The sequence below is a fragment of the Ostrea edulis genome, chromosome 6 (assembly GCF_947568905.1).
Source record: "Ostrea edulis chromosome 6, xbOstEdul1.1, whole genome shotgun sequence".
In the NCBI taxonomy this organism is placed as follows: domain Eukaryota; kingdom Metazoa; phylum Mollusca; class Bivalvia; order Ostreida; family Ostreidae; genus Ostrea; species Ostrea edulis.
Window position 1 is genome coordinate 36,684,384 of NC_079169.1, and position 67,500 is coordinate 36,751,883.

General features: G+C 36.4%; 1 protein-coding gene across 2 annotated transcripts; it reads left to right on the forward strand.

Moving 5' to 3' along the window:
• Positions 1-22,741: 22,741 nt before the first annotated feature.
• LOC125683615 (uncharacterized) lies at positions 22,742-57,206 on the forward strand. 2 transcript variants are annotated; one of them, XM_056139521.1, is made up of 7 exons: positions 22,742-22,815; positions 22,904-23,105; positions 26,566-26,734; positions 29,786-29,833; positions 30,233-30,448; positions 44,990-45,439; positions 55,735-57,206. In XM_056139521.1, the coding sequence occupies exons 3-7, from the start codon at positions 26,671-26,673 to the stop codon at positions 56,814-56,816; spliced, it is 1,860 nt and encodes a 619-aa protein (XP_055995496.1). In that variant the 5' UTR covers positions 22,742-22,815; positions 22,904-23,105; positions 26,566-26,670; the 3' UTR covers positions 56,817-57,206. The 2 variants fall into 2 exon arrangements, with proteins under 2 accessions (XP_055995496.1, XP_055995498.1); XM_056139523.1 differs by lacking the exons at positions 22,742-22,815; positions 22,904-23,105 and having other exon boundaries at positions 26,461-26,734.
• The last annotated feature ends 10,294 nt before the right edge of the window (positions 57,207-67,500 follow it).

Consider the following 67,500-nt stretch of genomic DNA (forward strand, 5'->3'; position numbering starts at 1 on the left):
TGACCACGGTTAAATTATCAAAACGTTTGTGTGTGTGATCAAATTAACAAAATCAAAGTGCTATAATATACATGTAATTTGTGATGACAATTTGAAAGTGATATCAATAACCAATGGAAATGCCAGAAACACTTGTTTTCATGAATATAATGTTCTGGCCTCAATGGAATAGTTCAACAATTGAAAATAGATTAGTTTGAAATCTTAAATAAATGCTAAAATAGGACCTGAAATTGGTATATAATGAAATATAATTAGAAATCGTTGTTATGGGTGATTGTGGAAGAAAGCGTAGATGTATTGATTCCTAAATGACGATTTCTACTAGTCGCAGTCTACATATAGCTCAAGTGATAATCGACTTGTATTATAAATGCAATAAACCGTTTTAGTGTGTAAATTGGATATATGATACGGGTGTGAAAGGCGTTAGAGCGACATCTGTTGTGTAAGCTGAACATGAATCATGAAAATTGTTACAGATGAAATACAGCTGTAAGGGTTCTTTCGAGTGAGACGATGGACTTTATATAGTTAGGTATCAGATTCCACACCTACATAGATAGTATACTACTGAAATGGGTAATTCTGATTTGATGGTCACTTTTTACATCATCACCACCACACCATTGTTACAGTTGATTCATTCACGCGAGCGAAATATCAATTACCTAAAGTGATGATATTCAGACCAGACATGATTAGTCTAGTATTTATTATTCAGCAAGGAGATTAAAGGATTTGGAAATGAATATCAAGGGGTCAGCTGCGATCAATTCCACGATCGTGATTTCTTTAACTTTGAAATAACTGTTCTTTTAGTGTTGGTAATATTGACGGTTTTGTATACTTAACAGATGATATAGAGATATCGTGTTATAAATTTCAAAAGTTCCTCCTCCTTAAAACACAAATTAGTACATTTTACAGGCAGACAGACAAAGAAATCGATATTTCAACAAACGAAGTCAGTTTTCAGGTTGTATTTGAAGGTACATGATGTATGTTTGGACAAATATGTTAGCAAATTTTTTGAGATGGCGGTGTAAGAATAGAGCAATATAAAACCTCAACTTTCTGCGCCGGAAAAGGGGTTCTCAAGGGGCTGGATGTGTAGCTCTCTTGTCTGTCCCCATTCTTTTCCGAGAGAGTGCATCTAGATATCAGGTGGAATATTGTCTATCATATTTCATAACTATTGTTAGGCTGTTCATTTTGTTCTGGGTTTGGCTGCGAATTACTTTGTTTTCGATTATTTTAATTCTTTATAAGATTTATGAGATTGATCACTGTTCGCTATTTTCCCTTTTTTATTTAAACATTTGCAGTAGTTAGACTCTTAAGATCATTTCAAATTCTGGTTTGAATGGGAGATCAATTCGAACACAAGAGCACAATGCCAGCAGCATCAAAACAATTTCTATAATTTGTTATTTGTCGTATACAAAAGACATTAATGGTGTCAGTGTTGTATATTTTGACGACTGATAATCATTTTTTCCTCTGCAACTCCCAATTGGATGGAATCACTCTTAGACACTAAAATGGGTCAGAACATCTATGCCTTGATTTCAAATGATGATATATAGCAGATGACACAAGAAGTTCTGCGGAAGACTACCAATAACATTTTTCGTCGGTAGTTTTATCAATTTAGGCAAAACAATACGTTTTATTGAAAACGTGAAGATTAGGAACAGATGACGAAGAGAATATGAACTTTGTCACTAGATATAGTAGATCTCAGTTACCTTCTGATGAAGATGGGATGAGACAATTATAAACTGGAAATAATTCTTTACCATGTAACCGAAACCCCACAAGCTTTACAACATAGTGTTGAACTTTTTCTTTTATTGGATTTCATTTTGTAATAAATCGGCAGTATATTAATAACCTCCACGTGCTTAGAGGAAAGGGTGAATTCTAGGTTTGCGAAGTATTGACGTACGTATCAATTTCAACCGTACATGATATAGCGTTTTCATTTGCCTAGTAGATAAATTATATATTTGAGGAGCTATTTTAAAATGGAAGATTCTTTACATGACATAAAGAGCGATTCTTTAGTCAAACTAAATTCTGAATGAAAAAGTGAAGATAATGTACTGTGTTAAATCTCATAAGTCCTATAATAAATATAGAATTAAAAGTAGGACAAACACGGACCCCTGGTAACACCAGACAAAGGATCGGGTGGGTAGGGGAATTAAACATCCCTTGTTGACCGTTCACACCCACCTTGATCCCTGTATTTTGACAGTGTTTATGTTTTGCAAAGACGATTTAAAAAACAAACGTGATAAGATTTTCTCATTTACATGTAAAGAAATTAAGAACATATAACATGTATGATGCGGCATTAGTCTACCAAATACGTATCTGATGCGTACAGTGCGTGTTGTCCCTCTCGCTGTCAGCATCACCACTGGCTAGTAGTGTAGCTGTGAACAAAGATTGATAGATCGAGTCAGTTTTCCTTGCCAGTTTCTCCATAGTAAGAAGCATTTGGCACAGATACGAGATCCTCTTCCAGATGTTAAATATATGTTGGATACTTTACGGCTTCAATCCCATGGGAATCCTGGTTAAAATAGGTCCTCAATACCCTTTGCTGGTCGTATACTAGTGTAAGAGGCGAGTAAATGTGGTCCTTTGGATGAGACCGCAAATACAGAGGCCCCATGTCACAGCAGGTGTGGCACGATAAACACCCAGCCATGCTCAAAGGCTGTAAGCGCCAAGTATAAGCCTAAATTTTGCTGATGATGAGCAATGATGACGTCTCCAATTGAATAAAAAATTCTCGAGCCGGACATTGGAGAAAATACTAGAAACCAACTTACGGCTCCAAACTGAACCGTAGGAACTCGTAGGAAACTAGGTACCCAGATGCATTACCCATCGATGTGTAGACATGCCTTGATGGCCGTAAACCTAGTCCCAACTATTAGTATGTAACCCCAGAACCACCAGAAGATGACGTTGTAGCCTGCACAACAGTCACACACACCAATCGGGCTATAAACTCTCTTGTGAGTGGCAGGGAATGTCCAAACATACACAGACTGAACCCGTTAGAGTGTGAACATTTAGTAATAGTTGTCCAAACAGTCAGGGAGGCAGCACCGCCATGGTCGTGACGGTTTCTTCGTACCACCGGATCCTGGCTTCTGAGGTCGTTATGGAGTAGGATACATATAAAAGCGCAAAAAAAAAAATTCTTCGTGTAGTGGTTATAAACCAATAAACTACCGCGGCGATGGGGAACGGACGAAGCAACAGGTGGAGGTAACAACTGGCATTTTTCATACAGTCGGGGGCAATAGTTGCTCTCCTGATGACCCCGAGACAACAATGCATTTTGGCATTCCCCCAGCACCTTCTTCAGGACTGCCCTGCTCACCCTTACATGAGGGTAGGGACTGATAATAGTATCCCAACCAAATACTCCCCATCAAGAGACCAGCAAATCGCAGTTGTTAGATCTACCCATCAAGCGGTCGAAAACATAGAAAGAAAACAATGTGCGTGGAACGTACGTAAATATACATTGATGGATGTAGGGACCTCTTCAAGAAGGATGGAAGAACAGCTCTCGTTGCAATGGAACTGACCCGTTATCGCATTGATATTGCGATATCGGTAAGACGAGATTAGCCGAAGAATAGCACCACCAAGGATCAGTAGAACTGAAAGGCTGATATACATTGTTCTGGAAAGGCAGAGTCAAAGATTTATGGGGTATAACTGGCCATTAGCAATAGAAATTAAGATTGATTTGTAAGACTATAGACCGAGAAGGTAGTATTTTGGCGATTCCATAAATAACTTCTATAAGTATATGTTGGTAAACTTTTCTCGAGTACCAAGAGATTTGGTGCCGAGCGAAGCGAGGGACCAAATTGAGTGGCGAGAGAAAAGTTTAACAACATACTTAGTACATGTTTCACACGAGAAATGAAAATTCTTTGTGGTCACATTTGAATTTATTATAACCCTTTCGTATTTTTTATCCTTTAATCAAGATCATCATCATTTATCTTGATTGGTGCAATATTGTATTGGCTGGGTTTGAGAATTTGTGCCCTCAAGGGGAGTTTACTTGTATTCAACAGCCAGGTGAGGGTGCACAGTGAGTTTTTCAAGTGTTATTAGGTTTTTGTACACATTCAATATATTTTCATCCATGTTTCGAGGGTGTCCGCCGTGTCTTTTCAAATGGATTTAAGTTAAAAACTTACTAAAACTACTGTTTTTGGACATTTTCGGGCATGATGGAAAATACTTCTATGTGTTTCCAAGATATCATTTCTGAAAATGATCTTGAAAACAGAGTATTTGCAAAACGGATCAGATATGCTGATAGAGTGATATAAAACTGCCCCTGTGTCTATTAAAGTTGTTTCAATTGATGCTGGATATATCGCTTTGTGACCGAAGCCCGAACACAAGATGGTGAGTACACATCTTATACTATTTTCATGAAGTGTTAGTGATGGGGTTAACAGATACACCAGAGAGAGAGTATATATCGTATATCTTAATAACTAGATTTACATCGCTCTATCAGCATGTCTGATCTCTTGTTTCTGTTGGTCGCCCAAGTGCTGGTTTTTTTTTTTATATTTAACGTTCCATAACTGACACTCTTTATGCAGAAAGCGCGACGCTCTTCCTTGATTGTTACAATTCATTGAAAATTATTGGGTTAATACGTATAAATACAATGACACGGTTACTCAACCATGAAACTTGGACTTGGGGTGTACCAAGTTATTTGAGAGATGACAAACTGTCAAACGTTTTATTTAACTTAATATATAATAAACACATTTTAAACGAATTTAATTCAAAATGGCTATTATGTATAAAACATACTATATATTCATCAGGATACAGCAATATTTTCATGTCCCAGAATCCGATTAATAAAAAGTGGTTAAATGAAAGTGCGAAACTTAGATTGTTTGACCAATTTCAGCAAACCTGGAAATTTGATGTCTCAAATTCCCCGAAGGGATTAAACTATAGAATATTTAAAGAAAACTTTGGCTTTGGAGATTATTTAGATAAATTAGATACCAAAGAAAGAATAGCTTTTTGTCGATTTAGAACATACGTTAGTGATAACAACTGGTAGATGGCAAAATGTTGAAAGAAAATGCATTGTTTGTGCCAAAAATTACTTAGGAGATGAGTTTCATTATATTTTAGTTTGTCCACACTTACGTTTGTACAGAAATCGTTTTATTAATATAGAAAAAAGAACAAATGTTAAAATTATTAAATATAAAAATACTATCACTTTGAAAAAATTATGTAAATTTATCACTTATATCAACACTTTGATTACTTACATGTAACTTTCATGCGCTAGTCCTCCAGAACATGTACATTGCATCATGTACATTTTCTTTATGTACGGTCTATGCATAGGTGCACGTATGTGTGTGTATGTATGTATGTTTTTTTCTTTCTTCTTTTGTTCTACTCTGGATACTGACATTGTGTATTGTATACTGTAGTATTTGTATTTGGGGAATCCGGGTTACAATAGGTCCCTCAGTACCCTCGCTTGTCGTAAGAGGCGACTAAATGGGGCGGTCTTTCGGATGAGACCGCAAAACCCGAGGTCCCGTGTCACAGCAGGTGTGGCACGATAAAGATCCCTCCTTGCTCAATGGCCATTGGTGCCGAGCATAGGCCTAAATTTGAAGCCCTTCACCGGACTTGGTGACGCCTCCATATGAGTGAAAAATTATCGAGAGAGACGTTAAGCAAGATACAATCAATCTATACCTTTTGTACATTGGTTTATGAGAATAAATCATCATGGTACACGCAAAATCTTTCGTTCGAGGTGTGAAACATGAAATTGTACTAATAAGGTTTTTAACACTATCAAAACTCAGTTCTGAAATGCATAGATCACTCGAGACACACAGGTGACTCCGTTAGTAATGGTCTGATCCCTTTGTATGATATCTATTAGGTGATATTACATGCAGGTAGGAAAGTTTTGAATTTTACGGTCGTTTTCCCTCTACCTACGAAATATACGTTGCCAGTACTTCTGGTAAACTGTACTTTATTATCTGACGAGGATGAAGTACTTCTGGTAAACTGTACTTTATTATCTGACGAGGATGAAGTACTTCTGGTAAACTGTACTTTATTATCTGACGAGGATGAAGTACTTCTGGTAAACTGTACTTTATTATCTGACGAGGATGAAGTACCAATTTGAATGACTAGCTTTGTGGAATGAATTAATTTCTTGTGGCCCAACCCTATCCAACAAATTTCAGTCCTTAACAAAATACACAATTTGTAACATTGCAATATACATTGTACAGAAATCATATCTATGAAAATACAAATATCCATAATGTACGAAAATTGTCCTCCACGAATTTCAATGATTTCATAGTAGTCACAAGTTAAATCAATTTTTCTTTGTTTTGAGATACCACTATCACAGGAGAACAAATCGGCCAGCGATAGTAACAGTGTATGTCGGACATCGAGGCAGGGCATCTATTATTCATATTCCAAAATGGAATGTTTTAATTAAATTCGCCGATTGCTTCTGTCAGAAGTGACGCCGTGTGGCAAAATTTACGACAACTACCAAGAAAGATTGCCCTGCCTCACTTATGGCTACCAATACCCTCTGAGCAAGATTATGAATTGTCAGAAATATATTTCAAGGAATTGTTTTTCTTCAGAATTCGATACAGTAGACAGAGATTTGCTGGAAAAGTGGTAAGCAATTCTTTTTATGTTAAGGATGAAATCTTGTCATAACCGAGACAATTTAGAAAATATACATCATATGTACATGGATTTTCTACAGTCTTAAAACACGTTAGACATGGAACCGCATTGCCTTTGTAGTTTATAATTGTAACACCTAATGCTAAAATGGGGTGAGAACTTTACTTATAGGAAACTATAACTTCGGTGGAATCCTTGGCACGGTTAAGTGTCACCATTCCCTTCATTTGAAAAAAACCCCTAAAAGTAACAAGTTTTGCCCCCAGAAAGAATATATCTTCAGTACTATGAAGGCATTTTGAAATTTATGTAGCAACCCTTGTCATTTTAAGAACCAAGAGTACCGGAAACCTAATGATTTATCATAATGATAAATCATGAAAAGATTATGTAGGGTGTATTCTTAGGCCACGAATTGTAGAACTTTACCTAGGGTAGTATCAGCCATCATCAAGTTGTGACATGCTGGTTCTTTTTTTTTTTTTTTTTTTTTTTTTTTTTTACATCGTATGAAGAAAAAGTCCTAGCTTAAAAAACTGAAACTGAAAGGGATAAATACTTTGTGTGTAAAATATTTCTACAAAATTTTCTAAGTTCAAGAACTTTTTTTCAGGTTGTTTCAAAGACTTTAGCTTTAAAACTGTGAGAGGAGTTACAGTAAATTAAAGATGTATGATTTATGTTCCTCTATTATTTGTTGTACAAAATTACTTTAAAGCAGATTAATGAGTTATTCAAATCTATTAATTTTCCCTTAATTGCTTGAAAACACTTGCATGTATAAAAAATAATAATAATCAAAAAATTAGAAGATAGACTAAAACGAAATATAGTGGGTACGCATAAATTACATAGTCTTTTAGGCGTCTATAAATAGACCTACGCGCATCAAGGGAACACCAACATGGATGTATAAAACTTACACGCAACTGTCTAAATTAATGTCTGAAAGAGCGTAAAACAGCGAATTACTAAGAGGTTTTTGATATTTTTATTTCTTTTTAACTCAAGGCACAAAACTGTAGTAACTAAATATACAGCTTTACATAAATAAGACCAATGATGATCTCTGAACCGGACACGTGACTATCACCTGATTCGTGCATTAGAAGTGGCCGAGTTTAGAGGACAGTTGTTTGTAAACACTGATTTAAAATAAAATAATTCTTGTTAAAACGGGTGAAATAATGTATGATATGTCATACAACCATATAAATACGTACGTTTGATGATTTAAAAGCGTTTTTAAAAGATGGGGGGGGGGGGGGGGTTGTCGAAATTCGGACAATACAACTTTAAAGACTAGGCTTTTTAATAGCATAGACGACTGCTTATTCAATAGAAATGGAATACGGAAATATTGACTCAGGTGAGTGTTGAGGCCCATGACCGTCTTCGGTAAAATTCAAATTTGTTCACAACGAAATCACTTTAAAATGTGTGTTGTACACCCCTTGGTGTAGTTGAGGTACCAAACATATAAACCTATTTGGCGCTCAGGGCCGTCACAGTGAGGGTTCTTTAATGTGTCAACGCTTACCGCGATAAGAGAACCCCGGTTTTAAGGTCTAGTCCAAAAGACCCGTGATTCTCTCTTCTAAATAAATCATTAACGACCTCCCGGTTACGAAGCGAACGCAATTGAGCTGCCGCAACCAGAGTGGGGAAATATTCACTGGAACTAGATGATTATATGGGAAGTTGACGGTGAAGAAGTTGAAGTCTTCCCGTTTGTCATGAAATGGAGTTGTTAGTTTGCCAACAATGTCTCTGTTCAGAAAAATATCCAAATATGAAACAGATGTGGAAGACTGATGTCTTTTATATCAAAATCGACATAGGAAAGGAAATGAATATTATTAATAGATAAAACGTCGTCAAAGTACCTAAATGTCGAGTTGAAGGATCACTAGATAAAACGTCGTCAAAGTACCTAAATGTTGAGTTGAAGGCGAGATATTTTGTAAGATAAATAATGCCCCCTAAGAATAAAAATAGGTCAGGTAATAAAGGACCACAATTTGTTCCCATGGGAATTTCAACAGACTGATGGAATATCTTATTTACAACGACTTCATAGATATTGTCATTGAGAAACTCCAGCATTTTTTAAATATCAATTTAAATTGCGCGTAGAATCAGAATGTTTTTAACAAAGTTATTAAATTATTTTTTAATGAATGATCACAAAATTTAAGCATTCTTAGTTCCATTTTTACCGACGAAATAGCTGTCTTTGATGCTATAAAGCCTAATCTATCATTTATCGTTAGGAATGGTTGCTTTTAATTTTTTTGAAATGTCACGCATTTTTGGCACCGTTGATTTAAGGTGTATCCCCTGCCCTGCAATACATGTACATTCTTATATATGCCGTAACGGTAAACTGTTCCCAGATAAGAATTACAAAAATGTAGTTTTATTTTACTTTAATATGATGGTTTCAACATAGAAGTAGATTAGCAGATCTGTTAAAAAAAATGGCGCAGATAGATTCCATACCTCGACATTTATAACAATGCTTCATTTATCAGTTAATCTATTATAGTGTCCCTCCCTATTACGGCTTATCAATAATTTAAGGTGCTTTTATTAGACCAAGGTCATGGAATGGATATTGTTTCTTTCATTGAAATGTATAAAGACCCAACTGGAAATAAGTCATTAGACTCTTTGACATTAGGCAATAAAACTACTATTCCTAGACATTGTGTTTTATTTTATTATTATTTAGCAATTACACATATAGTAGCATGTATTCAAATGAAACTATTATTCCTGAAGCATTGTGTTTTATTATGTTTCCCCTTCCCAGAAGGAGGGGGCGTATTGTTTTAGTGCGAGTTCTTCTCATACAAGTTTGTCCGGTCCGGACCTTTTTGTCTTTTGACATAGGCCTTTGATATTACATATGTGGGTATACCATGATAAGACAATGTCGCATGCCATTTTTGGTGACGTTGACGTTTTACTGAAAGGTCTAATAATAGAATTTTTGGGACGTTTTTGATCCGGACTATAAGTTTTTGTCTTTTTACACAGGCCTTTGATATTTGGTATGTTGGTAAGTTTAATTTACTATCATATGTTCACAACACTGTTCCTTGGTTGAAGCACATATACATATTGGTGACTGTTATGTACCGCAACTCTTACTTTTCCACTTTAGAGATGATCCATAAAAATTGTTTTTAAAACAAACTATAAAAAAGGAGGGAGACATCAGTTTTAGTAAAACAATTCTTCCTAGGTTTATTTGTTTACGTTCGTTATATCGGTTTTATAATTATATATTTTGTAAGCATGTCAAATTTGTATGCCTATTCCTGAATAAAGATTTATTTTATTATTTTGTTTCGATCCCATATAAGTGAATAAACGTACAGATACACGTAATTAATCTTTTCGTTTCCTAACTAACATGGTTAATGTGTCTCTACGTAAGCTATTTCATTTCATCCCAGAGTTATAGTTCTCGGACGTCTTCGGTTGGCTTTATTTGTATAACGGATAAATTGCGCGCGCATTCCTTACTCGTGGTCGGAAAGAAAACAGTTTGGAATCGAGTTCATCAATTGTAGATCCTATCACATTAAAATCACTGTGCTAGATCATGTGTAAATACAAAAGGGGAGTTAAATATGCACAGTTCCAAGAAATAGCACGCGGTATGTTAATAGGGTTCGCCGATCACCTTTTCCGGTTCTGCATTTTGCTGTTTTGCTATAGGGAACATTTTTACGAAAGACCCTTGATCAAGTCACGCGTGCGTTTTAGAACGTTATTTTCACTTTCTCTCATATGGTGATCAACTTTAAGAATAATCTGCGAATCTGGTTAGATATTGTCGTGTACCTGATTGTGGGCGATCTAATGACCATATATTCCCAAAGCATGCCGCATTACAATTATTGTGGCGTGTAATTATCAAACGAGAGGATCCCAAGACGAAACGGCTATGGTGTCACGGGAAAGAAGATATAGTTTGCCACTACCATTTCCAGGTGTCCGACTACGGAGTCAGGTGCAGTGCAGTAGGATTGCTATATTGGTAATCTTTATATTCTTAAGTATTTGAATTATTGTTTTCATTTTTAATTGGTTTAAAACTTCATTTTTAATTGATTTAAAACTTGTTTTAAAATTTAATTGGTATTGATTTTGAAGCTGAAGTACATGTTGCTTTGTGGTTTCTTATTTTACATTTCAGGGACAGAATTTTCAATACAGTAGGTAAATATTTAAATAATCGTACTACATGTAAACTAGCACAGACAAAGTGATTATTTAATTTTCAGTTCTAAATTAACCATTTGTGTCATTTTAGATGATCATGAATTGTAATTACATGCTATGTAATATACTTATGTAAAATGGACGATTAAATAAGATTAGATGACAAATGTTCAGTTTGAATTCCACTGCGTCATCAACTGATTTTAGGTGAGAGGTGTTTGCTGAAGTCCTGTGCCATTCCATTCGTATTTGATTTCAACAAAGGAAATGCTGGGGGACAGTGTGATGAGACTCCACGTTCTAAAAGGCAGAGGTTGAGGGGAAGTCGGCAAACACCAAGCACACCGGCTGTGATGGATGCAACATTGGATGATAAAATTGATATCCAACATGAGGTTGAATTTTCTAATGGAGATATTTCTGTTGATAATGCAGAAGCAACAAGCCCCTGGATATAAGGAACCAATTCATAAAGAGTTCCAGTGTTCCATGCAGATTTTTGGCACATTTTCTATTGAACACGTTCAGAATAACAGTAGAATGGTTCAGTATTACACTGGTTTCAACAGCTATAAACACTTTCAGCTATTTTTCGATGAGTTGGGGCCTGCAGTGTATGAACTCAAGTATAACTGCCAGTTATTTACTCCTGAAAATCAGTTATTTGTAACAATTATGAAACTTATGCAAGCCAAAGAAGATGTTGAGCTAGCTTTGTCTTTGGCATCTCTAAATCAACGGTTTCTAAAGTAGTCAGAACTGGATTAACTTTTTTATTTTTCCAGCTGAAGGAATTAGATTCATCCGTCAAGGTTGTTCAGCAAAATATGCCTGCAGACTTTGTAAAACAAAAATCCCAAAGACAAGAGTAAATCTAGATGCCACAGAGCAATCCATTCAAAAACACAGCCAGCCACATGGTTTTCTTACAAACATAAACACACACTAAAGACAATGGTAGGTATTACACCCAGTGGTGCTGTCTCATTTGTATTAAGTTCATATGGGGGGTCTACCTCGGATAGGCAAATTATAGAAAGATCGAGTTTGGTTTACCCCAATTTGAACATTTTTCTCAAAGGTGATAGCATCATGGCCGATCGAGAGATAATGGTTCAGGATCTGTTTGCAAACCACAATGTTCTGGTAAATACACCTACATTTTTTTAAGGGGAAATGTCAGCTAGATCCTATTGAGGTTATTCATGATAGGCGATTAGCATCAAAGCGCATAGATGTGGGGAGAGTCATAGGTTCTGTGAAGGGCTTTAAAATTCTGAAAGTAGATCTTCCTTCTTCTAAGGTACCGTTAGGTTCAAGAATTTCTTATGTATGTTTTGCATTAGCAAATTTTAGGAACTGTATTGTCGACAAAAGATAAAAGAATATGAATTAAAATCAGAATGAACGATTTAATGTATAATTTGTTCTATGTACCAATATACAACCCAAGAGTATTCTGGCCAAAGATGTTCAATTCAAAGTTTGTTCAACTGAGGGTTACAAAATGAAATAATTGTGAGAAATGTAGTTAAATTGATTTGTTTATACAAGTACAGTCCATTGAGGGAATGCAAAAATCTTTTGATTAATAGTGTACATGTATATATTACACAAGTAGCTAACAATACAATTATAACTTCTCCAAGTTACAAAAGAGATTCAAGATATGGCTTGTAGTAACATGAATAGAAGAAAACCAATGTAGGAAACAGAATTTTCACAATACTCCTTATCAATCCTTATCTTTTGTATGAACAAGTCTTTGAATGTGTATACAACAAAGTTCTCTTTGGGGGGATGTACAACTGACCTTGAACCTGAAAGTAATACTTTGAACTCATTTTCAATACAATTTCATTGGAGTTATGATCAACAGTCAAGAAAGGAAAATGTTTTCCTGATTGAATTTTCTCTCTGCGGCCTGTGAAAGGGCACTTCACTTCGACAATTGTACCACCATCTATCACTCCATCCGGAGAGGCTCCCAAATAAGCCTGCTCACGCTCACAGTTGTTTTGTTTTTCTCTCTTTATAAAGCTCGATTCTCTTAGGTCTTCCCACGTACAAGTGCCTTTGATCTACATGAGGCTGATGTAGGGATTGACAAAGTTTCACCTTGTTTCATCTCTGTAGCCAAACAAATGTCGCCAAATCTTGACGCAGTAATACGCCAAGATCTTTCATTGAACCATTCTTGGGATGAAGACTTACCTCTAGTTTTCTCTTCAATCGCTGAAGCTCATGGCATAGTCACTAAAAACTGAGGAATAATTTCAAAACAAATACACACCCTGTAAACATCTGATTTATATATGCATATATTTTGTCTAAACCAACCTTGTTTTCCTTGCATAAATGATTTGGTCAATGTACTTGTAAATATAATGCTAACAAAGAAAGTAGAAACGTAAAACGTGATTTATCAATATAATAAACTCTACAGGTATGATTTATCAATATAATAAACTCTACAGGTATGATTTATCAAAAAAGTCATCATTTAATTTTCTTTTTCATGGAAGATCTTCTGTCTTAATTGGAGATGCTAAAATAGTATGTATGCAGCTCTTGTATGAATGCGTATTTACAATATGTAAATGTACAAATACTGTCATGAGTATGGCCTAACCAACCAGTTACCTGTTTATTTAATGAAATACCTCACATACCCTGCGCTCCAACATTGCTTGACAATGCTGCACATAATGAATGGCAATGCTATGCATTAGTGATGGACAATCGGATAGAAAAATCATTATCGAATATATGTAATAATCGTATATATGTACATAATCGATTAATAATTGTCATATCTGTGTAACATCCATAGGTGCAATGTCAAAAACATTTCCGAACAGCTTCTCTTTGCCATTTAAATTTATGATGTACATCCTAAACCGGTTCCACACAAGTTGCACAAAATAGTATATTTTGGCCAAAGTTTTATGTTCAAAAGGAGCATATCTCCAAGAAAAAAATTAGAAAATTTGCATTTCTATCATAAGCCCGCAGTGTACAAAATTTATATTAAACAATATGTTAAGTTTTAATGAAGAGCTTGAAACATAAAAGTGACTACGATGTGAAAATTGCGGTACCGGTCCTCCAATTATACATGTATCGTTGTACACTTAACTTTTGTAGAGTTATCCGAATATCCTCTCAACAACAAGAAAATATTGCTACGAATAATAATTATTTCCGTCTTTTGGTAAATCATTAAGTACCTTTCTATCAAATCAGCCTCTCTGGCATGTGTTGTTGCTCCTAAAATAGTAACTATAGTGTTATAATAGAGTATTTTAAATCGGTTATTTTCAAATGTAAATATACCGATGCCTCACTACTTGTGCTTTCCATTTTGTTTTACAGGCGTCTTCGTGAATTCAAGCGTTTCTCGTATACCCTATAGCGAAGTAAAATTTAGAACCGAAAAAGGTGATCGGCGAACCCTACAAGACTTTCACGTCAGCAATCCGCTTGTTTCGGAAAGAAAGTGTAAAAACACGGATTGTATTTTAAAACTATTTTCATTTACACCTTTACAACGGTAGCTTTTTGAAAAAGATGGGACATATTGCTTTGCACCTGTCAGTCAATCTATTGTCCGCTCAATACCTAAAGAATCCTTTGCTTGACAGTCACCAAACTTTAAAAAGTGGTTGTCCCCAGAGGGTAGATGACTTCTATTGATTTTCAGGTCACTATGTCAAGGGCCAGACTAGAATGATAAGATACTTTGAGAGCCCTTTGCTTGACAGACATCAAACTTGGTACACTGGTCAATCTTCTCTGGACACACTGATTTTGACTACGGATTACCCCGTTTACCTGATCAAGATATAGAGCTCACGGTGGATGTAATCGGTCGACATGGGATGCTTACTCCCCCTATGCATCTAATCCCACCTCTGTTATATCCAGGGGTCCGTGTTTGCCCTACTCTCTATTTTGTATTCCTAATAGGAGTTCCGAGATTGATCACTGTTTGTTATCTTCACCTTTCATAGATATCCGCATAACATCTAATGAACCCTTCGCTTGATAGTTACATTGTTTGCCCCTAGAGAGTAAATAACCAACCAATATTGTTTTTCAGATGAAGGTTCAAACTGGACATAGTAAGATATTTTCTGCTCAATATCTTGAGATCACTTGACATATATGATTGATTGCATATTGTTTAACGTCCCGCGCGAGAATTTTTCACTCATACAAAGAAGTCACCATTGCCGATGAAGGGCTACAAAATTTAGGCCTATGCTCGGCGCTTACGGTCTGTGAGCAGGAAGAGGTCTTTATCGTGACACACCTGCTGTGACACGGTACCTCGTCTCGTCCGAAGGACCGCCTCATTTAGTCGCTTACGACGAGCAAGGCTTACTGAAGAACTATTCTAACCCTAGCCCCCACCGGATACATGAGGGAATTGACAATCCAACAATTTCTTCCTACATATTAGTCGATCGTGTGTGTTTTATTCCAAACTAAACTACAAATAATTGGACGTACGTAAAATTTAGACCCAATTTTAGACTTTACTCAAAGTTCCGCCTTTTGAAGAAATATTTGTTGTTGATTCAGATGCAGACGTCTGAATGCACGCCCTTTTGTGAAACGAGCCCTAAATTAGGATAGGTTTAGTTTTATTATCTTGGTGTATTTAAATAAAGAAGGACAAATGATGATAAAGCGAAATAAAACAACAAAAAATGTAAACTTTCCTTTCTCATATATCAGACACTATACGCTATTAGTAGCCTTATTATCTCTCACATCATCGAGACAATTACCAAAACTATTATCATTTTCATAAAACATATTGAAATTGGCAGGTATCATTTACAGTATTGAAATATTATTCCACCAAGCGATAACGATTTCAAATTTACCAAACGTCAAATGGCATGTCGTTTCGGCAAGACTTAAAAATGAAAATGTTTGTAGAAAAATGATAACTTGAAATGGAGCTCTGATTTCGTGTTCAAATAACCCGAAACGAACATGCATAACACTCCTCAGGCGTAAATAACAGATAAAGGAGGAAGATGAAATAGAAATATTGGTTTTATGGCCTGCTTTCATATGGCTATTACCCAAGGGAGCACATCATTTGTGTAAACATGATGTTTAGACTGATATCATAATAGAATGCAAATAGGTTATTTTTTTATGCTAATTTCGAAAGATCCATCCCTCCAGCTTGTGGCCAAAAATTGAACTTATTTTAGAAGTAACTATAAAACAATTGTGCAGAACGTTCAATTAGGACATTGTGGAATCCCTCCTTGGGGGGGGGGGGTCGAATCGTGGTATCAGAGAAAAAACCCATAATTGTGGCTTTCGGAGCTCCTCGCGTGGTTCATACCTCCCACACTTACGAGCGTAGCGGAATCATCTAAGGAGTGACGACTGATTTTCATAATAGAAGAGTTGTGGTTCTTCCTATTCTCTCTGTAATAAAGGATTGATTCCGTGGGTGGATGTGGGATCCGACTTCTCCACTCGTCGACAAAAAGAAGAGAAAATGCATTACACATTAATTTGATGATTACAAACATGTATAAAGTTACAGACTCATGTCTCTGTTAATAGTAAGTCCTGAATTGGACAGTTAAACAACACAAGATCCACAATTTCATGTTGTGTACTGCATACTTGTTGTATCATACAGAATGGTGTAATTCGTCTGATTTACAGCAAGCAGCCATGTCACGCATTTATGAATATTATTGAAATATACCCTAACATTTCTGAGCTTCGTCCTCCTACCCCAAACAGCTCATACACTGTATACTTGTGTTGTAATTTAACCAACTGCGCAACATAGTTATAGGGTCCACTTAAATATATCTACACTTTGCGGCTTAAATGTGTTTTTGGATTTGATTTTATCAAATAAAATAGCGGTCCATAGATTCGTGCAGTTGATAAGTTCCTCTGTTGTTCCGCACATGTACGATGATAATGTGACCAGCATACCACATTATAGTTATAACCTGTTAAGGGAGTAAATAACAAAATACATACCAATGTAAATCACAAGGCAAACGTTTATACTACCCTGTATGTGAAACTGCGATAGACGTAACTACATCCAGCATCAAGATATTCTGTTTGTGCACATTTTCATAGCGATAAGCATAGCTGCAACGCTTTTTTTTTTTTAATTTATACTTTCTTTTCACGTTTCGGGATATTTGCCATTATTTATGTCAGAGTTGACTTTGAAAACAAATCTACCTGTCTGCTATTTCCCGATGAGAGATCAGATGAAGGGGGCAATATAACCTGATGTCACACGGGGTTTAATGTCACTTCAGCCTTGTAGTCATTGCTATTAACCAACCTTACATAAAGCTAGCAGATTGTGTATTGTTTAATTAAGGATGTATGATACACCATGGAATTTGATATGGATGAAAAGTGGAGGATATGTACAACACTATTTTGAAGTTGAAAACTTTCAAATTTACTTTATTTTGCAAAAAAATGCAGGTTTAGTAGAAAGCAATGTGAAAAAAATTCCTACTGAACTCGAACCTGTGATCTACAGTTCAGCAGTTGACGTGCTTTTTTTCTCGACGTGATAACCTATTGAGCTACGCGATGAGTTTTGATTGGATGATTAATTGAATATTGTTTAACGTCCCTCTCGAGAATATTTCACTCATATGGAGACGTCACCACTGCCGGTGGATAAGTTCAAACTTGCTGTAGACGAATCGGTAGAAAACTGGATGGTTTCTCTCCCAAACATAGACACGAATTTAATGAAAAACTGTCATCTACGAAGACATTTTTACCATAATGTTCTGCAAGGAAAAACAGAGGAGTTCCATACCACAGCCGTGTCACGTTCCTATTCGGAAAATTAACAGCATTTGACCCTTTCATCTCAGAACGGAAGATGCATGCAATGCACTTTTCAATCCATGCCTTACGACTTAAGTAGACTGGTAATATCCTGCTTTTTAGAATGAACAATCATAAGACAAACACAGTTCATATTCAGATCCACGAATTATAATACGAACAAACGAGATTCCTATGATTATATCTCTCCGTGTCTTCTACCCATAAAAAGACGATTCGACAGCACCACTACATTACCATAGAAATCAGTTTAATGTTATCCGGGATGAAAGTCTCCCAAGTTGTTCATGAAAAGATGCTAAGTGGCATTGCATAGTCATATTTTCAAGCCTTTAATCTGTGGTTACATGGACAATGTTTATTCATGTTATTTAAAGTAGGACCATCATGATAGTACTTGCATTCATATCCATTTTAGTTCCGGGCGGGTTCATTCAAACAAACATCTTTCGAAACACAAATACATGTATTTTGGCAATATCCTTGTTCGTGACACAAATTCTCTCTTCTAAAACTTTTTATTGGAAATGAAACCTGTGATTAGGTTGAATGTTGTCTAATGTACTTCATATCAATTTTGAGGCCGGGTGGGTTGTTTTTGGTTTTTTGGGTGTTTTTTTTTTTTTTTTTTTTTTTGGCATGCTGATTTTGACTGCAGATTACTCCGTTTACCTTATCATGATACAGGGCTCACGACAAACAGGTGTGACCGGTCAACAGGGGAAGCTTACTCCTCCTAAACACCTCATCTTATCTGGGTGTGTCCAGGTGTCCCAGTTTGCCCTACTCTTAATTTTGTATTTTCATAGGATTTATGGGATGGATCACTGTTCGTTATCTTCACTTTTGTATTTATTATTCTTCATTCATTCCTAATGCACATAGCACCATCCATCCACTGACTATGTAGAAAGTTGATAATTTTGATTATGTAGTTACAGTTCTAACATTTGGTCAATATACGAAAGTTGACATTAAAACAATTTGTCAATAAAAGTTAATTACAGTTAATTCTACCACGGTTATTGGAATCAAAGGAAAGCCGCGGTCATTATTCTACAATATACCCTCATACGTATTAACTGATTATGAGAAAATTGATACACATCTCGCTTGCACTTCGAGTTTCGCAAATGCAACAATAAAGACGATGACTGAGAATTGAATGTTATAATCATGAAAATCCATCAATATATGTTGTAAAACGAATTCATAAAGGACTGAAGAACATTTGTCATTCAGTATAAACCAATCGTCTGCATTCCAAGAGCGATACATATGTAAACATGACGATGCACAGACAAGTTTTCTTGAAATATATTCATAGCAATTGATTATCATCAAAATAAATACTTGAATTTTTTTTAAAAATAGATTTAGAATACCCCTACCATCTCGCCATTTTCGTTAGCAAAAAAAACAAAAAACAATGTAGGCGGTTTCGGAAACTCATTACGTCACATTTACCTTATTCGTAACTATACTAGCGGAAAAAAGTAACTGCATTATTTAATATATGAAAAAATTAAAAAAAATAACAATGAACAAATTTTATTTTTTGTAATACTGTATTCGTTTCAACATTTCATAATCCATTCATGTTAACGTCGAATAACGTCAATTTCAGCACACTCGAAAGACACTGGTATTAGAACTTGAATTAACAAAGTTAATAACGCGTGTGACCACCATTTGCATTCATGCATGCTTGACAACGACGCCTCGAGCTCATTGATGCCACTAAAGTTTTCAGAAATGCTTGAGGGATATTGTTCCAGATGTTGGTTAAAGCTTGGCCTAAATCAGCCAATGTCACTGGCTGATTTGGTAAACGGCATAGACGTCGTTCCATTTCATCCCAGACGTGCTTCGATCGGCGATAAATCGGGGGAAACAGCTGGCCAAGGCAAGACATCGACATTCTGTAGAAAAAAAAGTCCCTGACTACACGTGCAACATGTGGCCTTGCGTTGTCTTGCTGCAGAGTGATGTGATTTTGCTGTCTCTGTATGAAGGGTACCACATGGCGCTGAATAATTTCGTCTCGATAGCGTACGCCGGTGAGATTTCCATTGCCAATTTGTAGAGAGGTCCTTCCACGTGCTGTTATTCCACCACACACCATAACGCTACCCCCACCGAATTGTCGACGTTGCACAACACAAGCGTCCTGGTACCGCTCCCCAACGCGACGATACACTCTACAACGGCCGTCATTGCTATCCAAATGAAATCTGGATTCATCAGTGAACAGAATATTGGCCCATTCCTGTATTCTGAATCACAGATGTCGTCTGCACCACGCTAGTCTAGCGATACGATGACGTTGAAGCAGTATTGGGCGCACCACTGGACGTCTTGTTCTGATGTTGTGCTCGCGCAGACGATTACGCACAGTTCTTGGACTGATTGGTCGAAGTCCAGGAATGCTACGAGCAACAAACTTCCTGTCTGGAAACGATTTCTCAGGTGCACAAGTCTAATGTGGTTTTCCTGTCGACACGACGTCACACGAGGACGCCCAGAACGTGGTCAATCCCGAGTTTTACCAGATTGTTGGAAACGTCTCCATAATGACTGGATGGTGTTCCGATGAACTCGAAAGTGTCTTGCTACAACATTTTGTGTCATTCCAGCTTGAAGCATCCCAACAGCACGATTACGTTGGTTTTCGCTGAGTCGTGGCATGACAGAAGGGTAAATTTTGTCAAAACTAAAGTGCTTTCCTTAACGAAGAGTGTCCAAACAGACCTTTTACACTTCTTACTCCAAACAGTATTGGTCAGGAAAACTCGTGCGTACGAACACTTCAATAAACAACATGTGTTCACTAACCATGAAAAAGTCCGTGCATCTGAGTCGGGTACTACCGATATTGTTAAAAAACATCACCTTTATCGATTGTTTAGATTTTATAAATATAAACAATAAATATAGAAAAATTATACTAAATTTTATAATGCACAGTTTCGTTTTTCCGCTAGCATATATAAGAAAACGACCGGTTGTATATATCTGAACCGTAGTAGAATAGAAATAAAGTCCTTGTTTTCGTGTTTGTTGCAGAATAACCTCCTTGATCTGGAAATGTTGTTTTGAAATATAAAAATATATGCAAATTTAATGGGAATATACAAAAAAAGGTGACAAAACACTCCATGTGAATGTCTATACGCTAGTTGTCAGCAGATGACAAAACACTCCATGTGAATGTCTACAAGCTAGCGTCAGCAGGTGGTGCCGCAGTCCACAAGTCCTCCATATTAACAGGAAAGTCTTCTTTCTACAAATGCCATATCTTTTCACGTGCATACAATTTACAGAGGTCTGATAGCAAGCTACAGAACGCTTACAGTGAGAGTTCTGCACATACCGGATATAACAGAACGCTTACAGTGAGAGTTCTGCACATACCGGATATAACAGAACGTTTACAGTGAGAGTTCTGCACATACCGGATATAACAGAACGCTTACAGTGAGAGTTATGCACATACCGGATATAACAGAACGCTTACAGTGAGAGTTATGCACATACCGGATATAACAGAACGCTTACAGTGAGAGTTATGCACATACCGGATATAACAGAACGCTTACAGTGAGAGTTCTGCACATACCGGATATAACAGAATGCTTACAGTGAGAGTTATGCACATACCGGATATAACAGAACGCTTACAGTGAGAGTTCTGCACATGCCGGATATAACAAGACAAACAAATAAGTAGGAATTTACGACGTGGAGTTGACCAAATAGAATTTTGGTTTACATAAAATGGTAGAGTGCTGTTTTCTTCAGACTATAAAAATGACAAAGTCATCTAGGACGCCCGATACTTGTATGCAATGGGACTTTGGACCAACTGATCAGGTGTTAATCATAGACACAATATGACCATTAGTATAAAATACATGTATATTATGACAGTGAGTCCCGTGAATATTAAGGCGCCATCAGGTGTAATATTGAGTGAAATATGACAACAGTGTTACAGTATTTACAACGACTTATGATATCATGTCACATAGAAAGTATTCTTATATTGTCTCTGAACCCGTGACTTTTGGCCAGTCGATCTTAAAATGTATTTATATGAACAAGTACTCATTAGAAAAATATGACAGCATTGTCTTTCAAAGTACCCAAAATATAGAATTTTTTCACGTACAAGTTTAACAGAGATTTGACATATATTACCATTTTAACCTTAACCTTTCACCAACAATCACATTAGTGTCTTTCTCTAGCCATCGGGTACGCGCAGACGAAATTTGACTGTTTTAAAACTATTCGTCACATAACTGTAATGGACAAACGGACGAACAGACAGACGGGCACGGCGATTACTTGAGGGGCCAACATCTTCAATGTGGGCGCTAATAAAAACGCTGCGTAAATATTTCAATGTGTTATATACCAGCAAAATGACTCAATGAGCAGTGTGGTTCAAGGGCCTTCACTTTATCATTCATGTGCTGTAGAATGAATCAATTCTATGGCTTCAGTATCGTGGAAGTAACAATACAGCTGCTTCATGGAAATTTCCATATACATGCATTGTCTTAAAATTTTCAAAATTTCTCTGTTTGAAATATATTATTTGCGCCATGACATTGAAAATGCCTTTCCGTTAGTTAAAAAAAATGAGAGTGTTAAGTGACTAGAAATTCAATAAAGGAGTGTATCCCTCCACGGTATACCTATCATTCGCTTCAGGTAAACTCAAAGCCGGCTGCCATCCATCATTTTCATCTATGAAGGATCAATATAACCAGGTATAGATTCAAAATTTCCTCGATGAACCTATGATATGATAAATACCAAGGGCATTACACTCCGCGTTGACATTTTTCACTCTTAATATTTATGAATTCGAATTTTTGATTTTGGTATCACTGTGTGTTGTTTATAATAGTTGTAAGAGAATTTCTGAAGTTGAAAATACCTTTTCCGCTACGAAAATCAAATGACTATCGTCACTAAGAAATATAGATTTTTATTGCAGACGTTGAGATGAATTGCTAATGAGATGAAAGAGCAGCGACTTATTGACGGTTCGGTGTTGTGATGCCAGACTTCAGGACTTACTGCTATCTATCGGACGGAGCATGCTGATTGGGGCATTTTGTTTGGAGAAAATCCGAGATTAGCTGATATTAGTACCCTCGTGGCATAAAATATTACTCAATGATGATAAAAGCGCTCGGGTATGTACTATTTTTAACGTTGTGGTGTTTTGAATTTCAAGATATATTTAAGTATACCGCAATTTTTGCTTACAAGTTTTGTTGTATGGTTTGGTGACATTGCTCACGGCATTTTTTTTTAAGGGAATCGTTGCTGTTCTATTTAAAATATTGAATCGTATACAATAGAATGTAATGAAATTATATTACTGGGTAGTATAAATACTATTAATATACAATAGAGTGTAATGAAACATACATTTTGTTTCTTCCCTGTATTACATGGGTCGTTTTGTTTATTTTAAAGAAAGGAAAATTAAGAAACATGTGTCTTGAACTGTTTTGGTGGCAGTCCATGTGTTTAGCGTCAGGCATGTTTGTACTATGGTGAAAGATTTTGTACATATACTAGTATTTTAGGGACTAGTCCTCTCAATGTTCAATGTAGGTTCTGTGCAGATCAGAAATATATTGATAACAATAATTTTATCATTTGTTGGCTTTTAATAAATGCTAATGATGCTGGAATGTAATATGACGCAATCGGATACCCTTCCGCTTTTTTCTCCTTCTACGTACCAATATATCTATTCCTAAACACCTGTGTCCATTACTAATTTTCAATCTAATGTTTCCCGTGGGGATCCGGGTTAGAATAGGTCCTCAGTACCCCTTGTTTGTCGTAAGAGATGATTAAATGGGGCGGTCCTTCGGATTAGACCGCAAAAACCGAGGTCCCGTGTCACAGCAGGTGTGGCATGATAAAGATCCCGTAAGTCCCGAGCATAGGCCAAATTTTTTTTAGCTTTTTGCTGGCAATGGTGATGCCTTCATACTATATGAGTGAAATATTTGGAGAGGGACGTTAAACAATATACAATCAATCTAACGTGAAATAATTTGTCATGTACTCATTTTTAACTTCAGATTTTAAAAAAAAATTGAGTTAAATGACATCTGCATTGCACTTATTTAAATAGAAAATCTCTAAAATGGTGAAGGTGACACATATATTGTAAATTACATCAATGGTAAAAGTTACAAGTACAAAATGAACAGACTTTTGACTAGAAGGATACAGAGTTATATATACCTGTAACATATGACAAGGTCAAGAATACAAAAAATCAAAAAGTAACGGATTTCAATTATAAGTAGGATTAACAATGATACACATGTGAAATGTAAAGGAAAAACAATTTTCGATCTGCTACAATCATGATGTCATTGCCTTAAGCATACTACAAAACAGTCTACTGCATGTACGTTATATTACAAAACAGACTACCACATACTACCCAAAACAAAAGTACATCCATATGTGGCGATTCCCCACCGTAACATGACAGACTCGTGTCTCACTAACGTATTGAGGAAGGCAAACTTTACACAAACCTGCTGACATGTTTTAACTTTCACCTCCATATGTATTGACCTTACATTTCTCGATTGTTTCTGATTAACCCATTAACTTACACATGATAGAAAGAGCATGACAACTGGCCCAGACACTAACTGTACCCTCTCTATGATGTGTTGGTTGTACATGTATATTGTTTAACGTCGCGCTCGAGAATCTCAATCTCTCTCTCTCTCTCTCTCTCTCTCATTCTCATATGGAGACGTTACCATCGCTGGTGTGATTATGACCATTAAACATACAGAGGACGCTTTCTTCAAACTTCTTACAAAGAAACGTGATAGTAATCCTATTTAAAACCTCTATCAATGCGTACTTGGTATTAGTGTGTCAGCGATGCCCAATTCTTTCTACCTTCGGGGTTTTTGACTAGGCTTGGATTTCTCGAAAAGAACTTAAGTCGAAACTTGGACTTAAGTCTGAGATTTTGCTCAAATTTTGACTGCTCAAATAAAAGAAAAGTCAAACTTTAGTTCGAGATTTTTCCAAAAAATTCAAGCCAGTTGCCACTAATTGAGTGAAGATGCAATGATATGTAAACTATACGACTTGTCCATAATTTTACATAAACTCTCTATAACTTTCATTTGTGAACAAACAAGGCATGTCGTAGGGATATATTTTTATGTTCTAGTGTTAAATGCTATTTAGTTCAAGATAGCTTAATAAATTCCATAAACTACAATGAAGATTTAATTATGAGGCCGTCCGTTGCAAGTCAGACACTGCCTATAGTATGGGTTTTATGTAATGTATCAGATCCCACCAATGTCTTGTTCCTGTGGCTTGCTTGATTTTCAACAAGAGTAATGACTGAGTGGATCTAGAGAGGATATTCAATGTTTTGTTGTTGTGATATAGAATTTATGTTACGAGCGAGACATGGTTTTATACAAATATATTTTCACGAGTGCAAAACAGGAATGAAAATATCAAAAAAGCCTGCCTCACTCGTGAAAATATCAAAACAAAATCCCATTCCACTGTGAAATAAATTCTATATCCAACAACAAAAGCATTGGTTTTCTGTTTATTACATTTCTTCGGGTTTTCCTTAAGCACTTTTAGCTGTCCTTGTATTGACGTTCAAAACAATATTGCGCAGAAAATATAGTACCTTAAGAAATATGCAAATTATATTTTTTTAAAATCTATACATTTGAACGATAAGACAACATTAATTCAATTTTATTTTTGGTATTCAAATAAAAAAATAATTGTATTATAACGTAAAATGAAGGAGATGTTATGTATCACGGATGAATATTGCAGCAATTGTTGTTGGTTTTTTGGGGGTTTTTTTCACAGAGTGAAAATAACAACTGTAAAAATACAAATTTTAATTCATTGAATCATGCACGTCGATTCTCTAGCAGTCAGTCTAAAAATTTTTGTTTCCGTGTCAGGGTAAACGAAAGATTTTTTCTCCTCATCACTTTGGTTCCTTGTGAAGTCGAGAATGTCTTCACTCACAATTCCTACGAACGAGAGGCACGGGTGGATGCATTTTTAAACAAGGGGGGGGGGGGGGGAGTGCGTAAATACGGTATGGTGTGAACAATTTATGGTATATCTTGGATAACTTATATTTCAAAGATATTAATCACTAAAGCAAATACGCAACATTGTATTTTCCCTAACAACACTTTTGTTGTTGTTAAGTTTGGTTTATAATTATTTATGCATGTCAAATTAGAAAGATTTTTCTCTCTCCTGATAATGTTTCCAAACACTTTCGAGTCGTAATTAGAGTAGTATTTCTTTGAAGATTATAGAAAAACTAAAAACAAGCGTAATTTCATTTAGCAGGATTTTCTGATCGATTTTTCTTCGTACTGTGCTTGGAAAATTATTGTTAAAATCATCGATCCGGGTAGTTTATTGAAATGAAACAATTTTCACGAACTTCATGCCCAAAGCCTATTGACATTGCAAATGTCTTCAATAGCGGTTGATTAGAAATTCCATTGTGTGATTGTTGTCTGGACTCTGAAGACAACTGATACCCGAAGTAATAGTAGCAGACTACAATCCTCTCTGATGTTCTGCCTTTCATTGCAGACGACAAACTGTTAAAACAGCGGGAAAATATTGTCTATAGGATCGCGATGTCAGTGGAAAGTAGAGCAGAATGGAGAAACAAGATTCCCTGATATAGTGCTGGAAATGGGATTAACCGAAGTATTCTTTCCCTATGGAAATTATCAAGGTAGCGCCTATGTTCTTTTTGGTGAGACTTTTCATGAAATTCTGATGAAAGTGGTTTTTATATAAAAAGTTTTGAGATTGTGCTTTCTACTTGCCATTCATGATCAAATTATATTGAAATTAACCAGGATATCATATTCCTACGGTGTGACGAAACATCGAGAAAGGAATTTTATCTTAGGTTTTATCAATCTACTGAAAAGTGGAGGATATGTACAACAATATTTTGAAATTGAAAACTTTCAGACTTACTTTATCTAGTCAAAAAGACAATTTTAGTCGAATGTAATCTAAAACAAAATTAAAACCCCTGCTAGACTCGAACCCACGACCTACAGATCAGCAACCGACATGTTAACATACTGAGCTACTCAGCTAGGCAATTCGATTGAAAAGGAATATACATGTATTGCTGATATCTATATTTCATTCATTCTTTAAAAGGATGTCAGTCATTATGACGATGTGTTTATGCTCTTGTTGGGACACTCATATCGAGACGTCACTAGAGCATAGTCATATCGAGACGTCACTAGAGCATAGTCATATCGAGATGTCACTAGAGCATAGTCATATCGAAACGTCACTAGAGCATAGTCATATCGAAACGTCACTAGAGCATAGTCATATCGAAACGTCACTAGAGCCTAGTCACTCATATCGAGACGTCACTAGAGCATAGTCATATCGAAACGTCACTAGAGCATAGTCATATCGAAACGTCACTAGAGCATAGTCATATCGAAACGTCACTAGAGCATAGTCATATCGAAACGTCACTAGAGCATAGTCATATCGAAACGTCACTAGAGCCTAGTCACTCATATCGAGACGTCACTAGAGCCTTGTCATATCGAGACGTCACTAGAGCATAGTCAACTCCTATCGAAACGTCACTAGAGCCTACCTAGTCACTCCTATCGAGACGTCACTAGAGCCTAGTCACTCCTATCAAGACGGCATTAGAGCCTAGTCACTCCTATCGAGACGTCACTAGAGCCTAGTCACTCCTATCGAGACGTCACTAGAGCCTTGTCATATCGAGACGTCACTAGAGCCTTGTCATATCGAAACGTCACTAGAGCCTAGTCACTCCTATCGAGACGTCACTAGAGCCTAGTCACTCCTATCGAGACGTCACTAGAGCCTAGTCACTCCTATCGAGACGTCACTAGCGCTTAGTCACTCCTATCGAGACGTCACTAGAGCGTAGTCATATCGAGACGTCACTAGAGCCTAGTCACTCATATCGAGACGTCACTAGAGCCTTGTCATATCGAGACGTCACTAGAGCATAGTCAACTCCTATCGAAACGTCACTAGAGCCTACCTAGTCACTCCTATCGAGACGTCACTAGAGCCTAGTCACTCCTATCAAGACGGCATTAGAGCCTAGTCACTCCTATCGAGACGTCACTAGAGTCCAGTCACTCCTATCGAGACGTCACTAGAGCCTAGTCACTCCTATCGAGACGTCACTAGAGTCCAGTCACTCCTATCGAGACGTCACTAGAGCCTAGTCACTCCTATCGAGACGTCACTAGCGCTTAGTCACTCCTATCGAGACGTCACTAGAGCGTAGTCATATCGAGACGTCGCTAGAGCCTAGTCACTCCTATCGAGACGTCACTAGAGCCTAGTTACTCCTATCGAGACGTCACTAGAGTGCAGTCACTCCTATCGAGACGTCACTAGAGGCTAGTCACTCCTATCGAGACGTCACTAGAGCCTAGTCACTCCTATCGAGACGTCACTAGAGCCTAGTCACTCCTATCGAGACGTCACTAGAACCTAGTCACTCCTATCGAGACGTCACTAGAGCCTAGTCACTCCTATCGAGACGTCACTAGAGCCTAGTCACTCCTATCGAGACGTCACTAGAGCCTAGTCACTCCTATCGAGACGTCACTAGAGCCTAGTCACTCCTATCGAGACGTCGTATACTGTAGGTTGTAGATCCGGTTCCAAGCAGTGGGTGTTCTCTATCGTGCCAACGTCAATCGTGAGTTCAGTTTGAATGGACACAATCGAAAGACCTGCAAATCAGTAGGGTTCGCTTATGAAATTTGATGACTATCAGGAAAGCGGTTCTCAAATTAGTCGGGCAATAAATTACTAGTAACTGCATGTTGTTAGATATCTCCATGACCGTTGACCCCAAAAATCATTGGGGGATTATCTACTATGAACGTGATCAATCTACCTATGAAGTTTGAAAAATTACTATCAGAATAAGAGTTCTTTAATTAGTTATTGGTAGGGCAATAAATAATGTATGTACAGTGTATGCTAGAAAATCCCCGAAACCTGAAATTCACTAGGGTTCATCTACCAGTAGTGACCAACTTGTCTGAGATGTTTAATGATTATTGTGCAAAGGCTTAACTAGTTATCAGGAGGACAACAATTGTTATATGCATGTTACTAAACTCCATGACCATAGGTTATCTATCAGTTGCAGACAGATCTCGTTAGATTGAGCAACAATTTGTCTACCGACTGGCCAACAGACAGGTGTAAATCTAGTTCCCCTTGTTTTCAATGGGATCCTATAATACGTCATACTCACAGGGGCTAAGCCCGTTTTGGGCCCGAACTCTGTGCTACCATAAATATATATTTATAGATTGCAAATACGTCGCGAGGCAATGTGACGGAGGTTCCGTGTCACGGTAGACGTTCCCTCTCTGCTTTTATTTACAGTGTCATGCATAAGTCGAAATTTGTGGCAATTCACGTAGTATCTATATAAATGAAAAAATTCTTGATAGCATGAGTGATTTTATATTGTTTAACGTCCCTCTCGAGAATCTTTCACTCATATGGAAACGTCACCATTGCCAATGAAGGGCTGCAAAATTTAGGCATATCCTCGGCGCCTACGGCCTTAATTTGAGCAGGGAGGGATCTTTATCGAGGCCTCGGATTTTACCGTATCATCCGAGGGACTGCCACATTTAGTCGCCTCTTATATATACGACCTATTCTAACCCGGATCCCCACGGGGCAAATAATTCTTGAATGTAACGTAAAACAACATACAAACAAATCATGTTACAACTCTATTTTCCAGCTGGATTTGGTTTAGCGGCAGTCATTTGGGTTATTGGATTAACAAGAGGTATGTGGTTCAGTTTCTATTGTATAAAATGTTCATTTTCTGTTGACACAAATGTGTAGACATTTCATTCACAATCATCGATCGTTGATATTTTATCATCATGACCAAACGTAAACAATTATGAAATCAGTTTTGTAAAGCATGAACTGATTAACAGCATTTGATATTTCAAAGGTATAATGATGTAAACATCCCTTGAGCAGAATTCTCGTCAGTTAACCGAGAGTAGTTCAGTACAAATATTTACAGTTCATTCATAATCCCCTGCAATATGTCAACAACAGTCGTTTTATTATCACATCTTTTTTGCGACCACTTTGCGCTTTTTACATAATTTGTATATATATTTTTTATGTTTTGATAGCTACTTGTTTTGATACTATTTTTTTCTATTTTTAGGCACCGTTTCTCGGGGGGTGTCTTTTGTGTGTGTGCCTGTTATTGATGAATTAATGAACGAGACATTTCTCTCCCCTGTTGTAACAGAGGAAAACAGCTCTTGTTTAATAACAGTAGCAGCCATGTCTGAAAACTGGACTTCCGGTGGCCTATCGAATTTCTCCTTGAAGCTTAGTAACCAGCTAGACCTGACAAAAATTCTAAATGGAGCATCAGGTACATGTATAAACTATGTCTTCCCCTCAAGCGACAAAAACGGGGAGGGTTTTCAAGCAGAAAATAATGATGTAGTTAGGAAAATGATTGATTTTCTAATTCATCGGTGGTATTTAATAATTCAGTGAAAATATTTCTCACTTTAATTGAGATACCACCAGCTTTAGGGGAAATGGCAACTGTATACGTATATATACACCCGGGCAATTGCAGCATTGTTGTTTTTTTTTTTTCATGTTGTGACCCCATTTCGCTAGCCAAGTGTTCGGATCCGCTATTCCCATCCTCACCTTTGGAAGATTTAGATAAGAGTTTCGTGAATTACAGCTCAGATATAGAATAATATGCAAGACGTTGCTATTAACCAATGAGAATACATTTTCTAGGAACAGTTCAAGGCATTGTCGTGTGTTTGCACAAGTAATATGCGAAACATTTAGAATTGACAAGGTTTGATAGAGAGTCAGTATGGAAAAGTCCGTTATGGGGAAATTCTTATTTTTTTCTTGGCACAAAAACAAAAGCCGTAAATACATGTATACCACTTTTAAAACAAAGTTCATATGTAATAACTAAGGCTTAATACACTGATACTCTGAATTTCTAATGCACTGATGGTAGATCTGAATATCTTGTCAAAGATGCTGGTAAATATTTTCATCTTGTCTTTAAGAGTCGAGATTGGTGGCACAATCTACAGGATCTTGCCAACAATCTGATTGAATGTTTTAATCTCTTACACATATTTTGATCCTAGTGCGTAGATTTTCATTCACAACTATTGAGTTGACTTCGGTAAAATAACGCCGGTTAAATCTACCAAGATGAAGGTAATTCATTCGAACTCTTGGTTTGCGATGATGTCACTTACCGTGATATAAACATATCAGTTTAAGAAAGACCTTCAACTTTTCACTTCTACAACTGAGCGCTGTGAAGAATCAGCCGCTAGCCGTATTTAGGTATTGAGTCTGTCGCAGCTGGGCTCGCGCGCAATATCCCTTGTAAAAAATAAAATTGAGAAACTGGGATTGTCTATTAGGAACGTAGCTTTTGGTAATATCAACAATCATTGAATATGTTGAAAGGAAGAGAAGTTCTAGGCTGTGGCAGGTAGTCAACGTAATCCTCACGTGTCGATAATCTTCACAGACGTCACAAAAATCTGGCACACCTGGAGATACCTCTGTCCCTACCCTCTAACCACTCAACTACTCGTGTACACAGTCTGATGACACTCAACTACTCGTGTACACAGTCTGATGACACTCAACTACTCGTGTACACAGTCTGATGACACTCAACTACTCGTGTACACAGTCTGATGACACTCAACTACTCGTGTACACAGTCTGATGACACTCAACTACTCGTGTACACAGTCTGATGACACTCAACTACTCGTGTACACAGTCTGATGACACTCAACTACTCGTGTACACAGTCTGATGACACTCAACTACTCGTGTACACAGTCTGATGACACTCAACTACTCGTGTACACAGTCTGATGACACTCAACTACTCGTGTACACAGTCTGATGACACTCAACTACTCGTGTACACAGTCTGATGACACTCAACTACTCGTGTACACAGTCTGATGACGGGTACCCTCTAACCACTCAACTACTCGTGTACACAGTCTGATGACGGGTACCCTCTAACCACTCAACTACTCGTGTACACAGTCTGATGACGGGTACCCTCTAACCACTCAACTACTCGTGTACACAGTCTGATGACGGGTACCCTCTAACCACTCAACTACTCGTGTACACAGTCTGATGACGGGTACCCTCTAACCACTCAACTACTCGTGTACACAGTCTGATGACGGGTACCCTCTAACCACTCAACTACTCGTGTACACAGTCTGATGACGGGTTTGACAATTCTCCAAGTTTGTATGAAAAATCCGCCTACTGCATTTGTTACACTTGTAATTCAAGTGTTTTTGATTTGTGAATCTCAGATGGCCGTTCGTGCCCACGGGCCTCTTGATTTACGTAGGTAAAGCAGATTGAGAAGTGAAATACTATTAAATGATAACGTTTCCATTACCATATCGCACTCCGCTAAGCAGCATTACCTAATGTGTTGTACATAGTTTGTCTAGGATACTGATCATCTTCTACTAATATATGGATGTAATCATGGATGTTTTCTGAGCCTGCTAACTTCATTAAATGCCATAAAGAGTACCAGCATGGCGGTATGTAATTACGTGTATAGAGCTTAGTTTTAATCTCCTCTTGGTTCGATATTCAATACAGCAGTAATTAAGCTGCTCCCTACTTCATCGTCTTACCAGGGTATTCATAAGATAATTATGGAAAAAGGAATATTAACTCCATCATGGGGAAACAAGCGTATTATTGCAAATATCTGGGATTTATTTCTGAGGCATCTGTGGTAAATCAAGTAGTAAAATTATAGAAAAATGTAATTAGACTTAGGAAAGACTGGTTTACCTTCCGACATTGATATGGTGGTTGTCGGTGAGATCCTGTCCATCTGCCGTTTTGAAACAGTTTGAATGTAACGTGACATTACAAACAGGATGATTTCAGCGACTCCGTATTTATGTAGCAATATTCTATTATCAGCTGCATATGGTGTTTATATTATTCGCCTGATTCAATACGTAAGAGCTTGTTTTGTGTATGATCATTTTCAAATCGAGACAGACTACTGACAAACAAGTTGGTTTACATGGGTTTCAACAGTCTCGTTTAAAGTCAGTATTTTGCAAATTCTATGGTCTTTATAATAATCTAGTTTGCCAGTACACCATATCATTGAATCAGATACTGTCTGACGTTTCATACCGATTGTTAGGCCGTTCTTGGCACACCGATTTTGACTACAGATTACTTAGTTTACTTGATCAAGATATAGGGCTCACGTCGCGTGTGACCGGTCGACAGGGGATGCTTACTCCTCCTCGTTATACTCACTTATTCATTGTATCCTAAATTGATTTTTCTCACTTTGATGATATTCAGTTATAATTTATGATTTATTACGGTATTCGATAGAGGCTTTAAAGAAGAGACCGCCGCGGTGGTCTAGAGGAAGAGCGTTCGCCCCGCATGCGGAAGGTCGGGGTTCGAATACCGGCCGCGACAGACCTTAGTCATTAAAACGGGTAGTGACAGTTCCATCGCCAAACCCTCGGCGTCAGGTGTGAATGCCACTAGTCCTCGGAATGACATTTAAAACGGAAGTAGGTGTGGCACGCTAAAGAACCTTCACTGCTCAATGGCCGTAAGCGCCGAGCATAGGCCTAAATTTGAAGTGGTGACGTCCCCTTATAAGTGAAAAATTCTCTAGAGGGGCGTTAAACAAGATACAGTCAATCAATCTAAAGAAGACTTACGGTATTCAACAAAGGTGAGCTAACATTCCTCTAAACAAGGCTTACGGTATTCGATAGAGGTGATCTCTAATATTTTAACGTAATGAGTGCCAGTCTACACCGGTATTAAACTGATGTACGTAACTGTAGGTACGTACATTCCAAGATGGCGGAAGAAGAAACGGGTAATTTTTCAATTTAGATTATATCTTATCCTATCAACTTTTCAGTGATATCAATTAGTCAAGTTTGTGTATTTCTTTACGCTTTATCGTTCAGAATGGTCAAATCCGTTTGTTTCTCCTGAATGGACGAGTTAAACTCCTGTGTAAAAATCACACAGGATGTACGTAACTCATTAAAATATTTTTGGTTGATGTACGTAATTTTCCTATATGATGTACGTAACTGTGCAATTCACTCGTAGATCGACAAACCCTAAAGCTTGCTTTCTAAGCAGCTAAACAAGCACAGAAGTAATGCACATACTTTGTGGCAGAGAAAGAATGCCATTAGCTATAATAATAAAAAAAAAGACCCTCATTCTATAACCTCTTGAGATATTTGATACGAACAGATGCTGCACACACGGAAAAGGGGGGGGGGTACCATTTAAAGACTATGCCTATTCTTGGGAGGACAAATTTTGAATTTTGGTGTCTTTTGGAGGTCCAACAAAACCGTAGTATTTCTGTCGGGGGGGGGGGGGGGGGTAGGGGGTAGGTAAAGTGGATGTTTTGGGGTTGGTTTTCTTGGTATTTTGAAGGGGTTAAAAATTTAAAGGAGAAATTTACATCATTATCATTAACTTGTATGAAGATCTTGATTTTAAGATGTTTTATATTTTTCTTTATTATTATTTGGGGGGGGGGGGGTTGGGTTAAAAATGTGCATAGATATTTGGGGGATGTTTTTACCAGGTATTTCTTTAGGATACATTGACAAACATGATTTGTTTGGTATTCTTTTGCTGCAATACTACGTAGTCTCAATTACTCTGCTGTAATTAACTCTCCTGGAAATTTTTCATGTGATCTTCAGTGCTCCAGTCTGTTTTATCCGAGTACAATTAATACCAATTAATTACCTTCAATATATCATTTTAATATCATTTCACGCGTTCTCGTCTGCATATGCATGATATAAATAAGTGTTGTAACACGTCGAAATTTTCATATTTCTTCATATAAAATTACATTTTTTCAACAACAAAAATCTGTTGAAAGCCATTTTCATCCGATTTTTGTGAAAATTCTTATTGTGAATTTACCGTTGAAGAATATTTGTGGCGTACTTTGAATGAAGTTTATCAGTGATTGTGCCATATTTTGATTGATTGCTCTTTAACTTATAGCATTATAGGTACTGCATCATAGATATGAAAAAAACGTTCCTAAATCTTCTTAAAAGAGCTTAAATTGATAGTTTGATTTGATGGCATGTTGGTAGCATTATTTAACATGTTATTTTTATTGATGAAGGCATTCTATCGGGCTTTTTGAATGAATAAAAGTTTAATGGAGATCTTTTGAGTTACGTACATCTTTCATGTGCAAATCGGAAAGTTACGTACATCATATTGTGAAAGTTACGTACATCAATCTACGTATTTCAAATACCGATTGCAGCAAATTCGGGACAGTATCATGAAGACTTTGGGTACAATTGTGAACTATTGATATAAATAGACATCCTCTTTCGTGAAGTGTTTTTCACTTTGCTTTCTAAAAGACAAAAACATAGCTATTCTAATTTACCTGTTTCTTCCTCCGCCATCTTGGGATGTACGTAACTGCAGTTACGTACATCAGTTTAATACCAGTGAGTCTATACATAAAGGATTGGAACATTTATCTGATGAATATTCGAGAGAGAAAAGACAAAAATCCCACCTTCCTTCTCAGGCAAAGCAAATGTATGGTGTCATGCAACTAGGCAATATTGTCTATATGTTACATTTCTTAATGCATACTACACATGCATTAATCATATACTCAATTTCAAAATGCTTAGTTGGAGACTGACACGTATAATCATGCTCAAATACTTTATAATTGGATACAGACTAAATGAGTTCACGCTTTCAGCCAGTTTCGCTACTTCTAATTATAAGGTTGCTATCTAATTCTTTAAATGCCTTTTTCAATTGTGCAACATTTATTTCAGCTAATTGCGACGAAGTCAAACTCGGTTCATAATCTGGTAAATGGCGTCAAGTCCTCTTAAAGTCGTCAGCATTTCACTTTTCTTTGTACTATCTAAAGTATTGTTTGAGCTCTACTATTGACACTACACATTATCGATCACCATGCCTATACTGTCTCAAACAAAGTTGGGGGTATGCAGTCTTTTTGTCCGTCTTTTCCACACATAACATTTTGATAGAGAAATACTTGCCATAAAGACTGCGTCACATGACCGTAACTCGAGATCACAACGAAAAATATACGGCAGTGCAGTTTGGTCATTAGTGCACGAACGTTGTTGTTTATTCTGGTACTCAACTAAGATAAATTATATCTAGGAAATCTTAAAAATTGAAATTGCACACCTCCCCCGCCTTACAGAATCACCAAAACAAAATGGAGTTTGTCGTACATATCAAACAGTGGAAAGTTATGACTATTGGAAAAGTAAAACTTATTCTGGTCGCAAAAAGATCTCAACCCCCCCCCCCCCCCCCCCCCCAATTGTTCAGCAGACAACAGCAGGGATCTTACTGCGCAAATGTCAAACATTGTAAATATTGCCAACTTTTCCATGATATGCAACCCATTTAAACATCTCTATAATACAATTACTGATAACGTTTGAGAGGTATAAAGAATGTTAACCGACATCCACGTCCTTCACTTCATTGAAAGGTGGAAGGAAATATAATATGCAATATTAGCTAATGTCAGAATATCGGGGGAAATGTTTTATGGGGGACGTGAGATATGGCTACTCATCACGCCTAATCTCACCACTTCTCCAAAGCCAGCCACATCTTGTAAACATTTGTTAAATACAGTCAACAGTTGTAGTGATTGAACATGCAAACACCACTATTTACATTTGTGCTTCTTAGACAAAATCTGTGATTTACTGATGCAGTATTAACAGAAAATCCGCGATGTAACAAGTTTTTAGTCCTGAAATCCAAACAACCCATTTCACCATAAAACGGAAGCAAATGATGTCTTGGTGGTATTGACGCTTGGCTTTTTGTCTCCCCAAATATACTTGCTTTAAGCAGAAGATGCCAAGGTAATGGTCCGCTATTGCCCCGAATAATTAACCATTCAACGAAGATATTTCACTTGAATAGCTATCGTAGATAATGACTTCAGTTTATAGTGCCAAAGGAAATAATTGTCTATGTCATGTAAAAGCTTTTTAAGATCGTGATATAATAACCTCGGTTCGGATCACTGTCCTGGGAACGCTTGATACTAAAAAAATGTTTTCCTACGCGTATAGACATATATACTCCTATTCACGAACGTTCTGAGAATATAAGGCTTGCAACACAATGAAGTGTTAGAAGTAATAACTTTGAAAATATCAAAGGTTTCATTTATTGATTTAATACATTTCATGCATAATTTCTAACTCTGTATCAAAGCACGGCTATTTCTGTTTGTGCATGCTTCATTAAGATATTGAGATCCCTGTTTTTGGCGTCAGTATTAATTTAATGACGTGCAAGGTGCGATATTACATTTTCTGTGACTATGGAATTAATGTTATTTTAATGAGGGGCTTAGACTTGTTTTCTTAGTAGCATTTACACAAATTCTAGATTTCGTCAGAAAAAACGAACGTCGTTATGTTAAAGACTTTCAATGCGTTGTTTTAATGTCCTTATGTGGTTCTGATAACATATGAGATACGTGGTGTTTTAAGCAAAATATCGCGGCTATTGAAACTAAAACTGTTGTCAGAGCTTAGTGGACCAGGGGCCCGTTTTACAAAACAACTTACGACAAAGTCGCAAGTCTTATCGCAATTCAACGCTTTACCCGATATAGTATTGCGTTGTGTGACGACACAATTGAATGAGACGATTGAACAATTTGAATGACATGTTTGATGTAATACAACAAGAGTTTTCATTGGCCGATTACAGCCCGCCCACTTTCTCGAGCGGATTCAGTGTAGCTGGAGAACTGTACATAGCTCTCTGAAAAGATCCACCTCTTATAAAAACCTTCGATTTACGGGTCACAAAAAGCTGCGGACGGTTGAGGCCTGAAATCGGTGTATTTTTGTGTTGCTGTCTCATAAACTCAATATAAAAAAATCTTAACATATTTTCCTACTAAATACTTGCGTCCAAACATACCTTCAAACATTCATTAAAGCCAACTCGCAGCTTCAAATGATTTCGTTTGTTGACGTAGCCATATGTTAGGTAGCCGGTCAATTCGAACTCTTGCTATTGGTATCTATTCATAAAATCGGTTGTAAGTTATGTATTCGCTCTTCATTTATTATCAACACGAATAATTAATAGAAATTAAAACATTTTTGTACCAGTTTTTGTAAAGGTAAAATAAGCTCTAGATGAACGAAAATGCTACATAAGGACATAAGATGGAGACCGGCCGGCGCGGCGGCTCATGACTAATGAAAGCCGCACTGCCGTGAGTTTAGCTATTTGAATAAGTATCATTTAATAGGACTGGGGTGGTATATTATTTAAACAATTTAGCTAAAATATTTGTGGGGTATTAGTACACATCTAGACGCTATTGTGCCAATATGGAAATGAACCGGGATTCGAATTGACTGGCTACCTAACATGGCTACGTCTACGAACGAAATCATCAAAAGCTGTGATCGAGTTTTTGGGTCGTATGGGGCTTTAATAAATATTTGAAGGTATGTTTGGACACAAGTATAGTAGGAAAATATGTTAGGAATTTTTTATATTAAATTTATGAGACAACAACACAAGAATACAACTTTTTCTCTTTCTTCCTTTGAAGTTTTTTTTCCATCTAGCATCTGGCCGTCATGTTTTCAAATGCTGACTACTCCCGTATAAGGGAATTTGGGCGGACTTATACATATGGACCAATGAGAGTTTCTGTTGCATTTCGCAATTGTATTACAAACAGATTCAATTGTGTCGTCACACAACGCAATACTATATCGACCAAAGCGTTCTAATTCAAAGGTGAATTGCGATAAGTGTATTACACAGTTGTTACTTTAAATGAATGAAGTAAAACTTTTCTGAGGCTTAATGTTTACCATTTAAAAAAATATTTTGCATTTGAAGCGAATTATTTTATAATAAACTGGAAAATTCAAGTCGTAAGTTCTTTTGTAAAACGCACCCCTGAATTCCAGCCTTAAACTCATGACATTCTCCGATTCGTTTCTATACTATTTTCAGAACCGGACCATAACAATGTTCCTACTTTTAGTCCTGTGGCTAAAAGAAATAGTGTCAGTGGCGGATTTACTCGAGATTGTTTGTGTGTGGACTTGGGTGTTCCAGCCACCCCAAATGGTTGGAAAGTACATGTATGATATCATTCGTGCAGTTTTAGCTCACCTGAGCCAATGGCTTACAGGGCCTTTTCTGAAAATGTCCGTTGGCGGTGTCGTCATTGGCGAGTCAATTTTTCTCAATTTCATCTTCTCCAGAACCATTAGGCAAATTTTTCCACACTTGGCACAGAGTACCCTTGAGTAAAGGAAATTCAAGCCTGGTCTGGAGGTTATAAAACTTTCGCCGTACTCAAACTCAGCCATGTTTGTTTTGAATACAACTCTGATCAAGCTTCGAAACATTCTCAATCTTCAGCATGTTCTCCATTTTAGTGTGAGAATGATTTTATAAAAGTTTTATAGCCTTCACTTTTGAGTATGAGTACGATTTAGAGCACAGAGTTTTAGTATGAAAACATGCTAAAAAAGTTTTATAACCTCCAGGCCGTTCACGTGAAGGGCCATCTCATCTTCAATCTAATTAAAATCAGACTTCTTAGATCCACGCCGTATACTCTGCGTATTGTGAGCGAGTTTTAGGATCTGATTTTAAATAGATTGTCTCATCTTCGAAGAGAAGATAATAAAGAAAAGGCAAACAATTGATCATGGGTAGGGTAATTTAAAACTTCAAAGGAAGTACTGGACCAGAAAAAATGAAACTTGTATGGATGCTCTCTGACACAATAAAAAATTAGGTTTGTCCAAATCACGCCCCCGGGGGATGATCAGGGCTACAATAGGGAATTAAAGTTTTACAGGGGTATATATATTTAAAAAATTGCCTCCTCCAGAATAGCAGGGTCGTGATAATGTTTTTAATATGCATCTTGTACAGTGTCCGTCTGTCTGTCCGTAAAATTGATGTATTTTCGACTTCTCCAGAACCACATAACCATTTCAACCAAATTTGCTGTAAAGAATACTTTGGTAAAGTAGATTTAAATGAAGGGTCACATCCTTTTCAAAGGGAGATAATTAAGAAATAGTGAAAATATGGTGACACACCCTTTTCAAAGGAAGATAATCAAGAAACAGAGAATATATGGTGGCATATTTTAAAAATCTTCTCAGGACTAGAAAAGACAAAATTGATGTGAAAGCTTCTTTAATAAGTGGAGATTCAAACATGTTCAAATCATATAGCCCTGTGGGTCAGGTGGGACCACAACTGGGGATTCAAATTTTACTTAGGGATATATAGGAAAAACCATTAAAATCTTCTCAAGAACAGTGCTATGATTAGTCATATTAATATAACATCAACGGGTAGTGTATATTCAAGTTTGTTCAAATTATGATCCCAGGGTACGGTGGGCCACGTTAGAGGAAATCAAGCTTTTATGGAAATATACAGAGGGGAAAACTTTTGAATTTTTTCTCAAGAGATTAGTCATAGGAGTGATGAGATTGATCCTTGTTCGTTATCTTCACCATTTCATTGAATAAACATATAATGCAGATTGAAGTTTTTCAAACCGTGACCCTCAGGACTAGGGTGGGGCTGCAATAGGGAATTCAAATTTTACATGAGAATATACGTGAAAATCTTCTCAAGAACAACAGGGTAATAATTAGTGATAATTGATATACAATCATCCTCGGTAGTGTATATTCAAACTTCTTCAAATCATGGCCCTGGTCCCGGGGTAAGAATAGACGCACAACAGGGGAACAATGTTTATATTATGGAGATTTATAGGGAACATCTTTTAAATACCAGCAGGACCATGATTGGTCATCATCAATATGCATCCCATGGGGACCCGTGTTAGAATTCAATAGGTTCTCAGTACCCCTAGCTTGTCGTAAGAGGTTCCTTCGGATGAAACTGCCGCTGTGATCTAGAGATTAGAACGTTCGCCCTGCATGCGGAAGGCCGGGGTTCGAATCCCGCCGCGACAGACCTAAGTCGTTAAAACAAGTAGTCACAGTTCTATCGCCAAACCCTCGGCATCATGTGTGAATGTCACGGGTCCTAGGAGATGACCTTAAAAATGAATGTCCCGTGTCACAGTAGGTATTGCACGCTAAAGAACCCGCACTGCTCAATGGCCGTAAGCGCCGAACAAAGGCCTAAATTTGAAGCCCTTCATCGGTCTTGGTGACGTCTCCATATGAGTGAAAAATTATCAAGGGAGGCGTTAAACAAGATACATTCAATCAATCCTTCGGATGAGACTGCAAAAACCGAGGCCCCGTGTCACATCAGGTGTGGCACGATAAAGATCAAAGGCCGTAAACGTCAAGCATAACTAAATTTTACAACCCTTCAACGGCAATGGTATACTCTATATGACTGAAAAATTCTCGAATGGGACGTTAAACAAATCAATGATTTATTTGCAAGCGTCCTAAGGTAATACAGATTCAATTTTCTCCATACCATGGCACGAGCGGGTGGGAGGGGGTAAGGAGTAGGAGGAGGCCTCAGTATGGGATCAAGGAGTAGGATGGGGCCTCGGTATGGGATCAAGGAGTAGGATGGGGCCTCAGTATGGGATCAAGGAGTAGGAGGAGACCTCAGTATGGGATCAAGGAGTAGGATGGGGCCTCAGTATGGGATCAAGGAGTAAGGTGGGGCCCCAGTATGGGATCAAGGAGTAGGATGGGTTTACTTTGGAAAATATTATTTTCTTTGAAAATCTCCTTTTCAAGAACCATTGATTAGATATAATGATATGCTAGCATTCCAATGAAGTGCCGATTCATATTTTTTAGTGTTGCCTTAAAGGAATCAAAGTTTTACGTTAGAATATACAGGGAATTTTAAAAAAAATATTTTCAAGAGTAGCAGTGCTACACTTAGCAGTGCTACACTAAATCATATTGATATGCAAACGTTCTGAATTCAGATGCGTTATCTACACAAGTCACAGGGTGTGAATTTGGGGTTTAACACTGGGATCAAATTTACATAATGCATGGATATAGGGGGAAATCTTTCAACCATCATCTTCTCCAGAACAGGAAGGCCATGTTAAGTTATGCTGATGTTGAGGATCCTGATGATGTTTGGATTCAAGTTCAGTTAAGTCACATCCTCATGGGGCTAGGTTGGGATAAAAATTTGTCATGGGATTAAAAGAGGGTAAAGACCATTTTAAGATCGTCTGATGTAGAACAACAGGACAAAGAGTGACTCCTGTGAGCGGCAATGGGTCTCTAGTTACAGATGTTTTCATGACTCCTGTGAGCGGCAATGGGTCTCTAGTTTCAGATGTTTTCATGACTCCTGTGAGCGGCAATGGGTCTCTAGTTACAGATGTTTTCATGCTTTCCAACTTTACTGTCGTGTTTGATATTGCAATTTTCAAAAACCCTGCATACCATAGTGAGTAATTATAATTCATTCTTATCCATAGTGAGTAATGACAACACATTCTTATCCATAGTGACTAATGACTATTCATTCTTATCCATAGTGAATAATGACTATTCATTCTTATCCATAGTGAATAATGACAATACACTCTTATCCATAGTGAATAATGACAATACATATCTTATCCATAGTGACTAATGACAATTCATTCTTATCCATAGTGACTAATGACAATTCATTCTTATCCATAGTGAATAATGACAATTCATTCTTATCCATAGTGACTAATGACAATTCATTTTTATCCATAGTGACTAATGACTATTCATTCTTATCCATAGTGACTAATGACTATTCATTCTTATCCATAGTGACTAATGACTATTCATTCTTATTCATAGTGACTAATGACTATTCATTCTTATCCACAGTGACTAATGACTATTCATTCTTATCCATAGTGAATAATGACAATACATTCTTATCCATAGTGACTAATGACTATTCATTCTTATCCATAGTGACTAATGACAATTCATTCTTATCCATAGTGAACAATGACAATACATTCTTAACCATAGTGAGTAATGACAATACATTCTTATCCATAGTGATTAATGACTATTCATTCTTATCCATAGTGACTAATGACTATTCATCCTTATCCATAGTGACTAATGACAATTCATTCTTATCCATAGTCACTAATGAGAATACATTCTTATCCAAAGTGCTTAACGACTATTCATTCTTATCCATGGTGAATAATGACAATGTATTCTTATCCATAGTGAATAATGACAATATCCAAAGTGACTAATGACTATTCATTCTTATCCATAGTGACTAATGACAATACATTCTTATCCAAAGTGACTAATGACTATTCATTCTTATCCATAGTGACTAATGACAATTCATTCTTATCCATAGTGAATAATGACAATTCATTCTTATCCATAGTGACTACGGACAATACATTATTATCCATAGTGACTAATGACAATTCATTCTTATCCATAGTGACTAATGACAATTCATTCTTATCCATAGTGACTAATGACAATACATTCTTATCCATAGTGAACAATGACAATACATTCTTATCCATAGTGACTAATGACAATACATTATTATCCATAGTGACTAATGACAATTCATTCTTATCCATAGTGACTAATGACAATTCATTCTTATCCATAGTGACTAATGACAATACATTCTTATCCATAGTGAACAATGACAATACATTCTTATCCATAGTGACTAATGACAATACATTCTTATCCATAGTGACTAATGACAATACATTCTTATCCATAGTGACTAATGACTATTCATTCTTATCCATAGTGACTAATGACAATACATTCTTATCCATAGTGACTAATGACTATTCATTCTTATCCATAGTGACTACGGACAATACATTCTTATCCATAGTGACTAATGACAATACATTCTTATCCATAGTGATTAATGACAATACATTCTTATCCAAAGTTTTAAAATACTAGTAAGATACAATGTGCAGTTCTGAGAACCTAGTCAACCGGCATACTAACACCTGTGACGTCATTGATATTTGGATTAAGATATATGAAAATGCAGGTTACAGGAAGTAAGGTTTTTATTATTATCGGGATACATGGGCTTTGGTTATTTTTAAATGTAGAGTACAGGGATTGCAGTTATTTCAGACTGGGTAGAGGATTTGACTTATCATCTTAAGTTAGTACAGGGGTTACTGTTGTTAATTATGTATTCAATGTATAACGACAGGAGATTGAACAAGTTTGAAGGAATGAAATCAAAATAAATGTATATTGTTAAATAATAATGACAGTGAAGTAAATCAAATTCATATGACTGGTAAATGATAAGGACCCGATCTTTTTCGACTTGAGTCAAAATAAGAAAAAACTAATTTTCTAACAATATGATTAATTTTCGTTCGTATTTTCATAGAGTTTGTGTAACTATTTACCAAGAGATTTTAAAATATATATATATTTTCTTTTAAAAATATTTCAATAAAACATGCTCTTCCCACGGACTGCAATTTACAATGTAAACGTGTAGGTGAAATAAGACAAGCTGTAATCAAAATTTTGTAAATTTCTATTGTGCATTATATTTTGATTTTTAAAAAATCAACAAAATAATACCACGATTACAAAACTCTTACTTTCCATTTATTGAATATGAAACATGATCGTTATAGATTGAATATCTTAAAGTTTTAGGTTGGATAAAGGATTAGCGTTGTTATTTTAGATGAGAAGCTGAAATATATTCATAGCTTCTAAAGCTTGTGATTTATGCTGAGAGGAAAACTGAACAAAGTTGTACATTTTGTTTTATTGTACAGGGGGAGTTGTGTGGAAGAACAAATTTGAACACCTTTATATGAAACAGAGTGTTGGTGATATCACGCCATTGTTTGGGGTTACAATGGACGCAGACAGTTACCTTGTTCCTACCAAAGTTTTCAACGACACCAAGATATGTTTGTATACAGGATTGGATTCTGTGATGTATGACATCTATGTGTTTAATTCAACGTTTGAACCTCACATGTTACAATACAAGGTCCGAAACGAGCTCCGCCCCTTCAGTTCAGAATGTTTTTTTGAATATAACACCGACTCTGACGTTATCTTAGTGAATAGTTCAAATCATTTCGGTGTCGTGGTGATGGAATCGAACGTGCCCCTGAGTCTGGACTCCGGTAGAGCACTGGAGTCAATTCCGAGTACAGAGAACATGGGGACAGAGTTTGTCATCGTGACGGAGGAGGAGGCGGAGATCCATGTAATGGGTAGGTGCATGCTGTATGTTAATAGTATAAACTGGTTACAGGACACACCCACCACATTGTCTCTTCTGTATATTTAAGTAGGAATACTACACCAGAGAAATTTGATATGGATAAAAAAAATATACAACAAAAAACTTTAATTTATTAAAAAAAAATTGAATTTACTTTATTTAGTCAAAAAATGCAGTTTTAGTGGAAGGGAATCTGAAAAACGTTTAAAACCCCTGCTGGACTTAAACCCGCAATCACCAGATTAGCCGTATACGCGTTACTTTACCCAACTCTTTATATTGTATTCCTTGTAGGAGGTATGAGATTGATCACTGTTCGTTATCTTCACCTTTCATTTAGTACTTTGCTTTGCCATAACAAGTTACAGACCAATTTAGAATTTGCCTGGTCTAGTCTTTGTACCTGAATAGTAGTTGATTTCCAACCACTCCCATCCTGGTTCCCCAATTTTACAACTGTACCTTTACCATAACATACCTGTGGTATATATCGAGTCCGTGTTTGCTCAACTTTATTTTGTATTTACTTATAGGAGTTATGAGATTTATCACTTTTCGTTATCTTCACCTTTTACTTAGCTAAGCAATTAAGTCCAAAAGGAGTAGACTCATAGTGCTGATATTTACACTTTCATTCATGTTTTAAAACGAAAGCAGCTATTATGACGATGTAATACACATCCTTAAGATTTTTTGGCGCCAAGTATTCCTCCTTAAGAAGCTGTAACGATTCGTCGGCGTGTAGCCCCTACTGGGCAGTCTGCACTATAAATCTACACCATCGCCGGCGTGCAGTCTGGTACCTGTACATATTGGAGACTATGAGTCTATAAATCAAGCTTAGTGAACTATACAATAAATCTGGGATTGATACCGGTATAGTTTAACAGTAAATTTTAGAATAGTTCAATGAATGTCTATGGAATGGTGTTTGAAATATTTGTAGGAAAATGTTATGGTGAAGTCTCTTTTGACCGATGTAAATGTTAAACATTTAGATTACGAAGGTAGGTTTGGTAATTTTTTAGACATTTGATTGAAAATTCCGTGTCACTTGCACAACGAGGCGGACCCATTAGGATATATTTGCCTACCGTCTGTCTGTTTGTCTGTCCGTCCGTCTGGCGTCATACTTGTACAAAAAGTAATTTTTAAAAAAACACGAAAACTTTTTAACTCGTAATAAAGCAATCTTTATTTTTAAAAAAATCCATAAAATAACAAATGGCCACTTTATTTTTACGTCAATTGTTTACATTTAAATCACTAAAGTGAAATGCATCGAAATCAATCCTTCGTATAACGTGTACTTTGAATGAATAATAGTTTGAATATTTGGAATTTTGAAAGTGCGTTGTCAGAAAAGATTGTACCCAGGGATAGCAGGAAACGGTTACAAATAGATATCTTCCATTTAATCATTATACTGTATTTAAAACAAAGCCATATGAAATGGAATCCAAAAAAAATTACTGAATCTTGCATGATTTTCACGTGAATATTTTTTATCTTTCATTGTATGAAACACATTAAAAAATAATAAATATTCATGCTTTAATATCTGGTTTGTTAAGGAAAATGGCAATATTACTAGCTTTCCAATCTTTCTAAACAAAAATTTAAAAGCTTGTACAACTAAGCGGCATATGCGCAGATGTCATCAAGTTGTTGATATGACGAGAATATGCGTTACATGGCATATTAAAATGTAACTAAATATGAAAATGAGTTTTAAAAATAAGCACAGCATAGCGGACTCATGTCGTGTAAGGTTGTTTTAATGTATATAACGAAAGCTTCTAGGAATGATTGTTTTCACTATTCCACCCCAACTCCTCGTGAATACCTCCACTTAATGACATACGCCACGTTTCTCAATAATGTATAATTCTATTTTTTGTGACATTTCAAGTACAATTCACTTGTATCATCAGATTTGTTTCGGAGTTAGCATATTTTGATATTTCCTGGCTATGGCAAGTAAAATGGTAAAATCAGCTCTATGTATTACAGAAGGGTGTATATATGAACAATTACTAAGTTATTGTAGCAAAGAAAGGGAGAGAAATCTGATGAATCGGGGATCGAACCAGGTAGCCTTGCATATCTAGAGAGATTATATAACCACTGAGCTGCCCATGCTGATATATGAAGTATGGTACATGTAATATTACTATACTACTCCAATTTCAGAAATCATACAAGAACTCTTCATATCGAGGAAATGAAAACCTTTTCTTTTAGAAAAAATGTCAGAATCGTCGCGTGTCCTCAAACCTAAACCATAATTCAAATTAAACCAAACATTGTGACAGGCTCAATCTTAAAGCTGTATGGTCCGAATTACAATATTTTTTTCCCCATATCGGTAAAAACGCTATTAAATCATCGCACGTATGTAGTTATGAGGGTGTATGGCATATCATACATTATATCATCTGTTTTAACCAAAATTATTTGATTTTAAATCGATGTTTACAAATAACCGCGTCACTCTGCCATTTCAAGTGACAGTCACGTGACCAGTTCAACCTTTCAGATCATCGGTGGTCTTATCTGTGTAAAGCTGTGTATTTTGTTACAACAGTGCCGTGCCATAATTTTAATAGAATAAAAATATCAAATACCTCTTAGTAATTCGTTGTTTTACGCTCTTTCAGCCTTAAAACTAGACAGTTGCGTATGAGTTAATATCATGTTGGGATTCCCCAGACGCGCGTGGGTCTATTTATAGACGTCTAACACTGTATAATTTATGGGATGATTTATATAAGTACCACACTATATTTACTTTCTAAATAATATTCTCAAGGTTTTCTTTTACATGCAGATGTTTTCAAGCATGTAACTAAGGGAAAGTATATAACTTTATAAAGTAATTAATCTGCTTTAAAGTAATTATGTACAGAAATAATACATGAACATCAGGTCATACAGCTTTAAATGTATATCTTTCTAACTTCATTGATCTTCACGGTTAATTAGTTAGAACTAATGAAATTAAAACATGAAACGAATAATCTTAAAACCTGTCAAAGTGTCACCCTTCGCTTATGCATAGTGAGATGTGAGATTCTAGAGTGAGACTTGTTCGGAAATTATTATTTTTATACTTTAATTCTATTCATGTGCAAATTTTCTAGACATTGGCTTTGAACTCAGATGTCAGGTCAACTGGTGCATTCCAACTAGGATTCATGGCCTAAGTAATGCTTCTCAATAACAGTCTAACATTGCATCAGCCCCTTCCCACCGCATAAACCAAACACTAACAATGTTCTATTGATGTACTTGTTTACTTTAACATTTTAATGGTAGGTGTGAATAATGGTTTTCTCGGCTGTTTTAAAAACATATTTACATTAAAAACTAGATACATGATTTAAAATCATTCATTTTGAATTTTGATAGTTTGCTACAAAAAGTGGTTTTGTTCCCCTTGTTCATTTTTGGATTAAAAAGCTGAAAATAATGGATTTTCAAAGGAAAATTCTATCATTGATTAATCGCTAGTTAACTGCAAATTATCTTGTCAAAACGGCACATCATCAGTCAGTGAATTACTAAAATATACATTTATTTAAAAAGGGCACATCATCAGTCAGTGAATTACTAAAAAATACATTTATTTACTGATATGTGTGTTTATTTGCTGAATTTGTTAATAGTGAACAACTCGGGAAACCTCGGCCGATTTTGTACTCCCATCTCACTTCAGCTGCATGACGTAAGCTGTCATTGCTCAAACCAACTGCTTTTTTTGTCAGCCTTGAAACACAGGTGCTTGTGGACAGGACTTCCGGTACCCCCCTTCTTGTATTTTTAAATGTTCAATTCCTTGAGTATTTCGGACGTATTTTTGATAAAATATGTAACTTCAGAGTTTATATATTTCAATGGAATACACAAATCTCGCATAGAAACCGTTTTTAAAAATGTTATATCACCGATCATTATATATTATGATCGGTGATATGACATTTTTAAAAACGGTTTCTATGTGAGATTTGTGTATTCCATTGAAATATATAAACTCTGAAGTTACAAAAATACGTCCGAAATACCCAAGGAATTGAACATTTAAAAATACAAGAAAGGGGGTACCGGAAGTCCTGTCCACAAACACCTGTGCCTTGAAATATGTATTTGTTGTATGCATCTTTCCCATGATGAAAAAAAATGAAACAAATAAATATACCATGCTTAGTCAGCATTTTTCTCTGGAGAGCCCGATCCTGAATATTAGTAACAGGTAGACATTCACTCGATAATATAGTATTCACGGTGTCTGTTTCGGTTTCAATATTTATAACACGATTCCCAATAACTACTTCGAGTAAATAAAGTCGGAAGTCTTAATAATTTCAAAAGGCGCTGTAGTCGATTTTCTCCACAAGAAGTAATCTGATTAATGTCGTCTTTGAAAAATAGGAAAGTGAGCGCTGCTGGCATCAGAACGGATATCAAAAGCATGATATGAAGATTTTCTAAACTATTTTATACAATGAACAAGATTCAGCAAATACATGGGGATCCATTTTATCATTAACAGATGCTAGATTCTTTAAGTAGCTATGCTTTCCTGGGTACAATCTTTCCTGACAAAACTCTCCCTGAATTCTCGAGTCTGCACGTTAAAGCCATAAAATTTAATATTAGCACCATCACACACCACATCACAATCTATATTTAGTGAGATTAGGGAGCATCTGCTTGGGATCCCCTTTTTACATGTATATCGTCATTTATAATTTAACCACATAGTTGCCAACCTCCAACATGCAAAAAGAGGTCATGATCGACTCTCTTTGGAAGGCTAAAATTCTGGTCATAATGCGTATTGGCATTCACAACATTGTCATCACAATTATATGTGTTATACGTGTTTATATTTCAAAAATATTTGCAACAAAAAATTAACCCAAAAGTGCCTGCGCTTTAAAATTTCATGTTTGATTGTTCATTGTTGAGAATTTTTCACAAGTGTAGGTGAAGTGCTACAAATTTTGACCTTTGTATGGCGATCAAGGTCGAAGCAGCGAGAGTTCCACCTACACGTACCATAGTATGGGAACCTCCGATTCTATCTGAAACACGCGTCTCTCTCTTCTGATAAATCGAGTCGGGAATCGACAACGGTATTTTAATTCACTGGAAAGGGTTTTATCATTTCATACAGATGCATTCTAATTCGATCGCGGTTGATTTTGCAATGGTGCTTGTGTTTCTGTTGCTGTGGTGGAAATTTCCTTTGTGTTTTTAGCGGTTTACATTTTAATGTTGATAATTAGGGTTAGGGTTACCTGTATAGTGTAAATTGTAACCTTCATTTACACTTGTTGTAACCTCTAGAAGACCATTTCTAAAAAAAAAAGTGTAAATTGTAACCTAGCAAAGTGTAAATTGTAACCGTGGTCAATTGGTGGTAAAAAACAATCGATGTCAGAGATTTAGTGACCACGTATATATTAGTTTATAGTGTGTCTCAAGGAACATTTCTGACCAAGTTTGAGAATTTTTGGACATGTGGTTTTCTAGTTATTTTTCCAACTTTTGTTACAATTTCTTGGTTAATTTCGACTTTTTGGGGGTAAATAAGATTGATATTGATTTAATTAACATGAATTATGAAGAAAAAGAAATTTTTCGACTCTTTCGACAGAAATTAAAGGAAGTTTCTATGTGAGACATGTCGAAATTAGTCGAGTGACATTATCGCAGGTGCGATTTATTTTTTCGACAAAGAAGGGGTTGCGAACAATGCGAATAAAGAATAAGTAATAATTTTCGGTCTAAATTCCTTGAAAAAATAAAATACTCTTTCGACAGAAATTAAAGGAAGCTATGTGAGAAACGTCGAAATTAGTCGAATGACATTATCGCAGGTGCGATTATTTTTTTCTACAAACTACGGGTTGCGAATAAAGAATAAGTAATGGTTTTCGGTCTAAATTCCTTGAAAAAATAAGATTAAGTACTCGTAACATTCAAATAGGAGATTTCGTCGTGTTTCGCACTCCCTTATGGGCTGCCATATTTTCACGAACATAGTCGCAATAATTTTTAGTGGTGAATTTATGTTAATTCTATGCAATCATCTCATATATCAAGAAGAAGTCCCATAATCTATCTGGTATTAAGCTGTGCTCTCTTGTAACAAGCACCCTTTAGGTGAAAATGCCGAAGTCCGAAGTCAAATTCGAAATCTCAATTTCTTTAGTCGCGATTTATTTTTTCGGGTTGCGAACAATACGCGTAATGACTACTTAATGGTTTTCGATCTAAATTCCAAGTTAAAATAATAATAAATGTTCGTAAAATCCAAAAAGCAAAAATCGCCATTTTTCGCAAGACCAAGTGGCTGCCATATTTTTACGAACAGAGTTGAATTTTTTGTGTGGAAAATTTATGTTTATTTAATGCAATTACCTCATATTTAAAAAAAAAGGTTACATTATCTATCTCTGTTTAAGCTGTGCTCTCTTGTAATAGGCAATTTCGCTGAACTTGCCCAACCCCTTGAAATCCCAATTAATTAATTAGTGAATTATTTTTAAACAGCTAAGTGTGCCAAACTATTGGAAACATTGATAAACCCTACCCTAACCCCAATTTCCATCCAATCCCCCTTCCTTTTATGATTTAAGCCTTAACCACCCCTTTCTAACACTTAAGTTACGATTTACACTTTTTGGACCCCCTGGAAACCCTAACCACAGTGCAATCAAAATTAATTAATTATGACTAAAGTGATGGAAATTGTCCAAACTATCTCCAGTATAAAAAAGTGTCTAAGTATCTCAACTTTAAATGCTAACCCCAGGGGGTAGACCATTACTATATATGTGATGTAAAAGGTTAAGTTACAATCTACACTTTTGAAAATGGGCTTTTCCCCCAAAACAGACCATGGTTAAAAAAATCGGGTGTGCGCTAAAGAGCCCTTAAAAACCTAGTTCGGGGCCACCAAGCATTCCAAAATATCCCATGGAATAAAGAAATAATAAGGGTCTCAAAAGTGTAAATTGTAACTTAAGTGGTTTAGACCACTAATAGCCCTAAGTATAGGACTTTGGGCCTAAAAGTTATTAAAATCACTTTTAATATTTTTTCCGTTACTAACAAGTTATTAGGCATCAAATGCAATTCATATCCAGAAATTACAAAAATCCACCGATTATTAGGCATTTCAGGGCAGTAGACCACCCAAAATTCAGTCTGAGTGAGATTTTTGTGGAAAATAATGTAATGTAGAGAGCAATATTTGTACGGAAATTCTACTACTTTTTGAGGGTTGGGGGTTAGAAATAATATGTTTAGGGGTCAAACTAAGTGCCTAACCTTGGGGGTCAAGCCTCTGTTGACAACCCTAGAAGACCAAATGGTTTAAGATACAATTTACACTTGATTTTTTGACCCCCTGTGGTTACGGTCAGTTGATGGAATTTCAAACTTTTTTGACCATATCTGGGGATCTGACCCAGAGCTACCCAACTATGCAAAGTAATCTTTCCTACTCCCTCACCTTCGGCTTAACCCTGGGGGTCAAAACTTAAGTTACAAAAAGTGTAACCTTAAATATAATGATGGTTTGTTTTGTACCCGTGAGGTTGTGGGTTTGAGACTCTTATGTACTTGGGCTGCGTCAAGCCTAAGACATAAAATAGAGTAGCTATTGCTCCTTTGTCAAACTCTCTGCATTTAAAAATTGCGCTTCTTTCGGATATGACCTTAGAAACGGAGGTACACTATCATGGCCGGCATTGGTATGATATAGAATCCTCACTGCTACGGGTCTGAGCGCCAATTATAACTCTAAATTTACAGTATCTCACTTGCAGTTTGAGACGTAAAACAAACAAAAACATGTGTGGTCTGCCTGTTTTGTTTGGCGGCCCGCTAAAGTATTTCAAAAGCGCCAAATAATTAAAACTATGGGTGTTTACTTTGATTCGGAGCATCTCTATGAGATAATAAAGCAAATCTCTTAAAATACTAGTTCTTTGGAAAGAAACTACGAAAATGTAAAATTATACACTGAATATTTATAGTATGTTAATTTGTGGAGATAGGATATGTGAATTGGTATTTTCCAATTTAAATGTGTCTGTTTCCTATAGTTGAAGGTTATTTTAATTTGTCCAGGTTTCTACTCAATATGTCAAAATGAATTTATATCCACTGTGTGGTTAAAAATATACTGTGTTCCTTGTGTGTATAGAAACTGAAGAATGAAACCATTCGATAGATAACGGTTGCTTGCAACCAATATTAATCGTCCTTGTTCGGTGCCATATGCACAGTATACAGTATAAGACAATGAACTACGGTAAACGTATAAAACATTTGTTGCCACTAGTAATGCCAATTTACAATTAATGAACGTGCATTAACAAATGGATATCCGTCATGAAGGAAAAGATATTGATTCAGACGCTTAGCCTAACAAGATTTATGACTAAAACATAAGTGGAATACAAGATCTGTCCTAGCATTGATTAAAAATGATACGTTTAATGAAGAGGTTTTTTCCGATCACCAACGATACAAGTGAAATAAAACGGGAAAGAACATGAATATCACTGAAATTCCTGATCATTATTTGTAAATTCCGTATATACTTCAAATTTAAGCCATGTATACAAGCGCCTTCTTAATTAGACACGGTCGCCTGAGTGTGCAATTCAATCCGGTCCAGTTGTTGATTTCAACGATTTAGTGATATCCGGTCCAGTTGTTGATTTTAATGCTTCAGTGATATCCGGTCCAGTTGTTGATTTTAATGCTTCAGTGATATCCAGTTCCGTTGTTGATTTCAATGCTTCAGTGATACCCGGTCCAGTTGTTGATTTTAATACATTAGAGGTATTTGAATCATATGTACAGAAACACTGTTTATACATACATGTATCAGAAGTTAAAAATTCAGTTGTATTTTGAGTAACGTTTGCAAGGTGCCGGAGTCGAGGGCAATTCATTTGATAAGATAATATACAGTTTTCAGTTCGTCAACAGTACTGGAACTTGACCCTAGTAGATGCAGGGTTTTAGAATGAAATTAGTGATGTACGTCATTCATTTCACTACTTGGAATGAATTCTATAATCGTATCAGAGGTATCGGGAAAATTCTAATTCTGGTATTTATGTTGAATGGATTTGTGATACTATGGAAAGTCCATAGTGATGCATATATACAGTCAATGGAGCACAGGGTTCGCCGTACTGTAGATGATTCAAATGGATCCAAGTCTTTTAATACGCTACTTAGACTACAAAGCATTGAAAAAACTATCTATGTGTATTGAATCCAAACCTGCTGAAAAATAACATTGGCGGATGTTATTCTTTGACATAGTAGTTGATGTTTTTACTTGATTCGTCATTTAGACCATTCAATTCCAACCTTGTGTTTTTCTTGGTGTTGGTGTCGAACAGAGCAGCGCTTTATCAGGTACCCATAAATAACATTTAGAAAACAAGACAGCGCAGTATATTTTCTCTGACAGTGGAGGTCGGCAGGATGTTTATACCGGATTATTTGTAATGTCAGATATTTGGTTGAATGAATTTACACAGACTTTAAAGTTCAAATAGTGCAAGGAAAAAAGGTAGCTCTTTAGATAGAGCCTTCTAAGGCTACAGTCAAAGATGTCGCTTGCAAGAAACGAGGAAGGCAGCGGTGTCATACACTTCCTTTAATGATACGATCTAATTAGACTTCATTTTACTGGATGTTGCCACTTTGAAGAAAAAATGCAAATATATTGTCCTTAAATATGAATTTAGCGAGAATCACGGCTCAATATTATTTTAAGGATTTTAACAAAAGTTTCTCTGGTGCCCTAATTATTTTAGTTCCTTCGTTATATTATCTCTGTCCTACCGTTCAAAATGATATCACATGGTATATTCAAGGTTTTCATCAGAGCTGATTACCATGGCTTTATCTAAGAATACATAGTTCGATAGTGATTAGGAAACGACCAAAAGCCTTCAATGAATTGACGTCTTAATGAGGCTCTTCCACCTCAGCGACTGATTACCTCTACGTCGCCAAAGAGGCGTTTGAAGTGACTTCAGATCCCATTACTTTGGCAACAGTTTCCGTCTAATTGTTAAACAAAACATTATCATCGGTAACTGTTAGCTCTTCTATTGTGTTCTTAGTGCTAGCCCTTTAATGATAAAACAATACACTTGATAGAGAGATTATATCAGGGTCCGATTTTGAAAATATGTTCATAGATGCATATAATACATTAGAAAATTATCTCAATTTCAGGTCAGGAGAGTTCAGACGTCAAGGTTACGACAACAGAAGGAGAATTCAGTGTTACAGTCACGTCGTACAGCGTTAAGAAATTAAATGTGAGTGGAAACCTCGCCCTGCAATTAAGATCGTCAAAACCAATCCAAGTCATGTGCTTGACAAGCATTTCAAACCTCTGGAATACATCTTCTCTGAATCTTTTCACTGTGTTCCCTGTGGAACCAAGTTTTTGCAATTGGTTAGAAATTTCTTCCAGCTGTTTTGACAAAGCTTGTGTGATTGTCACAACAAAGAAAACTAGCGTTTCTCCATTCGTATCGATTAACGGTTCGCTGGTAACGGCTACAAACTATTCATTTGGTGATTACACGGTCCTGGAGATAGCCAATCTCCACAAAGGAGTGCACTTTTTAAAAATCACAAACAGCGCGGGATTAGCTGTTTTTGTTCTAAACAAAGCCCTTGGGAGGCTGTACCAGGTACAACCCCTTATCGAGGACCAGTGTTCTTACGCTTTCTTGTCATCGATAAATGCAACCACAACCTTCCACTTAGACGATAACAATAAAAACACGACAGTCCCTAATGTAACTTTTACGTTTCAAGATGGTAACAAATCCAATTTTTCTTCCAATCATACATTAACTTCCGTCAGTGACGATTCTTATGAAACAACTAAATCTTCGTCGATAAACCCAACACTGAACACGACTACAGAAAAAAGTGCCTTTGTAGAAGTGACAACAACGTTAGTTAAAACAACGAAGACGACATTGAAGACTGCCAATTCTTCCGAAAATGGGAAACGGGACCAAAAAATAGAAATTGGCGGTATATCGTTTCAGTTTCAAACTAATCAAAACACCTCCAACAGTTCCCAACACACCGTCATTGGAGGGGTCCCCAGCTACAATATATTTTTTCAGGACGTGGAAGAAGATGACTACAGTCAGGAGTATATGATGGCTGTAGTTCTCTCCCTTTGTGTCGCCATATTTGCAGTTATTGCCGTAATATCTTCGTTCTTGCTAATGGAATTTATCTCGAGACAAAAGCAAATAAGAAACACGAAAATTCGACCATTTGTGTCATAAGAGTGAAAAGTTAAACAGAAATTATGCATGAAATGTTTAGTGAATATACGCTACGTAGCTTGTATTTCGATTTATAAACAGTTACTTATCGACATAAAGTGTCTATTTTCAGAAAATCGATGGCGGCTCTTTTCTACATCGTTTTACTTATCTATTAGAAAACATAACGTTCTTGTTTGTAAAGCTAAGAGCAATGTGTTTGTTTGATCGACATCTACAACATTACTAAAAGTATTGATTTTACACCACCTCCACAGATTTAATAAACTCTTTGTTGGCACTAACTTGAGTGCCGTTTCAGAAGTTTAGACCTCACCGGTTCACACTTTTTGCGTGCCATGTCCACCTTGACAAAGAACATAAATATATATATATATATATATATATATATATATATATATATATATATATATATATATATACATGTATATACAGCCTGTAGAGAAATAAATGATATGTGATTGAAATCCATCTGATCATCAATTTATGTAGCTCCGTGAGGCCACGTCAAGCAATCTAGAAGATTATATCGGAGATGTATCCCACTATATATATATATATATATAAGCACTGAAAAGGCCACGACACTGTTGGTTATTTAAAACTCAAATTTTCGACGCAACCCGCGTCTTTATATTACATGAACAAATAACACGAAAAAACGACAAGTATGAATAATCTACATTGGTAACAAGAGTGATACACTGTTGTACTGAGTGATAAAAATGGTGGTTTCGTTGTAAAGCGTGTTTACTGACCATTGTGTTATTTGTTCATGTAATATATGTCTCGTTTACTGGCCTTGTATCTTCTCAGATCCGACACTTTAAGAAAGTAGGGTGTTATACACACACACACACACACACACACACACACACACACATATATATATATATTCGTCCCCAACTCATTAGAAAGTAATCGAAGCAATCTGACCATTGCATGAAGCATTATAGATTATTTCGCTTTCCGTTGTTTCTGTCAACAAATTCGAATAATTGATATTTTCACAGATTGAACAGCCATTTGTAACATATTAGCAAATAATTGTTAAGACGAAAACAAACAAGCTATCCTGTCACGTGAATGAGTATCTTGTATCAACCAGTCACAAATAGGAATGAAATGTCTATATTGTTTTGTGTTTATTTGAAAACCTAGACATGTATCGAATATAAGAATCATTACTTGTTTATATTGCATGTATTGATCTTTCTGTTTTTCTCATATATCGCAGGAAAAGACAGTGGTAACCATAGCAGTCCACGTAATATAGTATCACATTACTCGCAGCGCTAAATGTACATACAAATGTATATAGAATTCTTGGTAACAGTTCGTATTATTTGGACATGCATGTAACGTCAACATTTAAAATGTGTTAACATGTTTCTTTAATGTATGAAATTATTGTTACTGATTTATAATAATCTGTTTTATTAGTATCTGAATTAAATACTTGTTATTGATTTAGAATTTATTTCTTAATATTTGTGTCCTTCAACTATGACTTCGGAGATTCAAAATTGGAACGCGAACCTAGTTTGAATTTTCTACCTTCAATTCTTAATGAATAAATCAAGAGAGTTTAATCATATCTGACTTGTCAACATAATGTAATTTTCATAGAATTATGTCGACTTGTCATGATCAGATCTTGCATTCGACTTGTCAACAAGTTATGTTGACTGATGAATGGCAGAATAATGACGTATATGGCCTCTGGTATATCCAGGGGTCCGTCTTTTTCCAACTCTCTATTTTGAATTCCTTATAGGAGTTATGAGATCGATCACTGTTCCTCATCTTCACCTTTCCTGACATATACCTTTAACCTGGTGATATCACGTTTCATTTACCCAATGCGTTACTATTGGAGATATGCACTGCTCGAGTCAAACTATAAAATCACTCACGTGTAACAAACCGTTTGGGGTATCACTCACGTGTAACAAACCGTTTGGGGTATATATGGGAAGAATACGACAGAAGATATAAAGGAAATATGGTGGACATCGTTACTTTCTTAAAGCTATGATGTCAGAAGAGCTTTAAGGATGGATAAATTAATAGCAGACTTCCTTTCGAAATATAACTGTCCTTTCAAACTTCATTGGTAAGTAGATTAGCTCAGTTGGTCAACGTCTGACCTCTAATCTGTGATTTTTATCAAAGGATTACATTCGATTAGAACAGCATTTTCTTCACTAAATAAAGTAAATTATAACGTTTTAGATTTTGAAATATTGTATATATATATCCTCCACTTTCCATCCATGACGGCTTAACATAGTGCGATATACATGATAAAGTGGAGTTAAGGAACAGTGATCAATCTCTTCACATAAAGAATAGAAAATCAAGAGTAAGACAAACACGGACACCTGGACACACCAGAGGTGCCTAATGTGCCGAGGAGGAATAAGCATCCCCTGTTGACCGACCACACTCGCCGTGAACCCTCGATCTTGATCAGGTAAACGGAGCTCTTGAAAATAAATATCGTCTACAATAACAAAACTTTCTTGGGAAAACACGACACGCTGTGATGGACTCAGGAAAGGGTAATCGTCATCTAAACTTTAAAGTCTTGTTGGGGAGATGTATTGATGAAGAATTTCACGCAGGTATGACCGGTCCACAGGGGATGCTTACTTCTCATAGGCACCCGATCCCACCTCTGGTATATCCAGGGGTTCGTGTGTGCCCTGCTCTTAATTTTGTATTCTTTGTATAAGTTATGAGATTGATCACTGCTCGTTGTGTTCACATTTTCTTCCACGTTTTACTGATATCGCCTTGTTAACATCTGAGATATCGTTTTCTCTAATCCATCCCTTTTCCTAAGTAGATACATCGCAATACCGTGCAAGTATATTTCTCGTTTATTTCCCAGTGAATCTAATTTTGTTGGGTGGTTTTTGTGTCGCCTGCGTTACACGCAGTGGCGACATGTAGGGATCACTATCCGTCGTCTTGCGTCGTCCTGCGTCGTCGTCACAAAAAAATTCTGTCACAGTTTTCTCAAGAACCACATGGGGCAACTCCCTGATATTTGGCACAGAGCATCAGTGTGGCCAACTGTATTGTGTAAGACATTTTCGATTCTGTCGCTTATCAACTTCCTGTTTGCCGGGACTTAGAATTTTTTACAGCAAAAAAATTTCTGTCACAGTTTTCTCAAGAACCACATGGGGCAACTCCCTGATATTTGGCACAGAGCATCAGTGTGGCCAACTGTATTGTGCAAGACATTTTCGAATCTGTCGCTTATCAACTTCCTGTTTGCCGGGACTTAGAATTTTTTACAGCAAAAACATTTTTTGCTGAAGATTTTATTTTATGATTAACTGAAGGACAGTATTTTTATGTACAAAAGGACAGTATTTGTAATTCCCATACTGAAGGACAGTATATGTGATTTCAGAACAGCACTACTTATGATTTTTCTTGAGAAACAGTAAATTGGATATATAAAAAGACAACAAGACTAAGCAGTAAACCCAACAGATAATTACTTATGGTTATTACCATTGTCTTGAAGAGCACAGTAACAGGTTGATACATATTTTCAAACATATGTTTTCATTCAGTCTACATTTAATAAATGTCTTAATTTCAAACAGATTCTCCCACAAATTCCATTGCATAATAATGTCTCATCTTTCAATTTCAATTAAGTTATCGTTAAAGAATGTTTAGTAATTCTCAAAACCTTTAAAAGGAGTATTAAACTGACAAAAACCATTTGAATAATTTACTTTTTCAACATTATACGTGATATATTACATATAGAATGAACTAGCAGGCGACACATGTCTTCCGGGGAAGACTTAATACTGCGTTTTTGGGGACTACCCCTTATTCTATGCGTCATTTTCAACTACTAGTATACTCAATTTCCTTATTATCCTAGTCGCTACCTATTGCAACAATTCTTATGACGATAATTATTTCTTTTCAAAATTTACACAAAGTGGTTGTCAGTCTGCAGATTTTGAGCGCGATGACACGGAGCCACTTAAAATAGAAATATATTTACAAACGTTACAGGTAACGCGTGCGTTTGTTTTTGAATGTCAGCGTTTATATTTTTATAGCCAATTCTTGATTGGTAGTAAAAAGTTATTCGTGCATATCGAAGTTTACCTGAGTACAGGTTTAAAGTAGTGAACTCATTCGAGAATTCGCTGCCCATCGTGCAACAGACCCCCACCCACCCTTCTTTTGGCATTTCATGTATTTAACGTTGTTATTGATATTACGTTTTTCTATTGTTGAATGAAATGAAGATAAAGATTTATACATGTAGATTTGAATAGAGTAATAAAGTCTGTTGCACTCGCGCAGGCGAGCTGTTCCTATATTTGTGTTTGAGTTTTAGTTTATAAATAATTCATGTTCGTTTGAAAAGGTGAATTAGAACATAAACTGGCCTTTTAGCACTTAGGACTTTTTTTGAAGGGTTATCTGCCCTTAGTGAAAATAACAAAAATCTAATTTTCTAAAATTATGTGCGGTAAATTATTAATTTTATTTCATATTTTCACAAGAAACATTAGTACAAGCACTAAATGCATGGGCCGTTATTAAAACATTGAAAATATAAATGTGACATTTTTAAAAGTGCTTGTGTTATTTTGAAAATTTCTACATTTAATATGTCATTTTCCCAGTATGTTTTGTACTGTTGTCTCTATGATAGATAAGATATTTTAAAGCAACCCGGCCATTTTTGTTCTTGAATCAATTTTTTAAAAATAGAAGTAATGAATTGTAGCCAATCTGACTAAAGTTCAGACCTATATTATTATCAACACACCCGTCAGTTTCCTGATATCCCCCCCACCTTTCTTCATTTAAACGCAGTTTAATTTCGCTAAACTTTTGGATTTTTTCACTACCGTCACTTGCTTTCTCAATTTGTTGAAAACAAAACCCACAGAGGATACACGCATCCGACAAAAGACATGTTTTTCTCGGCGTGACACTTATCGACGCCATTTTTAATTGTATTATTTGCTTATCGGAACTCATCGGGTATCATCTCATATGTATGAAAATGGAATGACTTTCGAAATACCAGACAAGTAAAAGGAAGTTATGATTTCATTGGACAATGCAAAGTTCACCAGAACATGACCTCTTATGGAGAGTTATCAGATCCTATATATATAATAATATAGGTCTGTACTTTAGTCAGATTGAATTGTAGCGGGAATGTAATTGAATTAACCGAAGAATTGAAATAAAGGACCAACCCTTGTCACCTTATCCCAAACATTTAGGATTTAGAGTTTTGATTTCTTTTCAAATTTTCCTACATCAGACTTTTCAGACAATCGTGAAGCCAACCTCTTGTCCGGCTGCCCCCTCCTCCTTTAAGAAAATCGATGCAACGTGCCTGGTCGTGCTTTTGTTGTTCCTAACAGATTACTTTTAAATTCCCGCGATTCATTGTATTACAACTTGGACAGAAATAAATATCAAATACGACTGCAATCCCCCCTTCCCTCCACTTTGACGAAATGTGCATTTCAAAAAGAATTCTCCAAAAAATATTGTTTTCATCATAGGTATTTTACAACCCGGTAAAACTCAACATGATAAAGAGTTTGGCATCGTAAGCTTTTCTATACCCTGCTAATTTATGTGAAGCTTGGGACCGTGCAAAAATGAAGCCCAGGCATATCTGTTAAAAAGGGTTCACTTACGAGGCTGTTCGATATGTAATGTGTATTGTACGATATCTCAAAAAGTATTCGACTCATATAGTGAAATGAACATTACATCCCTTCAAAGTATTCTCCGCGCTTTGAAATATACAATTTCAATCTCTGAATCTATTTCTGAAATGCGTCACGGTACGCTGATTTAGGTAGACTTCTGAGGCACTGACTGATGGCTGAGCCAAGGGCTTGTCGGAACTTGTAACGACGACTAGATAAGAACTTTTTAAGTTTTGGAAAAAGGAAAAAGTCGCATGGGGCTATATCTGGAGAGTATGGTGGGTATGGCAAGACAGTAACCTTCTCCGATTTCAAAATTTGCTTCACAAGCTCAAATGTATGTGGTGGAGCATTATTATGAAGTAGACGAACATGCCTAAATCCTGACAAGGACGTCGTTTATGATACATGTAATATTTCTTGAGTATCTCGGTAATACCGACCTGTAACACTTTTGCCCTTCCGCACCGGAATTTGTACGGCTATACCATCACATGAGAAGAATATGCAATAAAGAACCTTCTTTGTGCTTATGGTTCTTTTGGCAACTACAGACCTTCTACCGTGTTTAGTTAGCCATATATTGTTTCCAATTTTTCTTACTGGTTCGAAATAGTGAACCCATGTTTCGTCACAGGTAACAATGTTTGCAAATTGTCTTTGATTGTATTTGGGAAACATTTTGAGTAATTGCTTAGCGGTTTGTACTGGCCATTTGTCAATATATGCGGTAGCCATCTGGCAGAAATCTTTCGTACTTACAAAATACTCTTCAAAATGAAATGCACCCGCGATAGCGATATGCCAACAGCTTTGGCAATATCACGAATTGTGTATCTGCCATCACTGTCAATATTTCCCTGACTTTTGCCTTGCCTGTTACAGTCACGGGTCGGCCAGATTTTGCTGCATCTTTAACGGACTCTGTGACGTACTTGACTTATTCCTGTTGGCTCCCGGTGGAGCATAGGGCTGCAACAACACCACGCCAACGGACTCTGTTATGGGCTGCTCTCTTCAGCTGAGTCCACGTCATTCCGGCTTCCTTCATTTCGCTCTCGACGGACTCTGTGCCAGTCAGAAATTTATTTCTCCACCTACGAACTGTCTCATAAGATACCTTATCAGACCCATAAACTTCCCCCAATTCAGTAAAAGTCTGTATTATTCAATATTCTCAACCCGTTTCCCAACGATTTTTACAACAATGATCAACGACTGGCTCTATTTATATAAATTCCGAGCAAGTAAGTAATCTTATCCAGGAAGAAATCATCCTTGTATATATTTGTATATACAATGGGAAGCGCCCAATCTCACCGTATATCATATAAGAAGGGGTACTACTGTCGCGACCTCTGTTTCTAAGGTCATAAAGACCCGTGATCCTCACTTCCAAATGTCAGGCTTTTGGCAAAGGAGCAATCATTAGGTTTGATGCGACCATAGCACGAGTGGGGCTCGAACGCACGATCTCCCGGTTATGAAGCGAACGCTCTACCACTGAGCTACCGCGACCTATCCCTGCTGATATGTACATGTAATTATTGACGTAGATTAGCCATGCATGATATATTGTGGAATTAGAAACTGGTTATTGGAAATGTAAAGAACTTTCTTTTATGCTGTTATGTAACGTTTATATTGGGTTAGCGTTAGGCATGGCCGGGTACAAGTATGTGTGAAACTGATCAAACAATGCCATTTTCTATTTCACGTCTTCCGACCGTGCTAGCTTTAAGTAGCACATCCCGAAAGAAGCAGTATAACTTTCAATCCCAATGGGTTCCAGCAATTTTTTCTCCACAGAAGCCTCTGCCTGTAATGCATTTCTTCAATGGAAATTGATGACGTCTTGACAACTCCCTAAGAGTCGTGATTTTTTTGCCATCAATAATCGTTCAAGTAGACGACCTCTTTAGGTGTAGAAAAGCCGCACTTTCATGGACCAGACCGTTTTATATCGGAGCAAATTGTCGATTTTATCACAGGGAAGTGGTTCATTTGTATTTGTAGAGCCTGCAATTTGGTTTTCTCCTTTAAGCGTTTGTTATCAAATTTCCAAACGCATTGTGTCCAGATAGAGCAATTTTTTTTCAAAGTGCAATAGCACGTTCAGAAAAATTCGCTGTCGTGCAACATGACGTGGCGCCAACGTAAGTTCATACAACACGTAATGACACTACCGTACATCCACGCAACGTGCCGTCGCCCAAACTCGAACTGTCACACAATTAGCTGTAGATCTGCAGCTCTCTGAGAAAATATTGGGACAGATCAAAGAATTACAGATCTACCCCTTATAAAAAAACATTCGACAAAAAGCTGCGCATGATTGAGGCCTTACATCGCTATATTCTTACATCGCTATATTCTCTCATCGCCGTCTCATAAATTTAATATAAAAAAAAGCTTAAAGGGAAAGGCAACCCAAAAGAATTTTACATGATAAATGATAGGATTAATCATATGATAAAGATCAATTTTGCACTGTACTAAAAGTGCGATTGTGAGTTGCGTGACAATCGCAATTTATGACAGTTTATGTCTAAAACTGTGTTGGTGCAACAGCGTGTAGTGTGATATAGTGTAATCGAGACGGCATTTTGTGCAGCAGCGCGTTATGTGATAGCGCAACGGCGTATTGCGTGATAGCGCATCGGCATATTGTGTGAATTTGCGCTAATGCGACAGCGCAATTTTTCTAGCGATTTAGACGACCTTACCCAGACACCATACAAATTTACAAACTTATCTTTTTAAAAAGATTAGAGTGCTAGCGCCATATTTATTATCTACTGTGCAAGTAGAGGTTATAAGAAATGTTTAAATTAATTATAAAATTTCTGTCATAGTAATTTGAATTACATAGAATTTATGCGCATACATGCTTATGACTGTTTTCATATAGTTACAGGTATTTATAAATAAAAATACACTTTTGTAAATAAATGCAATGTAGTTTACATCATATTATCTATACTTTAAAATTGTATAAGCCCTTTCTAAATCCGCTGAAAAGGACATGCTCTTTGTCAAAATTATTTACTTTACATTTCTTAACTTCAAATTATGAATATTCTTCATTGCAAAGTAAGAATGTTATCTGAGAGGGGTTTTGGGATTCACTCCCCACTTTTTTTTTTTTTTTTTTTTGGACAAAAGACATATCCTTATCAGCAGATTTAGAAGGCGCTCCGCTCCCCCTCCCTTTTCGCCACAAGGCATTACTGGCATATATAGAAGATGGGGTGTAAAACATTCAAACACTCCATAAAACATATTGAAATCAGAAATAATGTGAGTAAAACTTCAGATTTGGCACTCAAATTGGCTGAGTATTTTGGCTAATACTTGACTTTTATATACATAATTAAATGTGCCCTCCCCCTTTCGGAAACCCTCGACCCACCACTGCTTATTATTTGATATGAGAAAATACATCCCATACCAGCCTAGTGGTCCCACCTTTATTGATTGGAGCGTTGAAGTAGAAAAAATCAAACTTGGTGGAATATTGAAAAGATAACATCACAATTTAGACCTAAAGGAATTTGGCTTCGCAAAGTAATCTTTTTGTATTTCAACATCCCACTCTATAGTTTGTAAAATCAGTATAAGGCCAAGGGAACACTTTTTCGAGAAAGAAAACACATTTAATGAAATCACATGTTATTTATTATTCTTGAAGGTGTATGTGTACAAAGCATGTCAGGAGATACTACATTACCTTATTCCCCGCGCAATGTCACGGCAAAGATTTGTTTTACCACATGACTTTATGGAAACTGCCGAACACATTAATTTTCCCGCGCATCGTCATGGAAAAGAATTTATTTTTAGCCGAGGCTAACGCACGTGCATTGTGTGCTGCTGTATTAAGAAATTATTTTTAATCGAGGCTCTTATCGCGATCGATCGGACAAATAGCTAGGTGTTGTATTGTGAATTAAATTAGAATCTGAAGACTAACTGCATATTAATCATAGCAAATCTTGTATTCAAAGCATTGCAAGTATACGATTTATCAATGTTACCATCATGTAAAACAAATAAAGTTATTTTTAGGCTACTTGTGACAATATCAAGACATGCAACTCTTGTACTACACGATAGCCCGCAAAATAAAAACCAGATATAGCTACCTGTAAATTTTTGTTTAACACATTTTTGTTACTCGTGTAAAAAGTTTTAATTACCAGGGATTTAAACGTAAAATATAATTCGAAACTATTGTTCTATATAATTGCTGCACTATGACACCCAAGCATGCGCATTAGCTGTAAAAACACTAACGTATATGCTATCGCCCGAGGACGCTAGCAATCAAATTAAGATTTTTGTTGTTGTTATATACGATAAAACATTACAAATAACGGATAATTTGAGTTGCTTGTATTTCCGTGACATCGGATGTGCACGCGATTGTACAGTGTGATTGTTTTGAGGTGTATTAAAAAAAATGCGTCTACGAATATTTAGATGATGTTTGATAGCTGTCTTATGACATGTGATATGTCTATAGATTATGTGAAATTACCAAGTCTACGTGATGTTATTAGGTGACGTGCATGTAGAATGTTTGGGCATAATTTGCCAGTTACACACCATCTACTTTTCAGCCTTCAATGTTTTGACGTCATGTACTGAGACAATAACACATTACGGAGTACAGACATACACAGTATATCATTGTAATGCCCCATTTCTACACCGTCCGTGCTTGTCAATCAACAAGTTGTAACAGCCATGGAATAATTCTGGTTTTCTTTAATATGATTGGTCAGATTGGTATTGTGACGTCACGGTTATTATTTAGTTTGGCATTGTCATATTAATGTGATGTTTATCTGACATACTTAATACATGAAATATTTCAAGTTTTTCATAGCAAAATAATGTTATAATGTAATATTCTTATTTCTTAGGTATATATAAGTTATAAAATGTTATAA

Excerpts from the sequence above, each read along its gene's own strand:
- LOC125683615 (XM_056139521.1), top strand. The coding sequence starts at position 26,671 with ATGGGATTAACCGAAGTATTCTTTCCCTATGGAAATTATCAAGGTAGC. Across the intron at positions 26,735-29,785 it reads TAGCGCCTATGTTCTTTTTG|CTGGATTTGGTTTAGCGGCA; the intron begins GTGAGACTTTTC and ends TCTATTTTCCAG. Across the intron at positions 30,449-44,989 it reads AATTCTAAATGGAGCATCAG|GGGGAGTTGTGTGGAAGAAC; the intron begins GTACATGTATAA and ends TTTATTGTACAG.